We start from the raw sequence: 72,089 nt of genomic DNA on the forward strand, positions 1-72,089 counted from the left end.
CCCATTCATAGCTTTTGATGTGTAAATGCGAATATCAAAGACCGGGGAAATTGCCTTTGCAGTGTGTTAACCAGTTAATATCTTTATTCAAGCCCAAGTTGATAGTATCAAACTTGTAAATTAATTTGCAATGATAATAGGATGATAATTTAGAGGCAAAAGCCGCTGCATTCTGTGTCTTCCATTTCCCCACCACCTAAGTTTCTTCACCTCCCTGAAATGAAGGGCCTGGTGAAAAGTGAAACAGTGCTCTTCAGAAATGAACAGTTATTTGTTTCTCTTTTTAAAAAAAAAAAGAGAGAAAAAAAAAGCCCACCAAATTTTATTCTGTGTAAACTGGAAAGAAAGTGCTATATCTAAGCCCTTCTAAAGGAACAGAATTTTGCCATTTAAGGGCATTCGTTACTGGAGAACACCCAAGATGTATTGCACACTTTCTCAACATCCTATATGATCATCTTATGATCACCTGGGCTGACTGCCATTTGCTCTGTCATGCTAAATTTAAATCAAAATCTCTTTAGGCTAAGGACTCTGCCTTTGCTTGTTTCTGTGAGGTGCCGAGCACATTAAGGGTATGTCTAAACTACATGCCTCCGTCGATAGAGGCATGTAGATTTGTGTATTCGAAAAAGGGAAATGAAGCCGCAATTAAAATAATCGCGGCATCATTTAAATTTACATGGCTGCCGCGCTGAGCCGACAAACAGCTGATCAGCTGTTTGTCGGCTCCGGGCGCTAGTCTGGACGCTCCCCTGTCGAAATGAAAGCCTTTTATCGACATTCCCTGTAAACCTCAACCTACGAGACATAAGGGGGATGTCGATAAAAGGCTTTCAGGTCGGCACGGCATGTCCAGACTAGCGCGCAGAGCCATGTAAATTTAAATTAAGCCGCGATTATTTAAATCGCGGCTTCATTTCCCTTTGCCTATCTGTCTAATCTACATGCCTCCATCGACGGAGGCATGTAGTCTAGACACATCCTAACAGTTGTAAGAGTTTTCTGAAAAAGTCCCAGTGGTCTGATTCCCCTCTACCTCCACAACCGCCTTCGTGCCCTTCCCCACATTAGAGTGGGTGGGGAATGCTTTAGTTTTAGTCATCCAAACTGCCTGCCCCTTCATTCAAATTCCTCCTAAAAAATAAGGGCTATAGCCTTAGCTGGTATAAACCAGTGTAGCGTCATTAAAGTCAATTTTTATTATTAAACAAACAAGCAAAACAAACAACATGGCCTTCCCCTATTAAATTTAGCTCAAAGTGGATGTGTAAAATTTAAAAAATAAAATGCGACAATCAGTGTAAATGTCTCTTTATATGAGCGGATTATAGAAATACATATTCATCATTTCCTTCTCTTTCAAGTTTCTTCACATCCCTTTTTCTTATCCCCATGAGACAGGCTTTTATATCAGATATACTTTCCACTCCCACTTCACATTGCAAACACAAAATTAGGAACGTGCAGTTCACGTTATTTTTACTTATCTAATATTTCCAGTTCTGTTCTGTAGTGTGACGGTAGAAGCAGAAAGTGTATGTGATGCCAGTTGGCCACACACTGTAACTGACAGGGCAACTGGGCTGAAGGAGAAACCAAAGATGGGAGAACAGATTCCATGGGTCCAGGAAATTTAAAATAGAACACAGAGAAGTTTTCCATATTGCTGCCTGTGTTGCAACTGTCCTTTGGAGAAAGATTCTTTTGAAAGCCTTTTAAAAATAACTAGATGCCTCAGATTTAGGGAGCCCAATATGAGATGCTTTAGAGTAGCCTGCTTTTTCAGAAATTAGGCACTTTGAAAACTGGCATCCAAAAATCTAGTCCTCTTCCTCCCCACCCCCCACCTCACCCTGGCGCCCTCACTCCTCACACACATCATTTGTCGTTTTGGAATCTTTAGGCTGGGCCTTCAGACTCTAGGGAACTCAGTCCAGTGCTTGTGGAAAATATTAAATTCTCTCATTTCTAAAAGAGCTGGCTTTGAAGAGATGGTAATAGCAGGTCAGGATTAACAGCGCTTGGAAGAGTTGGATGTGGGAATGTTGTAAACCAGCTCAACTGCTTTCCTCCTCAACGAGCCCCAAACGGCAGAGTTTCCTCCATTTTGTAAGTCCTACACCCAGTACAGATATGGTAGGGCGGAGCTAATAAAACATGTCTGGCCAATCCCAGGCCTCCATGGTTCTTACCAGAGAAGGCCACCTTTTTTACAGCAACCTTGCCCGGCACCTTCTCTCACTATGCCCACTTGAGCAAACATTACCATTCACCAGGGCAATAAGTGCTGGCTTATAATTATACCCCTTTATTTTAGCCCATCCAGTACATCTCCCCATTCCCAAAGTGGCCTCTTAACCTCTCATGAAATATTTCAAGGGCATCTTGCTGGAAGATGTCTCGCTCTTTGCAATGATTTGTACGGCAATGGCTGCATTTTCAAGATGGATTATAAAAAGTCCATGGGTTGCAATACAATGAACGCATGCCATAGAACAGCGCAGTGAAAAAAGATCTTTAAAATTACCGTGCTGGTGCCAAAGGTGTCCAATCACCTTCCACCTGCGGATTAGTCGGTTGCTATAGAAACACACCATAGCTTTTCAGCGTTGTGCTACTGGAGTGCCCAGATTACTGCCTCTGACAAACACAATAGGGGAGAGGAATCATGGGTTATTAGTGCTGCTGCTGACATGATGTTATAAACCGGGGATTGCGTAAAGCATAGTGGTGGTGTATGTGGAGGCGGGGGAGTGGATGAATAGAACAGCCTTGAAACATGGAGGATGGGAGGAAGAAAGGGAGCAGAGAGAACTGGGGCTACAGCCATCATCACTAAATAGTTTCCTTTGCTCTTATTTTCAGCTTTGACTGGTTGTTTGTATAATGTAATGCAAATCCAAACAACGTGGTAGCTGATGGCAGAATCAATGCTCATGTCTCTGTGTTGGTAGAGGACTGCCACTCCCTTTTCTTTTCTTTCTGGGAGTCCTCTTTCTGGGATGTGAATCTCTATCCCTCCAGGAAAACTGAAGTCAGAGAAATCCCTCATATCTTGCAAGGTGAAAATGGTGCCTTTTGCTTCTGGTCAGTAACACTATTAGAGTGAAATCTGGTCTCCAGAAATACCCTCACAGCGCACAGCAGTAGATGATTTGCATTGCCAAAAATACCTATATGTTGGATAGCCTAGACCAATGTTTTTGCCCACCTTGTTGATCATAAAAGAGGCTGGAACTGGGGCGGAAAAGTGGTTTCCATCATGTCAGTGGATCACAGTTTGGTTCAATGGCTCTCAAACCCCCCTCCCCACTATACAAATTGTTCTTGCACCCCTACATGTCATGCTCAACACAGGAGTTTGTCCTTCTTGTGCTGCACAAGTTTCTGTATTTTCTGACTTGCAGAAAGTTCTGCCCACATGTTGCTGGGAAAGCAATACCAACCCGCAGCTCTGGCAGGCAAACAGAAGGGAGCACACGGAGGATCCCAGACATATTTTTGAAATAGATTCTGCATTTATGCAGGAGAGGGAATAAATACACCCCACACTCATGAACACAGAGCAAAACAGGCTACCTTTAGTCACAAGTTCACCAGATGCTACTCTAGGGGCTATTGCTGCTATATTACATTACTGCAATATGTCAGACAAGACACCATGATTCGTTTTCTCTCCATGCTGCTTTTAGGAGGCTTCTTTTCTTGCTTGCTGGCAGCACAGCTGACCCTGCTGATCATGACCCCCAAGACGAAAGCAGATTCCAGCTGGTGCATGAGAGCTCTCTCTCTTTCTCTGCCTCAAGTACCATGAGAGATGCCAATCAAATAACAAGGATAAGCCTTACCAAAAAAAAGAATCAGGTTGCATTTTTCTCCTCGGTGGCGGGGGGGCAAATGGTTAAGTATCATAATATAATTTCACTTAAGTTCACCATTGATCACCTCTTTCTCTGCCTTTCCTCAGTGATTTCATCCCCACACTGGGACTTCCTAAGCATCCCGACTGCCATGGCAATTAGATGTCCTCTGACTCCCCTTTGCCCACACCAAGGAAGTGACATTCCTTAAGCTCTTGCTAGCAAGGATGAAACACCAAACAGGATTTTGCAGTGTGTCTACACTGCATGTCTGTTCTTGCATAAGTACATTTACAGTACAGTGTTGGAAAACAGGGCTTCTTCTGGAAGAGTTATTCTTCTCCCCACGAGAATATGCCCTTTTGTGCAAGAGCTCTTCCATAAGAAGGCAGTGTAGACAGGCAACATGAATTTCTTGTGCAAGAAACCCCTATTGATAAAATGGCCATCAGAGCTTTCTTGCTCAAGAGAGTGTCCACACTGCCATGGATGCTCTTGCGCAGAAACACATCACTTGCGCAAAAGCACATGGCAGTGTGGATGCACTCTTGTGGAAGACTTTTTGCACAAGAACTCTCGTGCAAAACAGTTCTTGTGCAAGAAGCCTGCAGTGTAGACGTAGCCACTGAGTGGGGTGAATTATAGCCTGGCCTGCTTTAAACAATTCCTATTGATTCTTATCAGTGCTTTTATGAGCAAGGTACAGAAAGAAAGGGTATTATTTTGGCCATTGGCAACTTCACTATTGGCCACTGGAACCACCTGATCACTTTCCTCATGCACCATAAGCTCCGTTAATGAGCTGCTTTTGCCCAACATCACTGGCACAGCCTACAGTCCTCAGGTCTCTAGTTGCACTTAGAGGAGACAGGATGACCAGTTTGACATGTCGTATGCCTTCAGCTGGCCTTGAGCTTGTTCCCTCTGGGCCCCAAATCTGCCTCAGTTTCAAGTTGCTTGCCAGTCTTCAGTACCCCTCTCCTGTTCGTTAGCCCGTTCAGCTTAGTGCATCCTGTCGTTGTCCTTAGTATCTCCAGAGCCTTCCGTCTTTCCTAGCCCCAAGCCCACCATCAGCCCTTCAACAGTGCTCACTCTGCTCATTTGTTTCTGCTAATGAATCCATAAGCAATGAAAACACCTGACAACATGTTATTAGCTTTTCCTTAAGCATTTAAGGGGGACCTCAAGGGTTGGAAATTCCACCTCACGAGTCAGGTGTTTCAGAACCTGTTTGAATCGAAACCCAGGAGGTTCTTGCATTCTAATGAAGATTCTAAAGCAACTGCAACCTGGATCCCGTTTCTCCTAGATTGATTTTCTTTTATCGGTGATCATTTGTAGGGAAATGAATTGCTCCTGAGATGATCTCTTATCTGCCAACTTTCAGAGCTAGGCCCAACATTTTGCCTATCCTGTTCTAAATGCCTTGGAAACAGGGACTGCTATCAGAAATGGTGACAGCCTGGACCGGAGTGGCCTGAATACATGTCTCTCATAAAGTAGTGGAAATTCTTCCATTACTGCTGTTGTATGTGCGCTTGACCTTAGCAATGCCCAGGAGTGCCCTGGGAGCACTCAAACAAAACTTTCCTTTTTCTTTTTTTTTATCCACAATGTCCTCCTTCACTTTGACGTCAGCTTTGAGATTGCTTGCTGTGATGCGCTGCACCTTTCCTATTTTCTTTCTAGTCATAATATTGCTTCAGCCATAACCTCGGCACTTTGAGGAATAATTGTCCCTGACAAGAGGGTGAATCGCTAGCAGAGAGTTGATAAGCATTACATACAGATGACAGAAGTCAGGACATATCGGATTACCACTGTGAATATAATAAAAGAGAGTCTAAACACTTTGGCAGCTCAAAGACAAGCCATTTCATAACTCTCTAGTGGGGCTATTATCTTCCATTTACTGCCACTGATAACCAGGTTGCAACTGTCTCCCGAGGATCTAGTTACAATTCACTTAACACTTTGCTTACCAGTCACATTGGAGTAGGCACAGATTATGATACATTTTTACAATATTTATTTTAAGGTTTTTATCTTCCATGCCCCCCTTCCCCATTTTTAGTGCGATAAGAACCTAAATATAGAAGCTTTGAACTTTCTTTGGGAATGAAGAGTCAATGGCTACCTTGCCTTTAATCTATCACTCCTAGGTTTCCTTTTGAAGACAATCATGTATATCCAGTTCAAGAAGACAAACTCTAGTAATATAGCTAGGCCTAAAAGCTTTGGTACAGTATCGGCTCAGCCTGTTTTACATTTTGATGCTATGTGAAGATATAATTTTATTTCTGTAGCTGGAAACAGGCACCTGAGTGCACAGACCAAGGGTTCTGGTGTCCATCAGTAGCAGATAATTTACAGCAATGGCAATTACCGTACATGCTGACGTAATTTGGATGCAGATGGTATTTATATGTACTGTACAAGATATTGTTTCGTAAATTTAGTGTCTAAGATGAATTTAACACATCAGTCTGTTAGATATCAAAGTTCTCTCTTTTGTAGGCTTACAAAAAAAAAACCCAACACTGAATTATTTTGCTCTGGTAGAAAGTTGGCCTCTGACCAGAGAGTAGCCCTGTTCTCTAGCACACCATTGAGAAATATCTAGATCATTTTAGGGACAAAGCGTCCTCTGCATTAAATGAAACTCTATAGTCTGCAGAAATTTTCTCCTTAAGCAATGCCGTCAGCAGCAAAAGGCAGCACCACGCAGTTTACAATAGACGAGGTGTTTTTAGATCCAAGACAAAAGCTGTTTCAATCTTTCTCAGGTTGGGATATATACACATATATCGACAGATGGGGCCTTAATCTGGAACCATTTGGTCACATAAACATGTGCCTGAATTCTAGCCCTTCCCCACAGAAGATTCTTTCTCAGAGTAGGACTTTATAGAGGCCTTGAAGCTTTGAGAATAAGTGTGATTGGCAAATCAGAGACAGCATAAGCTCCAGTGTACTACAGAATACCACCCTTGGAAAATCTGCTTATGTTCCTGTTGTGGGAAACCTTCAAAGAAACTTCACCATAGGTTTTGACTGAGCCAGAATCAGAGAACTGTGGATAAATATAAGTATTTCACATACAAGTTTAATATCATGAGCTTTGTACGCCAAGCAGCCAAAACTAGACCCATGCTGGTGTATGTAAGCTAGTGCAAACGAAGTGAAACTGAATGAGGTTCTCCCAAACTGCAAATATTGGCATTTAAAATTCCATTTTCACTAGTATTTGTGCCAGCACTTGATTATTCATTGAAAGTAAACATGTAAGAGTTGTGAACACAGCAGAATTGAAATTGATTTTCCTGTATTAGCCAAGCCGCTGCCTCAAGGTCTGTTGGTCGCTGGGATTCTGCATTCAGTTTCTGAGCCGATGAGAAGTCCATATTTGATTCCTGCACACCCCCAGGACTCCATGCAGTGCAAAGTATTACGTGAGCCAGGCCTTTGTGTGACTTCCTAAATGCACAGGAGACATGAGGAGAAAGGTATTCTCCTTTTGGAGGCTACTTGGGATGAGAAGGGCCTTTCTGCAGCATCTGCCTCTCCATGTCCTCCTGAGACAGCTGCAGGTAGGACCCAAGCCTGTGGGTGACCGCACCTGCAATTCTTTTGCCATCATCCTCTCTGCTTCTTTGGGACTGAATACTGGTCCTAGACCTGCAGAAATTTTGTGTGTTACTCAAGCGTGGCGAGTAGCAAATGTAGTTGAAATTCAGACGCTCATTTGAGAAAACATCATGAGAAAACATCACAGCTTTATTAGAAGACACAGAGCTGTCAGCTATAATAGGTGGCTACATATTTATGTACATATATGTCTGAGTATATATCTTCTATACATTCGGTATACAGCTTTCTCTTATAACTTAAAGCAAGGTAAGGGCTTGGTTGTACCAGGACAATGGGATGGGATTGCTTCTCAGAAAGCCATACAGAAAAGAGACAGAATCACCAGGCAGGTAAAAGGGGCTGGCTAGGTGCACACACCTACCCCCATCTGGGACTGCCCAAGCCCCATACCTCCCGTTCCCCAGGTGCCCTTGTGGGAGGTCAGGGGCTGAAGTCCTGTCCCCCAGATTCATACAGGGACATTGCTGGCTATTTGTCAGGGAGTGAGGTGAAAGTGCACAGTTTTCTGGATTCCTCACTCTGGCTGAGGAGTGTAGGGGCAGATGAGCTGTGCACTTTGCTCTCGCTCCCTGTTTTTGAAAAATACAATCATTTAAATAAAGCATGTCCATTTTGCTTTTATTGTCCAAAAAAACCCCTTCATTAAGTTAAGGATCTGAGCAATACTGGGTAAATATTCTAGTACAGTAAAACATGTGTTTTCCGGCATGCTCGGGGATTAGGGCATTCCGGTTATCTAAAAATTCCAGTTAACTGAGGGTCCCATAAACCTCAGAAAAACCAATGGACAATAATAGTAAAACTCAAGTTTTTAATATTGGTAGTTTTGTAGTCTGAGGCAGTTGGTCTCACATTTCTATTTTGTGTTAAAGATGATTAGTACTACTTAAATGAAAAATTGTTACACCAATCATGGCAACCCAAGCGAGGCCTGTGTGCCTCAAGGTGTGACAGTATTGTGGCTGGGGGCAATGCTGGTTAACAAAGTTTTCTGGTTAACATAGTGCCAGATAAAGGTTTCACTGTATATGTACATATGTGAATGCATGCACCAACAGCTACTTGCCACAGATTGAAATTGCCCACCAATTGCCCAATTTGCATGGCACATGCCCTCTTATGGTACAGGAACTTAGAAAGGACAATGGCAAGTAAGAAAATAACAATTTAGCCATTGCTGAAGCATGGGTTCTTAGTAGTTCCACATCAAGTCTCCTGGGTTCTACCACTAACTATCTGACAGTGGGTAAGTCACTGTTCCATCTTCATACATTGTTTTTATCTGTAAAATTGGGATAGTGTCGGTAATTGCCCTCTACGCACGGCTGTTCCATTATGGAACCATATAAAATTTGTCAAGTGCTTTCAGGTATTCAGATCAAAGGAGTTATGGATTGTGGTGTTATAGCAACAAGCTTATGAGTTTTCTTAGTGCCAATAGGAGCCCGGCTGGAATTGGTGAGGAAATCTAACAATTCCAGCAAAGGAACTAAAATAAAGTGTTATACTTAATGAGGGCCTGTGTTTAATCGGCAGCCTTCATAATGAGGTCCCGGAAGATTAGGGACGTAATACTTTCCTATAATATGTGCTTTTCAAAGGGATGCTTAGGTGTAATGTGCCTATTTCAAGATGATGTGTTCCTTTTTTCTACAAGTCCCATAATTTTCCAGGACTCTCTTGAGGGTGTGGTGGAGAGAATTTTGTTAATGGCACAATTACAGTTTTATATCATTTATACTTGGAGACATTTTGTAATAATCCTTTGGTTAGGCAAGAGACCCAAAAGAGCAGGAGGAACAGGATGTATGCCACATTTGTGTCTTCCTCATCAATGCCAGAAACTGAAATAGTTCAATTTAATTGGTCTAATTTGCAACTGTCTTCAATAGTCCCTGTCCCCGCACCCGGATACACCTCAGCATGTCCTATATCCCAGAGGTTGCGAGGATCAAGGAAGGAGGAGGAGGGGAAGAGACCGTTTTAGTTTATCTCTATCTTTAGTTTTGTCAGAGGAATTGTTTGGCCAATAAAAGCAGATTTCAGAAAGTTTATATAGGTTTGTGTTTAATATATTGGTGCATATATACCTAATTGAGGAGATTTTCAAACATACCTAAGAGATTTAAGAACACAGCCCTCTTTGCCTTGAGTTCCTACATCTGTTAGGAGACTTTCAAAATCTTCCTCTTTGACTATGTAAATATACTTATAGTTATATGAGGGAAATAGGGGGCACAGAATAGATGTATATTCATCATACTGTATATTTTGATTGAGAGCCTCATTTTTAATATGATCTATGTACTCATATATATAATTTTCAGTAGTATTAAATATGAAAATAGTTTTGCACCTCTATTAAGAAAATATTTGTCCCATTCCAGGCTAGCTACAAACCATACAGGAATCTGCTGGACATGAAAGAGTTAATGAAATGATCATCAGGTCAGCAACTTTCAAAGGCTCTGGCACTCTGAAAACCATTTTCTTAATTATTTTAGGTTAACACGTAAATCCATAGAAAAATCATGTGTAATCTGAAACTCCAGACGTGGGGACAGGACTAGACTGAGATAGCATTAAAGATTTTATTGCTGTTACATTATAAATTATTTCTATTATGATGGCCCTATGGGTATTATATTCTGCAGTTCACTTTCACTATTACATCACTTAATGTTATTAACACACTTTAGGGTATAAAATTACAGTTTTATCGTGGAAACCTTAAACATGTACATCCCAAGTACAGAATCAAGTTATTATCTGAGCTGACCAGATCTGGTCTATTATTATTTTATTGCTCATAAAAAGCGATGATTCGATTTGATTTAACACTTGAGGAAAAATCACGGCTTATAGATGTTTAAACTGGTTGCAATATTAATACAAAGCAACACATGGATGACTTCATTTTATTAAAGCAGAGGTAGCCTCGGGAACCTGCTTTTATGATCTTTATGCTGCTTGATAAAAAAATTTGATCTGACCTGGTGCTATTTGTGAGTCACTAATGTGCTGATAAGGTTTTGTTATCAGTATGTTGGAGAATTGCAACATAGTAACCTTCTTACTCCATTCAATATATACTCTGAATACATACATTGATCACAGGCAGTTGTTCAAGAAAAAAAAACGGTATCGGACTCAGTTTTGCAAGGTTATCCTGCCGATAAAAAAGCTGCCATACTTTGAAATTAAATGTGATGCGTATGTGGATCAAATTAATTCCTGGTATAGCTTCATTGACCTTAACAGTTAACAACGGGGGAAAAATTGTCCAGAAATGCATATGTGAGTATGTGGGAGTACGGATAGGTATTTATACAACAGAGGTGGGCAAACACCAGCCAGCCGTATTTACCTATGGCTCTGCAAGTACAGGAAATCACCTCTCTCATTGGTCGCAGATTTCTATTTCCAGCCAATAGGAGCTGCGATCACCTGTACTAGCAGAGATACAGGTAAATATAGTGGCAGCAGCCCACCAGGGGCTAATCCTGGTGAACCGCCGCCATTTTAGAGCTCATTCCTATTATATAGTCTACCTTCATTGGTAACTGCAGAAAGCAACAGTCATTAAGTCACTGTGGCCACTGCCCAACGAAGCTTTGAAGCACACGCTTAAAGACAGAAGTAATCCTTTTAACTTCACTGACACCCGCAAGAAGTTCTAATCGTGCTATCCTAACTCCAGTGAGAACATGGATTGCAAGGGCTGCCGACAGGGCTGGTCTTACCATGAAGTGAACTGAGGTGGCCACCTCAGGCGCCAGACTGTGGGGGGGGGGGGGACACCACTAGGACCCAGAGTGTAGAAAATTGTGTCTGCTGCTGGTGCATATGTATTCTCTCTGCTCTAGGGCTGTGTCTACACTACATGCCTCTGTCGGCAGAGGCATGTAGATTAGGGTTGTAGGCAAAGGTAAATGAAGCCTCGATTTAAATGATCGCGGCTTCATTTACATTTACATGGCTGCCGCGCTGAGCCGACAAACAGCTGATCAGCTGTTTGTCGGCTCGCCGCTAGTCTGGACGTTCCCCCTGTCGACATCAAAGCCCTTTGTCGGCAGCCCTGTTATTCCTCGTGGAATGAGGTTTACCGGGGCTGCCGACAAAGGGCTTTGATGTCGACAGGGGGAACGTCCAGACTAGCGGCAAGCCGACAAACAGCTGATTAGCTGTTTGTCGCCTCAGCGCGGCAGCCATGTAAATGTAAATGAAGCCGCGATCATTTAAATCCCGGCTTCATTTACCTTTGCTGAATAAACAAATCTACATGCCTCTGCCGACAGAGGCATGTAGTGTAGACGTACCCTAGATGCGCAGAGATGGTGGAGTGCTGTGCTGGAGGAAAGAGGGCCCAAAGTTTTGGCCCAAGCGAGGGGAAATGGGGGCATCATTTGAACTCCCCACCTCAGGTGCCGAAATGTTGTGGGCCAGCTCTGGCTGCCAATGTGGATCCCATGTTGAGGGATTCTTTAGTCCAATGGCATTACAGGAACCAGACCCACTGAGGGTGGAAACAAGGGGTAACTGCCCAGGCACCCAGTGGTTCTAAAGAGCCCAGGGCTCCTGGTTGTTGCTACTGCAGAACAGTAGTGGCTGGAGCCCTGGGCCCTTTAAATCACCACCAGACCCCGGGCAAGGACTCATGGGGGGATGTGGCACAACCCAGGCAGTGCTTAGGGCTAGCTGCCCCCAGTCCTACTCCTTCCACCCGAGGCCCTGCCCCTTCCGGGAGCACAGAGCTGGGCCCCTCTCCACTTTTCCCAGGGACCAGGCAATTCTGTCAGCTCCCCTCCCTCCCCACTCCCCCGGGCAGGAACTCATGCAATCACCTCTGCAACAGGGGTTGTTATCCCAACCAATTGCCGTCTGCAATACATACAAAATTTCCCTAGCAACGAAGATGACAGTTCGGTAATAGCAGCTGCTGCTTAATGGAAACATTTGAAAATTATTCCATTCTAGCTCCATGTTTCCTATTTGTATTCTTATTTCCAGCACAAGTTAGAAGAAATATCTTAGAAAATGTACAAGAGACACTTTAAAACACATTTCAGACATAGGGTCAATATGACATTCAGAGAACACCTGGAGAAAAATTAGGATGTGAAATCTCAGACAGATTTTCATTTTTTATAACTTGTCATTTCATTTGGGAGAAAATAGCAATTTTTGAATAAAATGTGGGAAAACCCACATTTTCAATGTCAAATTCTAAGGCAGCACTTTTGGACTTGCAGCAAACCCTTTTTTTCCTCAGAAATAGATTAGCTGGAAAAATTACCCATTTGGAACAAAAGAAAATTCCAAAGTCTGATCAATTTTAAGGCAAAACTAATCCATTTGGAAGTTTAAAAGAACTTAGAAAACCAGAAACAAACCCCGGTATTTTTCGCTTACATTGTGAACATTTTGCAAAACTCTAGTGAGGCCATAACACAAGGGCCAGACCAACCATAAGTCATCATGTGAAATATACAAATTGGCTAGAAAAAGGTTCGTCAGTGATATTAGTTGGGCTGAAGTAATTCACTTTATTAAATGATAGTAATGAAGTAATGGCCATAGCTGTGTAAGTAATAAAGGTGAATTAGATGGTGGCTTGCATTAACACTAGGACACTATGTCCTGATTAATGTACAATTAACTTGTCATACAGTATGGTATGTGTGCGTGTAGGTGGATAGCTGGGTTATACTCCATCTCATACTCACATATGTCCCATTTATCATTTTCTGTTCATCTAAAGGGATGCCAAATATGTCTTCATACACACACACACACACACACACACACACACACACACACACACACAGATGATATATATATATACAGTGAGCCCTCGCTACTTCGCGGTTCGACCATCGCGGATTCACGACTTCGCGGACTTTTTCCGACCAGTAGCATCTTCTCGCGGCCACTTTGTTTGCCGCTCTCTCGCCGGGTAGATGCTGCTACGTTACTGTGTAACTTTAACCTGTGCTGTGCGTGACTGTTTGAAGTTGAACTTTTTGTTGAACTTTCTGTTTAACCCCTGCAATGGCTCCCAAGCGTTCTGCTTCTGCTAAGGCTGGTAGTGAGCCTAAACGCCACCGAAAAATGATGACGATTGCTGAGAAGGTGACACTTGTCGATATGCCTGTTTTAGTTTAGGGTACTGTAGTACATGCATTAAGTGTTCTGTACATTAAAGGGTGGTTTGTTAACAGTACTACGTAAAGGGAGGGTTTTAAAAGTCTGAATATACATGTTAAATAAATACGTAAATATGGTGTCCCTACTTCGCGGATTTTCAGCTATCGCGGTCGGGTTTGGAACCTATCTACCGCGATAAACGAGGGTTCACTGTATAATCATATGGTTAGTGTGTTAGTTAGTTAACCATAACCATAGTTATGGTTAGTGCCAGGGAGAGAGAGTTTGGGACTCTTGTGTTCTAACCCCTGTCTTGCCATTAACTCAATATGTTCTTGAAGCTCTCATTTTTATTTCTCTCTTACTGGGTTTCTCAATCTAAAATGAGTAAATAACAACACTTTACTTCCTTGCTTACCTTACATAGAGGTATGAGGTGTCATTAGTTGTTGTTTGAAGATGTAAATCACTATATAAATACTGCATGCCTGTACATTCTCAATTATAACCCAGGGCTAAATGGCACGGGACCATTTTTGACTACTTTTAATATCAAAGTGTATTGAAAAGCTTCAGCCAAGTTCGTCCTGGCTGTTCTCCATTTTCATATACCATGCTTCTTCCTGCTCCTAGCACAAAGTGATCACAGAAGAGGTTCTTTTCCAGCTCGGATGGAAGCAGAAAGTTTGAAAATACTTTCTAGAAAAGTCTGTTAACTCGAGATTTTGTTTCCATTTTGGTAGGATCGAGAAGCCTGGAAAGCTTGAATAACCAGGCAGACTTAGGGTTTTTTGGCTCCATTATCTTTAATCCTTTGTGCTTTCGGGGTGCAAGGAACAATATCATGCTTCATTCCTAGTGTCTGAGTACAGGCAGTCCCCGAGTTACGTGGATCCGACTTATGTTGGATCCCTACATACGAACGGGGCTTTTCTCGCCCCGGAGGACGCAGGTGGCGGAACCGCCCAGACGTGCCGCGGTCCCGCCGCCCGCGTCCTCCGCAGTGAGAAAAGCTGCTCCGCGTCTCCCTGGTCTGCTGGGGGAGGCCCCCCAGCAGACCAGAGAGCCGCGGAGCAAAGCCGCGGAGGACGCAGGCAGCGGGACCGCAGCGCATCTTGGTGGTCCCGCCGCCCGCGTCCTCCACGGCTTTGCTCCGCATCTCCCTGGTCTGCTGGGGGACCGCCCGCGTCCTCCGCAGTGAGAAAATCCTGGTCTGCTGGGGGGGGCGCACTAGATGCGCCCCCCCAGCAGACTAGGGAGACGCTGGCGGTGGGACTGCCGAGTGTGCACTAGTGCCCCCCCCCCCCAGCAGACCAGGCTTTTCTTGCCGACGCCTGGGGTAGAGCAGCTGGGGCGCTGCCAGGTTGGTCCCGCAGCACCGCTCCTCGGCGCTACTGGACCAACCCGGCAGCACCCCAGCTGCTCTGCCCCAGGCGTCCCCAAGTCAGCTGCTGCTGAAACTGACCAGCAGCTGACTACAGGAAGCCTGAGGCAGAGCAGGAGTCCCAGGAGTCCAGACTTAGCCGCTGTTGAAACTGATCAGCGGCTGATTCCAGGAAGCCCGGGGCAGAGCAGCTCTGCCTCGGGCTTCCTGTAGTCAGCCGCTGGTCAGTTTCAACAGCGGCTGAATCTGGACGTCAGTTCCGACTTACATACAAATTCATCTTAAGAACAAACCTACAGTCCCTATCTTGTACGTAACCCGGGGACTGCCTGTATTCTCAAAGCTCTTTCAGTTCAGTATATCTCAAGAGATTCTGATATGATGTAAAATATCACTTAAAATCTACATAACAAGACTATCTGAGAAGCATTCATAAATATTCTGTAGGGACCAGTCCTGGGAATGAAGAATCAAAAAGTTCTTTTGTATCTTCTACTTCTACAATACTATGATGGCGAGCTAAGCACAGAAGGTATTTTTCCACTCAGGCTGTGTCCAGACTCCATGCCTCCGTCGACGGAGGCATGTAGATTAGCCAGATCGGAAGAGGGAAATGAAGCCGCGATTAAAATAATCGCGGCTTCATTTAAATTTAAATGGCTGCCCCGATCTGCCGATCAGCTGTTTGTCGGCAGATCGGGGGAGTCTGGACGCAATACCCCGACAAAGAAGCCTTTCTTCATCGACACAGGTAAGCCTCGTGAAACCAGGTTTACCTGTGTCGATGAAGAAAGGCTTCTTTGTCGGGGCATCGCGTCCAGACTCTCCCGATCTGCCGACAAACAGCTGATCGGCAGATCGGGGCAGCCATTTAAATTTAAATGAAGCCGCGATTATTTTAATCGCGGCTTCATTTCCCTCTTCCGAGCTGGCTAATCTACATGCCTCCGTCGACGGAGGCATGGAGTCTGGACACAGCCTCAGAGAGTAACCAATTCAGTCTTCCCAGTATAGGACAGGGATTCTATTTTTCAACAGGAATTCATTGTATTATTATGTCTTGGGTTCCATTTTCAGTACTAGCTGAGAGATGGAATTGGCAGATGATGCTAGGGAAATTTAGCCAAGTGCATAACAACACAAGGCTAAAATCGGCATGCATTTGCACCAGGAGGAATGTTTGAAATGATATAAGTAGTTATTCCTGATTTAGGCCTCAGTCCAACTTGTATAATTAGTTAGTGGTTACATTAATACTGAACATGTGGCTTTGTCAGACCAATGTAACTGAGGCCAGATCTACACTAGATCCAGCAGCTCAGTTTAAGGTACATAACTCCAGCTACATAGAATAAGTAGCTGGAGTTGGCTTACCTTAAGTTGAGCTTGGCAGCATCCCCTCAGTGGGAGGCCAACAAGAGCAAACGCTCTCATCGGATTCCCTTACTCTTCACAAAAGCAGGCATGTGGGACGCTGGTGGGGGTGTCCTCTGAGTATGATTTAGTAAGTCTTAACTAGACTCGCTAAACAGAACTCCAGAGGATTGGCAGCAATCAGCAGTAGTGATCCTCCATTTAGGGTAGACGAGGCCTGACTAGAATCTGGTGTGTGATTCTTCAGGTGAAACCTAAAAGTTTAGGTGCCTTTAAAATGAAATTTGTTCCTGGAAATGAAGGCTTCTGGACACATTTTGTAAGCACAGGCGTGTGTCATTCCAGAGTCCTTGGACAATTACTTTTCCCCATCCTTTCATGGTTGTGCAGTCTGTTGTATAGTTCACCCTATAAGCCTGCACCCATAAAGTGGTTGCATCTCTGGTTTGGGTTCAATGATCTCTGCAGATACAAAAGTCGCATCTTGATCCTACAAACTCTGCTGCATAGATCACTGATTGGGCTACACCAGCAGGCCAGTCTCCACAGATACACAGGACCACAGTGTCTCCTGCGGTAAGGCCCAATTCCTGAGATTAATCAAACGCAGAATACCAAAGTACTCTGTGTACCAAAGTACACCCATCCCCAAGGGTTTCCATGTGTCCACCTACTAAATATATGATAGCTGAGCTATTTCAGAGTGACAAAGTGACTGTGTAGCTTAAGTGCTGTCCTTACTAGGGATGAACTTAAGAATGAATATGTCATGGAATTTTAGATTGCCTGGAAGTCCTCAGTCTGAGGAATAGCCATGTTAACTTTAAAAACGAGTAGTCCTATTTCACCTTACAGCCTAACAAATATATATAATTTTTTCTGCCAGACAACAGAATGACATCATTGTATAATTGGTGTAGACTTCCCCACCCCCCCAGCCCATGTTTAGCTCCAGACAGGATGCCTCACTAGCCACTCCAGGCAGCTCCTCAGGCCCTTACGTCATTCCCGCATAGGGAGGGAGGCGCCTCTTAGGGTACTACCAGCTCCTGCCCCACCCCCGACTGCTTTCCGTGCTGAACATCCCCCTCACTTACCACCCTGCCAAAACCCTGCACCCCCAACACCTTCACTCACTGCCCTGTGGAGACCCTGCACTCCCAGCCCCCAACACACCCCTCTGCTGAGACCCTGCATCCCCAGGTCCCTCCCTTTCCCCCTCCACCCAGACAGCACACCCCCAGACCACTCACTCATATCGTCCCGGCCGAGACCCTGCACTCTCAGCCCCCTAACACAACCTCTCCACTAAAACCCTGTACCCTCAGCCCCCTCACTCAACTCTTCCACCAAGACCCCAAACTCCCAACCTGCTCCTGCCCCGTCTCCCTTGGCCAGACACCCTGCCTCCAGCCCACTACTTCTCCCTGGCCAGACACCTACTCACTGAGGGTATGTCTACACTACCCCGCTAGTTCGAACTAGCGGGGTAATGTATGCATACCAAACGTGCAAATGAAGCCCGGGAAATTCAAATCCCGGGGTTCATTTGCATGTTCGGTATGCATACATTACCCTGCTAGTTCGAACTAGCGGGGTAGTGTAGACATACCCTGAGAGAGTGGGAGGTTGGCGAGCCTAGCTCTCATGCTCTCTGGCCGCAAAAGCTTGTGTGGGCAAAACCCTCTTCTTCAGATGAGCTGGAGTGGAGGAATAAAAGGGAGACCCTCAGAATACAGATCAGAAAATGAAGTGGGGGGGAGTAATACCTGTCAATTGTAGTACTGGTGCTGATGAGGCTAACTGAGTGGGCTGGAAGTGTCCCATACTTGGCTTTTTATGTCAATGGGGTGTTGAATGTAAGGAAAGTTGGTTTTATAATAGTCCATCCAGTTCATGTCTTTGCTCAAGCCCAGGGAAACTGTCATATTTGCATATGATGATCAATTCCGCCCTGTCTCTCTGTAGTTGGCTTGTGAAATTCCTTTGTAGAAAAATGGTTGCTTTAAAATCCATGATTGAGTGTCCATGCAGGTCAAAATGTTCCCCTACAGCTTCCCATTTCGAATATCTGACTTGTGTCCATTAATCCTTTGTTGTAGAGACTGTCCATTCTCATGCAAGAATTGGTAGTTTCCCCACTGTGGCTCCCCTAGGGCCAAGCTAATCATTGTCTAATAAGATCACTAAGCATGGGAGGTATAGCCCCTATGTAAGAATCAAGTAATATGTCAACCGCAAGGGTCCAGTTTACCTATGTGACTCATTTCCTAGTAAATACATTATGGGAGGGATTTGTAAAGGCATGTAGTGCTGTTGGGTGCCCCCCTCCTTTCGAATGGGTAAGACTCCTTTGCACATTTGAAAACTGCCCCCTGAATTACTGATTCAAGGGATGTGGCATCTAGGACCAGGACAGCTTGGTCAGGAAACTACTAGCTTCAATTGGGTCTGAACTAGTTTTTCAGAGGGGAAAGAATGGCGAGGGGGAGCTGAGAACTCTGGCTTGTATCTTTCAACTCCAAGAGCCCTTCTTCAATATTCAGCTTTTGGTGCTGAGAGGAAAATGCAAAAGACTGTCCCTCTCCCATCTTCCCCCCCCACCCCCACATCAGTTCCCAGCCCAGCCTGTAATTTGGCACGATGAATGAAGTGTTTTCGGAGTGTCATCACTTATGCCTCTGGCAGATTTGCTTCCTCAGTCTGCCTTTCGCCTTTTGGACCTGTCACTCAGCCCTTTGGCAGAGCGGGAAGGGAGGAGGAAATCATCTCTTTGCTAATCACCTATCACAAGCAATGAAATTCTGTAGGCTCAGTGCCAGCTAGGTACATTTCAAAGGGAAATGGGGGGGGAAGCAAAGTGTCACTCAAGGCAGATATTTATGAAAGATGACAGTTTGCAAATATCTCAATCTTGGACAAGGCTGCTCCAGTGACACAGAGGAGTGTTGCAAAATTGGAAGAGTCAGCAGCCAACATTTATTTCATCAGGACCTGTCCAATCTTCAGTGATCGCTTGACAGTCTGGGGATTGCTGGCACAAGCAGGCCCCTTTCTATTGGTTGCTTTCATTTAGTTTGCATGGATCAGTCTAAAGAGTTGTAATAAATATGTAAAGAAGGATAAAAGGAACAGTTTTGCAAAGCTGCGTCCTTGGCGGAAGAACTAGTAGAAAGCTGTGATACCCTTTTTAGCTATGCCAAATAGGACGGCTAGTAATTACATTTCTATTGATTGTTCCTGTGTGGGAACAATGAGCTATAGACTTTCTCGCACTCGTGGGAGACACCCCTCAACTTTGAAACTCTCACCATTAATACCAACAGATAGTGTGGGAGTGTGTGTGACTTTGTTTTTCTTCCCCTTCCCCCCCTCCCCCCCAACCATTGATATAATTCTCAGGAGAAAGCAGCAAAGGGGAAATAATATGTCATGTTTGCTATCGCTTCGTCAGGACTACCGCTCAAAAATATGCCTCAAAAATAGATTCCCACTGCCAACATATGTTGGAATAAATCAAACACAAATACATTTTCCCCCTTGCCTTTCTTTTCTATGCATATTCTGGAGAGCAAGTATTTGGGGGAAAGTGAGGGATTCCTGGGAGAAAGTGAATTTTGTACATACCTGTCTGAATATCACACAGAAAACCTGATGCTCACAGTGCCATTCTGGAACAGAGACTATAACATTTACTTGTTTCCCTTTCTTCTGTCACCAGTGTTCCATTCCCTTTCTCTCTTTCATATTTATGCCCCCTCACACACACACACCGTTTTCCCCCCTCTGATGAGCATTAGCAGAATTCTGGGACCTTGTCGATTTGCTTCCAATAGAAGAGAAATCAGCAACCCAGAGTTTGGACAGATTCCAGGTGTATCTTACTTTATTTTCATATAGTCACCAGCCAAGAAACACAGGTCATCACAGACAGGTAGACAGCAAGGGAGAAGGAGGAATGATTATTAGGGCCTGGGAAATGGGACCAACTGAGGGTACGTCTAGACTACAGGGTTTTGTCGACAGAAGTTTTGTCAACAGATACTGTCGACAAAGCTTCTGTCGATAAAGAGCGTCTAGACTACATTCAGTTCTGTCAACAAAGCAAGCTGCTTTGTTGTCAAAACCCTGTAGTCTAGACACAACCCTACATGCAATAACACCTTCTGTCGACAGAACTCTGTCGACAGAAGGCATTATGCCTCGTAAAATGAGGTTTACCGGCATCGACAAAACTGCTGAGTTCTGTCGACATTATGTCGACAGAACTCAGCGGTAGTGTAGACACAGGTATAGTTTTGTCGACAAAAGTCCACTTTTGTCGACAAAACTCTGTAGTCTAGACACACCCTGAGAGAGAGAGAGAGAGAGGGCCAGAAGAGATGAGAGTAGAGGAAATTCACTATAGAGCAAATTTGTGTGCTAGGAAATAAGATCTGACCTAGCTGGTGGGGAAGAGAGATGTCCACAAGAGAATCGCCCTGCTCAAATGTAGCACTTTCTATGAAAACTTGTGAGAATATCTGCCAAAGGGAAAAATATATTACTGCTCCAAAGTAGCAGTTCCATGAGACTTCTTGTTTAAGCTTCAGAATTGTAAATAAGTACTTTTCCTCCTTAGTATTACTAGGTATAGCAGTACAAACTACTCCCTGATTCTTTAAGATTTCTGGATGACGTTTTTGAAAAGTTGAATTTCTGAGCTCAGCACGTATGTAACTATGTCTTAACTATTCCTGGTTTGTTTCAGTTTTTTTGTTTTGTTTTGTTTTGAAACCCATTCCTGGCATGTGCTAACTGAATGGACAGCAAAACAAAACAACAACAACAAAAAGCAGGCTCCTTCAATAACAATGGCCTCATACATTGAATTCCTATCTGCAGTGGATTGAGCTAACACAGCAGCAGCTGAAGTTTTAAAAATGGTGCTTTTGAAAGGCCTAAACAAATGCAATTATGGATAGCAACAGAGAAAAATGAAACTAGTTGGCACGACAACTGGAATTTCTAGGTGAAGCCTTTTTTATTATTGCTGTAATTATCAATGAATTGTAGATAATACGATTATTCTAACTACCTCAGTGCGAGCTATTTTTATTGTCATATGTAAAGTCTAAATGATTTAGAGACTTACTATGGTAGAATGTTTCTTCTCGTTTGATGCACTAAGGATTCTCTGTGTGTGAGTGAGAGGGAGAGTCACTCACAGAAAAGTATAATGCACATGGAGGTGGAATATGTTAGTAGAGTGCAAAACTGCTCTTCTGTTTTAGGATTTTAGCAATTCTATTGAAATGGATAATGAATTCAATTAAAGGCCTTGTTCTTCCTTCCCTTATGCCCTGCATATCTCAGAGTCTTGCATAATTTAAACAAAAATGTGAAATAATACAGCTCCCTTGTTTCAGTTATGCCAGTGTTTTCTCTCCAAGATGATGGAAACCATCTCGAGATGCATGCTGACCACAAAGGGTAAGGGTGTTGTGTGTCTGATTACCAAAAGAGAGCTTCTTCCTTGGCATTCAATCTGGTGACTATGGCTGGTATATTACACACATTAAATAACTGTGAGCATTGAGTATATGAGCGATATACTAGCAGAGAGAGATCAACAGATCTGAATGGTTTTGGACACTCTCACGTTTAAATGCTTGAGGACAAAATTTTCAAACCTAAACATAATCCCAATACAGTCTCCCAAATTCGTCTTGAAGCACCTAAACCTACACATCCTGATTTTCATAGCTCCTAAAATTCACAGCTCCCAATAAGTTCAGTGAGATTTGTGGGTGCATAACGCCTCTGAAATTGGTGCAACTTGAGAACCTGACTATAAAGATAATAGTCAACTTAACCAGTAGGATGGATTCTTTGTTCACTACTTTTTGTCCCTTTTAAAATGCCAGTCTATGCAGGACAAGCATGGAGAATCCACCTCTGCAACAGTGTTCTCCTCTACCTTTTCTACTGGCAGCCCACCTACATGGAACAAAGTGGCCATAAGTGGGTGATTAAGCAACCAAAAGATTTTTTTTTTTACCAGAGTACAAATTCCTTTGCCAAAAATATTGCTGTTTGGTGTAAATAATTCCACCCCTGTCTCACTGCCCCACTGATTTATCTAAGTCTAAAACGGAGAAGTGTTACAGCCTAATCACTGCATTCCCTATAATTACAAAGGACAGGAAATCATTCAAAAGAAATTGAAGGAATGTTAAATACTAGGAGGGCTGCAGCCTCTGCTCACTTGCTTGCCAACCCCAGTCTCTGTCCGCTTTCATGGCTAGAGAGCCTGATGATGTCATTCTATCACGCAACAGGAAAGACTTTTTTAGAAAGAGAGAGAGAGACCATTAAAGATCTAACCCATGGTTTCCAGCTTGATAGTCTGATGATTGAGGACCAGTACTGTAATCGGGATTCAGTTGGTCCTTACTTTGAAAAAAAAATCCATTGATTTCAGCCGGATTATAGGGCTCCAGGAATATGTTTTCTTCTGTAAAACTCACCAAGGAGATTTTAAAGACTTGATTTTGAAAGGACAGAATCCCATGACTGCCTACAAAAGTGCACATCCCCGAGGACAGTTCTTAAGAAGTATTCATCTTCTCTGAGGTACCTCTCATTAGGGTTCCAAATGAATTTGTTGAGGCTAAAACCACATGACCACATCATATTTCAAATCTACTCTTCTGTTTCACTCAGACCACAAATATTGCATCTTGCGTCTGTGCCTCTTGTTTCTGTTCCTTTCCATAGCATGCTTAAAACTGCTCCACAGCATATGAGAACAGATTTATAGAAAACTTGTGTGCGTGTGTGTGTGTGTGCGTGCGTGCGCGCGCATGTGTCTATCTGCCTGTCTCAGAGCCTACACACAGGTCCTCAGATGGGGCGATGCATAGGGGATGGGCCCGGCTATCTAAAAGGACTCAAGGTTCCCAGCTCTCAGCCATAGGCCCTTTAAATAGCTGCCAGAGACCCTGGCTGTACATGCTCTGCAGCTCCAGCAGTGCTCAAGGGCTACCTGGGGCAGCTTGCCTTCAGCTCCGCCTGCTGCCTGAGGCCACGCCCCTTCTGGGAGGCCTGGAGCCAACTTCTCTCAGGGCCCAGCAAACTTTCTCATCAGCCCTGCCTACATGTCTCTGTATCACATTCACAAGCCCTTGGCCCTTTGAAATTCCGCCTATTTGCAGAAAATAAAAGTCCATTTTCTGGAGGAACTCAGAGTTATTCACCCTACAGGCCAAGAAATCCCATACAGTTCAGGAGGAATATTGTCTTGTTCTGTGAATATCACTTTTCCTATTGTAAATTCCTCAGAGTTTTTATTGTAGAATTAATAGTAAATCATTCTTCAGTGTGCTATGCTGGGGCCCTCTAATGTCACAGATTTTTCCTGTATTGAATAAATAGTGTTGTAGGTTGATATGTTTAAGGCAAATGAGATGCTTAAGGCTAGCCAAAAAGCCAGTTAACAAGATCCATTTTCTTCTATTGACTTCTACTCATGTATTAATGAATTTCAAAAAATCTCTTTTCCTATGTGTATCAGATTATGTATGCCTATGTCATTCCTAACAAGCATGCAAATATTTGTTCCATTTGTGTTTGTATTATGTGTCACTGAAGCTAAATCTTTCAAAAGGGATAAATACCATATCCATTAAGCCACTTAAGAGGAGAGGTTTTGCAAAAATGTGCCATGGCTAACATCCATATTTAGGGAATTGTGTGGCATCAAATCCAGCATTTGAGGAAGAGAACAGTGGATTTCTCCTCAGACAAACAGAGCAAGACACACATTCAGAAAGTTTCCCTGAGTAAACAGGCACTGTATTGAATAGTAGTTGGAGAGAGTAAGAGTGAGAATATACAATACATAGTGGAGACCATATGGAGAAAGTATAGGGAAGGAATTTGACACTGTTACCCTGGTCTTCAAAACAGACATTAACTGGTTAATGCACTACAAAGCCAATTTCCCCAGTTTCTCCTGCCTTTAATATTCATATTTTCACAGCAAAAGCTTTGAATGGTACACATCCAGCCCACTTAATTAGCTTCATTAACACAGATCCTACAATTGACAGGTAAATTCTTTTTTGTTGTTTTATATATCTTGGATTCTGTTATTTCCACTCAAAACTCATCTGATGAAGTGGGTTTTACCCACAAAAGCTCATGATTATATATGGTGCCATAGGACTGCTCGTTGTCTTTGTAGGAAGGTAGCAAGAGATTAACAAATATAAGATTCAGGAGTGCTCTTCAAATGTGTATCAAGCTGTCCTGCAAAAGGGGAGAAAATGGATTTCTGCCTTCTCCCCCTATTTTATGATGAATAACAAAGTCCTGAAAGGTTGAGTTTTCTTGTTCCTATTCCCAACCCTCTTTCCCTGCCACCACAATTTCAATTTGTCTTTTCAGAATATCTTTATTTTTTCCAGAACTCTATAAATCAGTGTTTCTTAAACTTTTTAAGACTGAGGAACACCAAACAATATTTATTTTTTCTGAGGAATGCCAAGGATTTTTTGCTGAGCAAAAAAAAGAGGTCGGTGGAAAGTTATTGAGCAGAGCCAAAAAAAAAAGTTGCTTGCCCCTTTAAAGCTATTGTTTTCCGTGACACACCTCCAACCGCCTCGTGGCACACCAGTGTACCACAGAACACAGTTTAAGAAACACTGCTATAAATGTTTAGAGAATGGGTAGGACCAAGGCTTCAACAAGAAACCTTGAAGTTAAACCCTAATTAATTGAGGGGAAGTGATTTTTATTCCACCTCCTTAAAATCCTTTCAACTACATCTGTGAGAATGCCAATGAACCTTCTAGCAAAACAAGACCAAATTTTACTATTCTCTTTGGTACTATCTGGGTTCTTATACTTCACTCATCACCATAGCATCTGAGTGCCTTCCAGTAATGTATGATGCAACATAACACATCTGTCACATGAAATGTATCATCTTGTCAGGTGCAGTATGTACAGTAGCATGTCTTGTTTAGGTAGGAAGGGGGTTTGTCAGTTTGTTGTGTTTGGGATTTTATAAGTAAAATATACCCTTTGCCATGCATTTGTGGTAGAGCAGCAAGCTCTTGCAGTTGGAGCAGAAGGCGCTGAGGTTTGTGATCGTCCTCGGTCCTGAAGGAATTCACTCCAGTCTCAGATTGGGCTTCCTGCACCAGTCTTTACCCTTATTGTAAAGGTTCCCTTATGCTGGAGAAGAGTATCCAGCAACCGGTCTTCATCTGGAGCATTAGGGTGTTTTAGAGTTTGCAGGCCCAGATAAGCACCAAGACCTTGAAGACGATTAGGAATTTTGTGCGAAGGCAGCGGAGGGAGTAGCAGAGCAGTCTGGTGTGCTTGTACGATCCTGTGGTCCTGAGGAGACACTGCAGCATTCTGTCCAGCAATTGATCTTGACGTTTCTAAGTAAAACAAAACCTGAATGACAGCTTAAAAACAAATTACTCTGTTTCTTTATTGAATACCAAGAAACATCAGCAAAAGGGCACAAGTTTTCTTCCTTTGCTGATCATCACTGAATAAAAAATAATCATTTAAATGTTACGAGTTGCTTGTTGCAATCAAAATGCAAAAGGCAGAAGATGGACAAATTACATGTTATAGAAATTGAGATATGTATATTTCTGTGGGATCTTGGAAATACGGTGGCAGTTTTACTGGGGTCCTTAAGGAAAACATTGTGGCATGACTGCTGGTTTATATCTTTGTTTCAATGTGTTATATAAGGTTTCTGCACAGTTACGTGAATTTAATTAAAGAAACCAATAAACATACATTAAAAAAATAAGAAGTACCATGGAAAAGCAACTAAATTTGAGCTAGATTGATAAAGGTATTTAGGTCAGCATTGAGCAACCTAGGCCAGTGAGCGGGCTGGATGAGTGGCCCTCCTCCATCTCAGTGGGCTGCACGATTGTTGGAATCCAGACAGTCTCCAAGGACAAGGTAGTTTTTACTAAATGCACTTGCGTACCTGGAATTTGAGGTGTGTGCCAATTCAACTGTAGTAGCACCGTGACTGAATGCAGAGGGAGTGCACAGCTTTTAAAGTCAATGTTGTGAGCAATCAGCAGGCACCTCACTTCATGTGCCTCTGCTTATGTGCATGACATTTTAGTAATACCAGTATGGAAAAAAATGACATGGATGGAAACCAGTGGAATCTGGCAACCCTATGCATGGGCAATGGCAAATAAAAAATTTTGTGCAGGCTGCCGCTAAATCCCTGATGGGCTGCAAGTGGCCTTCAGACCGGGGGATGCTCACCACTGATTTAGGTGCTTAGAAAATCATTTCAATTCAGAAAGCCTGAGTTAGGCACTTTGGCTCCCTACAGAAGGCACCCAAGAATGGGATACACAAAAGCAACCTAGGGTAGCGAGTGGGCCGCATGAGTGGACCTCCTTCATCTCAGTGGGCCGCAAGATTGTAGTAACCAAGATGGTCTCCTGGGATAGGGTAGATTGGCTAACTGTATTTCCATACCTAAAATTTGCCGGAGGTGTAGATTGAACTGTAGCAGCACTTTGAATGGATGCAGAAGGGAGCGCACGGTTCTCACAGTCAGTGTTGTGTGCAATCAGCACACACCTCACTTTGTGCCCTTGCTTTACGTGCATGTCACTTTAGTAATACCAGTGGGGTGGGAGGGGAAATGATGCCGATAGAAACCAGCAGAATTTGGCAACCCAGTGTATGGGCAACGGTAAACAAAATGTCATGCAGGCCACACATAGAACCCTGATGGGCCACTTGTGGCCTTCGGGTCACGTGTGGCCTTCAGGCCACAGATTGCCCACCACTGTGCTAAGGGCTCCTTGCCTAAACAAGCCAAACTGAGGGATGGGCAGTGCTAAGCCCTGCCCTCTATGAGAGATAGGCGGTTAAGTCTGGGCTGTGGAGAAGCACCTCCCTCTGCTTGGGATTCCTGGCTGAAAACCCTCTCTTGGTGTCATGATGTGCCTACACCATTTTAGCAAGGAGCTTGGGGTGGGTGGCTCCCCTTACAGCTTTTAGTCCCGTGAGGAGGGTCCTTATCTGGGAGCTGGGATATCCTTTGTCCAGCTGCAGCTGATGGGAGAAAGGGTTTGAACTGGACTCTGCTACCTCTCCCTCCCCTTGACACTGTTCCACTGTGGAACAATAATGAAAGACTCCTTTGCCAGAGGGAGTGAGCATGCCAGAGCCAGCAAGCATGAGAGAGGTTTGGTAGTCTGGAGATTGCACTCGAGAGAGGTGCAGGACCCAGGCTCCTGTCCAGTTACTTTTTCATTGTCTCTGGTGGGACAGCAGCAACAGAATGGACTGAGGGAGCCCTTTGGCTACCTGTTCCCCCTAGTAAAAAATATCTCACAGCCCACTGGCTGGCGCACTCATCTGAGAGGTGGCAGAACCTAGTTCAAATCCTTTCCCGCCCTCCCTCTGCTTCCTCCAATGTAGGCAGTGGTAGTGATTTGAACCAGGAGTTTCCTGCAGTCCAGCTGAGTACCCTAACTGCTGAACTAAAAGCTATAAGGAAGGTAGACCTTTTTTTTCCCCACCCAATGCTATATAAGCTTGCCCATAGGCAGGAGCGGCCCAAGGCCGGCTGTGGCAGCTGGTGTCCCAGGCGGAACACGTGATCGGAGCCCCCGCCTGCACGGCCGTCAATGGAGTGACATCGTCATCGGGTGCCCGGGAGCCCCGTTGAAGGCGGCATCCTAGGCGATGGCCAAGTCGGCCTATAGTCATGGGCCGCCCCTGTCCATAGGGGACTGATCTGATCTGAGATTAACAGGTCAAGTGAATCTTTGTAAGGCCTGATTTGGAGTTTTAGGCATCTGAAGTGGAGTCATTTTGTGCATCTATTCTTTTGTACCCATTTTGGAATGTGGGCACCCAGTGACTGAGTGGAGAATGAATTGCACGTGGATGTTAGGACAGGGAAAGATACATTAATATATAGAAAAGCCAAGGAGTTTACTCCTTTTTCTCCACCTGCCCAGAGTACATTTTTGGAAATATCTGTAAGTGCTTTATAGCTGCAAATCTGATTAGGTGTGTGCCCAGTACAGAAAGTCCCTACCTTTGTCCGCAACACTGGATACAATACAATGGCAGCAGAATTTAGGGCACCTTTGTGGAGAAATCCAGATTTGTATCCTTTTGGGGCTGGTCAGGAAGAAGGGTGAAAGGCACCTAGGAACCATATGGAATTTAACATGGTTTTTTTAATATAAATTGTGCAATTCAGTTCTAAACATGGCAATAACTTAATTCAGTGTAAAACTTTAGGGGATTCATCACAGTATCATGTTCTCAAGAGAACTGCCCAACGTGGCACGCTATTTACTCCTACAAATGGTAAACACCTTGCTAAAGCAAAAAGAATTTCTGAGGTTTTGATCCAAAACTCAGTGGGATTAGGTTGTACAAGCCTAATAACTTTCTTGAATGTCTTGAAACTCAGGGTACGCCTACACTGCAACACTATTCCAAAATAACACAGCAGGTGTGCGTCTACACAGCAGGCAGTTATTCCAAAATAGTGTCAAAATACTGACAAGTTGAAGGACTTCTTACTCTGACTCCTGAAACCCTCATTGTACGAGGAATAAGGGAAGTTGGAGGAAGAGTGCTCTGTTTCAAAATAAGTGCTGTGCAGACGCTCCCTATTTCAAAATAAAATATTTCGAAATAAGATACGCAATTGACGTTGCTCAATTTCCATAGGTTATTTTGAGTTAAGCCCTGCATTGTAGACACACCCTTAGAGATGGAACACAGCTAGAACTTTGTCCAATCTTTTGGATTTCAAGCAATGGAGGATTTTAATTCCCCCAGATAAGATTTTTTTCTTTGCAGGTAAGATCCAAAATTAGGTGGAGCCTGTTTTCGGTTCTGATCTGAATGCAGCCATTTTTTGATGAGAACAACTCATCTGAGAAATTTTTAATTGTATGAAAATATAATGAGGTATGAGGATCTCACTAGGTTTCTTCCCCCTCGTAAGAAGATTTCAGTGCACATGAATTGGCTCTCAGACCTAACTTCTGATTTAGTTCTGTCCAGAACCCGCAATTCTAGATTAAATTTAATGTACTTCAACTCATTGCTATTCAAAATTAAGTCTGTGATATGATTTGGTCTAGCGGTTCTTTAGCAATTTTATTTCTACAGATTATTTCTCTAAAATCATTGTTTGATGTCCCCCAACACCCTTGTCAGCAACATTTCTCCCCTTGGTTCCTGATATGGTTTTTTTGCAGATCACAAGAAAGGGCATTTTTCACTATATTCACCAAAACTTGGGCGCCACAAAAATTTAGTCTCAGAAAATTTCCGGAGAGACCCACCTGGACAGTGATTACCGTAAAACTGGAGCAGGGTTGTTTGGGTATGATAAGAATCAACCCAAACTTTTGTCTGATTTTCAAATTCAGCCTTTTTGTGGTTTAAAAAGATTAATTATTATGATTATTATTGTATTATATTATTTTATTTTTTATTTTTTATTTTATTATTTCATCTTTATTGCTGCCTCTGGGCTTCCTACTTCGGCGTGAAAACAGAAATTCCCAATACCCCAAGAAGAGTTTTTCTTATGTTATTTCTGGCCTGGTGAATAATGGAAAGTACACAATATTCTGTGCAGAGTTTATTTTATTCGATTTTTCAGCCCATTTTGTTCCCACCCAGTGCTAAAGAGAACCCAGAACATAAACCAAATTTGGATCTTGTTTTTTGTTTGTTGGGTCTGATTATGACACGAGAGTTCTAGCCCGGGTTTTCCTAAGCCAGGGGCTTTTCAGAGTTGAGACATGGAAACATAGCCTATTGCATAGTGGGTGGGTGGATTGTTTGGTTTGGTTTTGATTTCAGACTCATGTCTATTAAAGGATTTCATACGAGGCTACCAAGTACCAGTTTATTTGTATCCTCAGGATTTGAAATCAAGTCTTTGAAAGGCCCGATGTAGGAACCCTCTGGTCCATTTACCCTGCTTCTTCCATAGTCTGAATTTTAAAAAAAATCAAAACCTGTAACAGTTAGAAGTGGGCCAAAATTCAATCCCTGAATCCAATCCTCTAAACGTAGTTGTGGCTCTACGTTCTTTAGATAGCCTCTCTTACCTTTATAATTGTATGAATTAAAAATCCAGATATGAGCCCTCCACATCTTTGGGGTGTTTGAAATGTGGATCCAAAGTGTGTGACGTAAGCCCATCTCCCATCACAATGCATTTGCTTGGGCCACAAGTACACAGTAATATGATAATGTACATTTCAATTGCATAGTGTATTTTCTTAGAGAACTAGGAGTCTTTGGGGTACCCGCGAGTAATTAGCAGCTAATGAAAGCCAGGAATACAGTACTCCATTTCTAATGGTTGTAAGCATTTATCCCACCCTGGAGGGCATTCACTTCATATAGGTATAAAAGGATAATTACAGAAGAAGAAAATAGATATTGTATTATTTATTCAAGGAAAAAGAGGCTGTTAGATCTTTGATTCTGCAAACAGGATCACCTGCATGCAGCTACTTCAGTCTACTTCAAAGAGGCACAGAGTATGAAGAGCTGGTTTGCAGATACTTAGAAATTCTGTGATGCAGGTGGGCAAATCAATAGGCAGATATATACAGGCAGAGATGAAGAAGCCACAGACAATTTTTAGTTCACATCTCATGTGTACCTAAAGCAGTAAGACAAAGGAACGTTACACCCCTGATTTGATTAATCATAAGCATATGGAATATATTCAATCAAAGGACAGGTTAAGAAAAGAAACAAATAAAAACAAAACAAGAAGCTCTGCCACCGCTCAGTCTGAATCATGTACTTGCAGAGGTCATGTCGGTGAGCAGTCTGCTCCCTGGTAGTCCACTTGAATCAAATGTAACTGCACAGATGCGTGGCAGAGGGGAGGGCAAGGCTGGCTAATTGAAAACTGGGAATACTTTGCAAACACCATTACATGAAATGTGAGACATGTAACGTGGAGGAAACAAGGCAACACCTGGTGTAAGCAGTTAATTGTGTTGTACTGTGGCATGTTAGACCAGCCCACTTTGTTAGAACCTGATCCACCACCTCACCATTCTCTGTGTGACTTGGGTTACAGAGATGCCCAGCTGGGGGTAGGGAGGGTGGCCATGGGGGCAGGGGACTCAGCTTGCAGCAGCCCGTACATTTCCTTCACTTTATCACACTCCTAGTGGCTCCAGTTATGTTTTACTAATGCAGGGCAGTGATTTGTTAAAAGAGAATATATTTAATTCTAGATGTACGTAGGCTTTTAACATAAAAGCCCAGCTAGTCTTTACGTAAAAAGGTGAGATTTGTCTTCTCATGGCAACGTCAGCTTGGGGCTGATTTCCATGAACAGCTTGCAGAGTCATTATATTATTTTGGGAGTGATGGGGGATGGGGGCAGGAAGGTATCTAACCTTGGAAAGGGGGGATCCTTCTTTGTAGATTTAATAAAATCATCGGGTAATGATTTTCCCTTCCATCCTTTTGAAGACTCGCTGTACAGGTGACCCCTGACTTACAACCACCCAACTTATGACCCCCCCCCCCACATTTACAACCATTTTTTTCATGCGAGATAGCTCCTAAAAAACCCAATTTACATCCGCAGCTCACATTTATGACGGTGTACGACGCAGACTCCACGCATCATCCCAAAACAGGAAACATATAAAGTCAGTCAGACTCGCCAGTCCGCAGCTGCTGCTTGAACTGCACAGATCTCCACCACATCGGTCTTCACTTTTTAGTTATTTTTGTGCATTATTTGAACTATTTAGTTTAGTTTTCCTCCATTTCCATAGTCAATTTTAGTATTTTTAGGGTATGAAATGGATTTCCAAGAATGGAACCACCATCTATAATGTTGTGCCTATGGGAAATAAGGGTTCGACTTACGACAGCTCAACTTACGATGGTTCTCCAGGAACCTATTAGGTCGCAAGTGAGGAGGTCGCCTGTAATTGTTTGCTGCAGGATGGGACTGTAGACTAGCAGTAATCACATGCAGAGAAATACATTGAAAGGTGACTGTAATGGGGGAGGTGGCACTCACCTCTTGCGAGTGTCTTCCTCTGGCCAAGTGTGCATGCCTTCACTCTCTTCTTTGCCAGCCAAAAGCCTTTTCAGTAACACAGCCCTTTGGACGAGTCACACCCTGTGTGCATCACAAACCTCTTTCAAGGTACATGTATGACGGGACCATCATGGTGCCCTCTGCTAATGTTCCTCAGTCTGTTTCCTCACTCTGAAGAGAGGGTGCACCTAGGGCTTCCCTTCCTAGAGGCAACCTCTTTGCCCTTGCCTCAGGGCTTTACACATCAGGGCCCATTATTATAGTCCATCCTCTGTAGCTCCCCACATGGAGATACCCATATTGCTGCCACTCTTTCCTAGGGTTGCCAGATACCTTCACAAAAAATCCTGAACAGGCAGGGAAAAATTGGTTGAGCCAAAAAAAAAAAGACCAAACTTGTTAAGCAAAAAAAAAAAAGAGGTTGCTGTGCCTTAAATTACTGTGCTCTTCGCTACCCCCCACCCCCCGCCCTTACAGATGACGTCAGCCATTTGTCCAAGGAAAACATTTTACATGTCCGATATTATCTGGTTTTTTTTAAACGGACGGAAGGCGAAAATACCGAACTGTCCCAGTGAAAACTGGACACCTGGTAACCGTACTTTTTCCACCAGCCTGCCTCATAGCCCCCCCCCCCTCCTCCCCGCGCACCTCGAACCCTTCAGAGACACTAAATAGCTCTGGTCCCGCAGTTCTTCTTACAGGCCTTCCTGGTCCCTGATTGGCTGCTTCTCCTTCATCCATTCTAGCCTGCTTGGAAGCCTTCTCTACACTCACTCTAGGGCAAGGTGCAGGGACCTTCTGGGTCTGGTCCACCCCATCACAGTGACACTATCCCTCCTCCACTAGTGTCCCTCAGTCTGTTCCCTCACTCTGAAGAGAGGGTGCCCCCAGGGCTTCTCTTCCTGGAGGCAGTGTCGTGGCCCTTGCCTCAGGGCTTTACAGATCTCGCAGGGCCCATCATCATAGTACCTCTTCAGTAGCTCTCCCACTGTTTCTAAACACAGCAGTGTCATCAGAGGTTAAGGTAAGACCAATCTTGTAATCTATAGTAGTCCTAAAATGCCCATTTGATTCATGTCTTTCAATGTTTCTGGTTTCCAAATAGCTGGCAAAGTTAGGGGTGGAAGATTTTTTTTTCCTTTGAGGTTCTTGTATTGAAAAACCTCCAGCTCTAAAGATTGGTTTCAAAACTTACAGGGCGCAGTTTGTAAAAGTTACAAAGAAATGCTTTCCCCTTTTCATTGCCAAATCTAGATGTGTTATACCAGGAGTCAGTGTCTCTTTACAATATACATGCTGAATCTGATTCAAAAAATCATTAATAAAGGTGTGCATAGCTCACTTCTTCAGATGGCTGGTCATCTGAAGAAGTGTGCCCACGAAAGCTCATGATACTATCTACTTTGTTAGTCTTTAAAGAGCTACCAGACTATTTGTTGATTTTAAGTTTATCCTGTACAGACTAACTCGGCTACCCCTCTGAAGATCTTAGTTATATAAATGCAAACACTGATCATAGAATCATAGGACTGGAAGGGACCTCAAGAGGTCATTGAGTCCAGCCCCCCGCCCTCAAGGCAGGACCAAGCTCCATCTACACCATCCCTGACAGATGTCTATCTAACCTGTTCTTAAATATCTCCAGAGAGGGAGATTCCACCACCTCCCTTGGCAATTTATTCCAATATTTGACCACCCTGACAGTTAGGAATTTTTTCCTAATGTCCAATCTAAACCTCCCCTGCTGCACTTTAAGCCCATTACTCCTTGTCCTGTCCTCAGAAACCAAGAGGAACAAATTTTCTCCTTCCTCCTTGTGACACCCTTTTAAATATTTGAAAACCGCTATCATGTCCCCCCTTAATCTTCTTTTTTCCAAACTAAACAAGCCCAATTCATGAAGCCTGGCTTCATAGGTCATGTTCTCTAGACCTTTAATCATTCTTGTCGCTCTTCTCTGTACCCTTTCCAATTTCTCCACATCTTTCTTGAAATGTGGCGCCCAGAACTGGACACAGTACTCCAGCTGAGGCCTAACTAGTGCAGAGTAGAGCGGCAGAATGACTTCACGAGTTTTGCTTACAACACACCTGTTGATACAACCTAGAATCATATTTGCTTTTTTTGCAACAGCATCACACTGTTGACTCATATTCAACTTGTGGTCCACTATGACCCCTAGATCCCTTTCTGCCATGCTCCTTCCTAGACAGTCGCTTCCCATCTTGTATGTATGGAACTGATTGTTCCTTCCTAAGTGGAGCACTTTGCATTTCTCTTTATTAAACCTCATCCTGTTTACCTCTGACCATTTCTCTAACTTGCTAAGGTCATTTTGAATTATGTCCCTATCCTCCAAAGAAGTCGCAACCCCACCCAGTTTGGTATCATCTGCAAACTTAATAAGCGTACTCTCTATCCCAATATCTAAGTCATTGATGAAGATATTGAACAGTACGGGTCCCAAAACAGACCCTTGAGGGACTCCACTTGTTATCCCTTTCCAGCAGGATTTAGAGCTGATATCAAGTTCTACCTGCATTTAGGAGCCAGTAGACGTTTACTTGAAATGTATTTTGGGTCGTTAGGGATGGATACGAATGTCTTTCTCTGTAGGCATTTTGAAGCTGCATTTGAGTATTGTCTTTCAAATAAAACCATGTTTTCTGGGACAGGTCATGTGGTAGTTTCCAAAGTGAGTGTTAATCCCACCTCGCTTCCTGTGGACCCCTAGGTAGGAACTCACATGAATGTGCCCCAACTCCTACAGCGCAGTGATTGCCAGTAAGTTTACCCACATTCACTGGAACCTGACATTTTTCAAACATTTCTTTTGGGCAGAATTCTTGAAACATTTTTCTAAGTGGATTTGTATTCACCCATACAAAGATAGTAATCAGGAACCAGCTAAGTGGCTTGCCCTTGAACACAGTGGACCCATCTTAAGTGAGTATACTTCCTAAGCCCATCTACCATGAGTAGATAACTGAGTAGTGGTACACAGAGAGCCTAGATTGTGACATTGCAACTGTAATCCAGGAGAAACATAGTAAATCTTTTACAATCAAGTCTTGGTCAGGTCATTGTTCTCCTTTAACATGCCTAATTTTTCTGCATTGTCACTGAGGCAATTCAGAGCAGGCCTAATAGAAGAGGTGTGCTCTAGTAAGTACAGGATTGGTAGCCATGAGCTTGTGAGTTCTACTGTGACCTCTGAAATTATGGGTATGTCTAAACAGCATTCTATTTTTGAAAGAGGATATGCAAATTTCGAAAGCAGTCTGGACATGTTTTTTTGAGGGGGAAAAACCCTTTATCAAAAAAAACCTGCATCAACCTCATTTTTTAAGGAAGCATGTTTTTTTCAAAAAAGGTTTTTTTTTTCCCCCAAAAAAACGCGTCCAGACTACTTTCACTTTTGAAAGCTCCGCTTTTGAAAGTGAGATCGGAAGAAGATACGCAAATTCCTGCAGAATTTGCATATCCTCTTTCGAAAATAGAGCATAGTCTAAACATAGCCTATGACTTTCTCTGGGTAACTATGGGAAAGTCACAGGCTTAATGTAGTCCCCAGGGTTGCAGGTACTGTAGTCCCTAGGGTTGCAGGTCTGTAGGCTTTAGAGCTTGACATTTTGTCTATCTACTTGTTTCTTCATGTGGTATATAATGTAGTATACATTCAAATATGGAAGCAAAGAGCAGGTGCCTATCAGAGCCTAACAAGAAACAGAAATAAAATGTGTTTAAATATTTGGGTCAAAATTCAAATGAAAAAAAAATCAGTGAATAACCACCGGGTTCTTCCTCTAACTTCTCACACATGGAACAAATTTATATGTGGGAACAAACTATGGGACACTCCATGCCATGTGGAAGGCTTGACTGGTCATGACTGTAAATTATCCGTGATGCAACCATAAGCACTAAAACTTGCCACTGTAAGGCTGCTGACAAAGAATAAAGTATATGCTCTCCCCATGTGGTTTTTCAAAAATGAATTATGCCATTAAGTGCCAAGAAGAAAATTAGCTATGAGCTTTTAAATTTAAAATGATCCCCTTTTTAATTGTAAAACAGTGGCACTTAACTGCTATTGATCCAACAGAGACACATTTGGGAACAGGGTCACCATAACTGTTAATATTCACTGCTTAGTGAAAGAGCATCAAAGGACATTTTAATGTCACAGACTTTCTCAGGGAGTTTTTAAAGAAAGCTTAAATCGGCCAGCCTATGAATGAAAAGGACATGAGGCAGACAAATGTAGAAACAAATGTGATAACAATTTTCTGCTAATCAAATCGTAACTCGGGATTGATTTTTAGACAAAAGTTTATGTCATATAGATTTCCAAGCCCTGCCGACATTTAAAAATCAGAGTATGTATTTCCTAGAGACTGGGACTTTAAAAATATAGTCATCAGAGAGGGAATATTTATTTACTTCTGAAGACATAAGCGACAGCAAGTTCTCATCTCTGATTTTGTTTGGACTGCTCTGACACTATAGGACTAGAAACGGGCCTTGAAGTTGAACTAGCTTAGGGTATGTTTTTCTGAGGGTTCAGAAGACTTTTAATCTATACTTCAGTACAACAAAAAAATAAATGAAAGCAGATGACAAGACACAGAGAGATATCATGGTAGCAATACTGCATTGAACATGCTATAAGGGGGAAGATGCAAGCAAAGGTTGAGATTTTCAAAACTGAATAATTACTTTGAGGTCTAACTTGAGAAACCTTAAAAGGGCCTGATCTTTAGAAAATGTTCAACACCAGTTCTGAGAATCAAAATGTCATGTTGGGCACCTAAACAAGTCTCCCAAACTCATTAAATCACCTTTTTAAATGCCCACCCTCACAAAGTGCAACCACCCATGTATTGCCTGTCTTCTGTGGCTAGCATATTCCCCTATTCATTTGTCCTACCACACACTGTTAACGGTAACTGAAATAGTCAACAAAATCCATCTCCAGCTGGCTCAACTGAGTCATCATTGTTCAAGTACAAAGATTCCTCTAGAAACTTGTAACATTTTTCAGTATTTTCCCAGAGGGGGTTGTGCTTGGGAATTGCTGTTTTGCTCAGAACTGAACTGACACTAGGCAATCCTGGCCTTGTAGGTCATTAGCTAGCCATCAAATGACATGCTAACCAGAGTTAAACCAATATTCCAGAGGTAGGAGTTTTTGCAGCCTTTTTCCTAAGCTATCGGATCAACACTCAGGAGTTTCCTATAAATCCAGCTGTTTGCATTAGCGCCTTCATTTTCATATTTTCCTGCTAAGTAATTGAGGGTTTTTTTTTCCTGTTTTCATAAATGGAATGGTAAAGCTTAATGGATATGGAATAACTGGGTGTTTGTAGACAAATAGTATTGATTTTATTCTGCCAAGAGTTCACACTCTGAAAAAGGTATCAGCTCTGAATGGGAAAGGTGATGGCTCTGTGATGCATTTCTGATATAATTATGATCCATAGCCAAAAAAAAAAAGAGCCCTGTATTCCATTAATTGAACGAGCAACTCTGTTTACTTATGTATTGGTTTAGTTAGTTTGCCTTCTATTAAAATCCCGCAGGTGCTACATAGAATAATTTCAAAGATTTCCTTTTTCGAGAATGCTACTTGGTTTCTATAGGATGTATTGCATTGGCCAAAATTTTCAAATGTGACCAGTAATTCTGGGTGCTTACCTTGAGGAGCCTTGAAAGGATCTAACATTCAGAGGGTTAGCACTCAGCACTGTCAGATCCATCTAAGGTGAGTCAAGTTTGGGCAATCAAAAATGTAGGCTCTGAAGCATCTTTAAGGAGCTAGACCTATCTCTCAAGAATGTCTAAATACTTTGAGGAGCTGGGCCTTCAATTCACTAGTCATTTTAAAATCTTATCAGTTGTTTCTCTTCCGTTTTTTTTAATACTAAGTATAGCATAATCTTTGTTAATTCATTTACTCCTGCTGTTTTCTTCCCTTGTAACTCTTTGCCTATGACATCACAGCTGGTTGCTATGGAAATGGAAGAAGAATTCAGGTAGAATCTTCCTAAATGACTAAGTGAATTAGAAGTAGAAGTCCCATCGACAATGCTGTAGGCATTGTCCTCCAAAGTTCCTTCTGCACTGTTTGAAAAGTGCATGTTACGCTCCAGTGTGATGGTCCCTTTGTGTCATGCCACTAAGGAGCTTTCCAAACTTGGTTCCCTCGTGGGTAACCATATGGCCCACAAGCCTGGAGACTTCTTGAGTGTTGGGAAATTCCAGCTGGAGTTGAGTATGCTTAGCACCTCTCACGACATACTCAGCATCTTGGATATGGACATATCCTTGTAAAAATGAAAAAATCCGTGGCTTTATACACTGAGCAGAGGCAGGTGGTAACCGGGCTATTCCTCTGAAATGAATGATTTCTATAATAAATTGCAAGGTAGTCAAATGAGTAAATAGATTATAAATTCGTGATTTGGCAGTTTTAATTGTAAGTAATGAAAAGATAAATATTATTTAATTGGGGAATGTTTCCAGCATTTGGGCCAGCCCTGTTTGTAATGCAGGCTGTATTTCATTGCTGATTTGCCTTCCATTCTCATCTGTTTACTTTTTGGTCACTTGTCCATAGAGGAATTATCCAGAGGTTCCAGTCTGGCAAGACACTGAGAGTGTGTCTCTACTGCACCATAACTTGAAATAAGATGCACAATTTGAGCTATGCAAATTGCATATCTTATTTTGATGCTATTTTGAAATAGCGTATTTCACCATTTGGCACTCTCTACACAGCGCAAAATTTCAAAATAAAACGCTATTTCAACACGTCCTTTACTCCTCATAGAATGAGGTTTACAAGGACGTTGGAATAGTAAGCCCGAAATAATGGGCTTGCTGTTAAGATATGGGATAGCTAATCTGGAATAATCTGGTATCCCGAAATAGTGTTGCAGTGTAGACATACCCTGAGTGACCCTCAGTTCAGAGGGACTGGATGATATCTGGTTAAAGGACAGGACTTGGGACTAAAACAATCCATGTGTCATTCTTGTAACTGCTACGCACTTCTTTGGTGACTTTGTCCAAGTCACCTACACCCAAAATTATAAATAGCTCAGCACCCAAAATGTTGAACATTTCCAAAATCTGGTTTCTTATTCTGCACCCAAGTAGGAGCTCTGATCTTTTGCAAATCTGCTTCTTAATCTTGCTGACCTCAATTCAACAGTCCACTTGCATTCATGTACTGAATATTAAGCATGAACAAAAATCCCACTGACTTCAATGGGCCTTAAAGTTAAGCAAGTGCTTACATTCATTCATTGCTTCATGATAGGGTTGCCAGGTGTCCAGAATTAAACTGGACAGTCTAGTATTTTCACCTCCTGTCCAGTAAAAAAATTCAGAAAATACCAGACACCTAAAATGTCTGGTATTTTCTGATTTTTTTCCTGTCGAGGAGATGAAAATTTCAGGTGCTTACCGGGTTCCGCAGGGGAGATGTCTGGCCCAGCACAGGGAGGCAAGATGGCGAGTGGCTGCCAGCAGCCTGTGAGAGCCAAAAAGCCTCCAAAGCATTTCTTAAAGGGGCCACGCTTTTTTTAAAATCATTTTTGCTTAACAACTTTCAGGGTTCTTTTTTTTCTCAACAACTTTGGTCTTCCCCCCTTTTTTTTCTCAACAGAATTTTTTCCCCGGTGTTTTTTTTTGGGGGGGGAGGGGTATTTTTGGTTAAACCATCGGGCAACCCTACTTCACGAGGCAGTACCATTGGCTGAAGGAGACACTATGAACTGTGTTATGTATAAAGTCAAACCGGCCTTAAAAATTTATGAATTTATGCTTAAATGTTTTGCTGCATTGGTCTTTAGTTTTCCATTTGTAAAATAGTATCTGACAAACATAGTAATTTCCTGTACTATGCTTGAAAATGCTTATTGAATTAAGTTTAAGTATCGAGTCCGTTTTATTAAATGCAAAGGTTATTTATCATTGTGAGCCGTGGGGAAGTGTTATGAACTTCAAAAGGCTATACTGAACAATGGGCCCACAAGAATGGACTTTTGGAGAAATCATGTCAAGAGGTTTGAATAGGGACTCTCTAGGGGGAAGTGAATGCAAATTCCCACCTCTGGTTATATAAAAGCCCAGCTCTTTGAAGCTACACCTTGAAGAAGGAACCATTGTCTACCTTTTCCTAGAATCTGAAATCAAAGACCCAACCTGTATAAAGGAAAAACTCACCAATGTGTGTGGGGGTTCCAGCTCTGAGTTACAGTAGGAACACGGGGGTGGGGAGGGAAGCCTAGGTGAAGTTAGAAGGCCTGACTCCTACCAGAGCCCCTTCCAGAGGTGGGGGGAGGGTTGATCTCTGGTAAGCTTAATAACATGTGGATAGGTTCTTTTATTTTAATATTTTCCCTGTAATACTTTCACCTTCAGAATAAACATGCTTGCTTAGAAAGATCTATGTGGATACTCCCAACTGCTGACAATCATGCTGTTCATAGCCTTTAAAGAGTCAGCAAAATGCAGATGTTGGCTTGTTTAGGCAGTCTGGCTTACTAAAAATGACACAGGGTAAGGTAGGGAAACGCATAACCTGGAGAAACCTTGGTCAAGAGGGAGTGGTGTGCACGTCTCTGCTTGAGACAGATGACAACTAGGAGCCAGACGTGGGTGCCTTTCTAGGAGCAGCTATCATGAACGGTGATTCAGGGGTCCACTTCTTCCTTCACCCCTTATGTACATAGGTAGTAACTTCTTTTGGGCAGAGACCATCTTTTTCACCTCACACAACAGGGACTTGATCTGAAGAGGCCCTCAGCAATACACTAAAGCCATATTAATAATAAAGGGACATTCAGACCTAGCCAGATCAGGCCCTGATGTTGCAATCATTTCAGCAAGCCAAACAATTTTTGTTTACATCACCCATAACGGAGAAGAAGGGATGCAAATAATGGCACTGTGTTGGGGGTTTGTGTGTTTGTATCATGATTTGATTCTCTACTTCAAGTAGGCAACAGATGTTCTAGGTTCTACACACACACACTGCCACAGTTACTTAGTGTCGTTGGGCAAGTCACTTAGGGTATGTCTACACTACAGGGCTAATTCGAACTAACTTAGAACTAAGCTAATTCGAACTAACGCATCTAGAACTAAAAACTAGTTTGAATTAGCGTTTTCCTAATTTGAACTAGCATGTCCACATTAAGTGGACCCTGAACCGGGGTTAAGGATGGCCGGAAGCAGTGCCGGCAGGGCATCAGATGAGGACTTAGAGCGTGGAGCTGCTGTCTCAGGCTAGCCGAGGGCTGTGCTTAAAGGGACCCGACCCCCACCCTGGACAGACAGTTCTCAGGGGTGCCCCGCTTGCAAAGCAGTCCTTGCTTGGAGTGCCCTGAGTGCCCACACTGGGCACATCACATCACTCGGCGATCAGCCCGGCTGCACTTGCCGCAGGCTGCCATCTGGGGAGAGGGAGCAATTGGGGGGCTGCAGGAGAGCTTTCAGCCCCAGAAGCCTGCAGAGCCAGCCCAGTCCTCCCCATCGGGGGCTTGTACCCCATTCCTCCCTCACCTCCTTCCACTTACCCTTCCCTAGCCCCCCTTCCTGATGTACAAAATAAAGAAAATGTGTGGTCAAAAATAGAATCTCTCTTTATTGAACAAAACTCGGGGAGACTGGGAAAAGGAGGTGGGAGAGGGGAAGAGAGAGGGTGGGAGAGAGGAGGGCAACTAACATGATCAGAGGTTTGGAACAGGTCCCATATGAAGAGAGGCTAAAGAGACTGGGACTTTTCAGTTTAGAAAAGAGGAGACTGAGGGGGCATAGGATAGAGGTCTATAAAAGCATGAGTGGGGTGGAGAGGGTGCCTCAAGAAAAGTTCTTCATTAGTTCCCATAATAGAAGGACTAGAGGACACCAAAGGAAAGGAATGGGTAGCAGGCTTCAAACTAGTAACAAAGTTGTTCTTCACAAAGCAAAGAGTCAACCTGTGGAACTCCTTGCTGCAGGAGGCTGTGAAGGCTAGAACTGGAACAGAGTTTAAAGAGAAGTGAGATAAAGTGATAGAGGTTGGGTCCATGGAGTGGTATTAACCACGGGGTAGGAGTGGTGTCCCTGCCCAAAGTTTGTGGAAGGCTGGAGAGGGATGGCACGAGACAAATGGCTTCGTCACTGTCTTCGGTCCATCCCCTCCAGGGTCCCTAGGGTTGGACGCTGTCGGCAGACAGGCTACTGGGCTAGATGGACCTTTGGTCTGACCCAGTACGGCCATTGTAAGCTCAGGGCTCAGGGTCGGGGGTCTCAGTGGACCACCTTGATTTTCATGCACACCTGTTCCTGGGTGGCCAGGCTGGCAGCTCTCCTGCCCTAGACGGCCACTTTCCTGTGCCTAGTGCGGAGATCGTGAACGAGGTCCACGATGTCCGCACTAGACCAGGCAGGTGCCCGCCTCTTGCGGTCCCGGGCAAGCTCCCGGGAGCCGCCAGCCTGGTCCCGGGAAGAGGGGGAGGGTTGGGGGGCATCGGGTGGCTGGCTCGAGCTGTGCCAGGTGCAGGGTCTGCTAGCTGCGTGCTGGCAGGCTTGCACCTGGCACGGGCACCGTAGCCAGCCCGTGCCCCTTTAAGGATTCCGGGGCCAGGAGGGGGGCAATAGAGTTTCCCTGGTGTTGGCCAGAGTGGCCACCAGGGAAAGCTGGGGAGGGCTAGCCTCCCACTAGTTCGAATTAAGGGGCTACACACCCCTTAATTCGAACTAGTAAGTTCGAACTAGGCTTAGTCCTCATAGAATGAGGTTTACCTAGTTCGAACTAAGCCCTCCGCTAGTTCGAATTAAGTTCGAACTAGCGGAGCACTAGTGTAGCGCCTATCAAAGTTCATTCGAACTAACATCCGTTAGTTCGAATTAACTTTGTAGTGTAGACATACCCTTAGTCTCTAGTTAGATTTTTCTGTCTTACCAGGAAAGAATGACAGAAGGTATGAGAAGAACCAGAAGCACAGAGATTATCACCTATTATATGTCTATGCAGCACCTAGCACAATAGCCCTGTCACAATACAAAAAAAGCAAAGAATAATGTACTTATTATGAATTGCCACATATATTGGGGAGAAGCAAAACAAATCATAAAAAGACTACATCTGCCCTTTTTAAACAATTACTTCTTCAAATATTACATTGAAATGATCAGAAATCAGTTTCCTAAAAGCAGCAAAAACAACAACAAACCCCTGGCTGAAAATAATTCAGTATGATTAGGGAGTTTCCTTTAGTTAAAAAAAAAATAAAACAAGGCTAATTGCCATGCAAGACAAATGGCTTCCTGCCACTCCAGGGCAGCTGGGAGAAATCTTTTATCCACAAAGACTTTAAATGAGAACTTTGAAGGGGGGATGCTTTTATCCTACAGGATGGAATTTGATAACTAGGCTCTGTACCTCTTTCACTTGGGGGTTATTAGGCATTTCTCACTCTGGGGATCAGCGCAGCGTATGGTGTGTGTGTTGGAACAGATAGTTCCTGTCTCTGTTGTGAAGACAGTGTGGTTGTAGGAGCCCTCTTGGGACTCTTATAATGATCAGTACAGAAAACTCAAGTCTATCCTGGAGCGGGAAAGTGCATCGTTTAATGAAAACGTTGTCCGTTATTAATAGAGTGATGGTAGAACTAAGGAAGAAGCAGGCCTGGGGGGCGTTTGGGTCTTCAGCTAAGTGTTTCTACTCTGTCTCTCTGTCCTTTTTTTTTTTTCTCTCTCTCTCTATCCCTGGAAAAGAGCAGTTACAGTAACCTGAAGGAAGAGATACAATCAAGAGATAGCCTGGAGCAAGAAAAGGTCTCTGTTGTTTTTCAACGAGGTCATTTGTAGTTCACAAAGCAAGGTCAGACAGATGAGACTGCTCTAGGCTCTACATGCAGTCACTATCACTAAAAGTTAAAATTCCCCATTTTTATATGTCTCCGTGTATTTCATTGAGGGATGAAAGGGTCTGTTATTAGAGAGCATCATATCAGCTATATTGTCTATAATAAGCAAATATGTTTCTCTGACTTCCAGAGATTTGTTTTCTTAATCATGCGCTGTGAAATCAAACAGTAATCAAACAGGAAAGGGATTGCATGGAATATTAACCTATAAACTAAGAAAAAGATAGGATGAGATGGTGCAGCTTCCTTCAACTCACTCTATGATCATTGGTATTAGCATCAAATAATTTCATTTTTTGTTGACGTAGAACAGGGAGGCCAGGAGGTTTCCGCAAATCCAGAGGCTGGAGAGCAGCTATTTATAGAGCTATGTGAATAATAAGAAGGGTTTAAATTATTCAATAGCCGTATCTGTCTTTACATACGGTACGGGCGCAGGATAGTGTATCCATTTATCTGTAGTCAACAAAAGTGTGTGCATGAAATAACCAAATTTTTGACATTCATTTGCTTGAGGGAAAGGAAAGGGGATCATTTTATGGCAGACATCATGCTGTATATCAGGGAGGGGAACTTTTTTGGGTCGGGGGGGCTGCTGACCCACAGAAAACTCAGTCGGAGGCCGCACACAAATGCGAAGCAGAGAAAACCGCTCACTGACGTGGCCTCCAACTGAGGAGAAAGACACTTCCCACATTCTCCTGGCCCACCTGAGCCTAGAGGGACCCAGCCTAGTATGTTTTTGTGTGCTCCCAGTGGGGCAGCAGGGAGGCGGGAATACTAGGGAAGGCTCCCCAATCCTGGGGTGGGGCTCTGAGCTCAGGGGCTGGATCCTAGCAAGCCAAAGTCTAGATCCAGCCCCAGGCCTGAGGTTCCCCACTCCTCCTGCATATAAATACCCTTTTTTCGGACATTGTTAAATGCAGTTCGCAATCTGAGTGCCCCTGATCTCATGCCTCTGTGTGAGAGTGATAAAAAACACAGTGAATTGCTGGTGGCTAAACTTGTGGACAATGGATGTGTTTGAAATAGTTTGTTTCCTCTTTAAAAGCTGTAAAGGTGTGGAACACTGTAGCCTGATCTGGTAAAGCAAATACGTAACCAGAAAACTTTCACAGATCAGCCCTTGCAGAAGTGAATGCTCGAAGAAAATTGGGTGAGGGGGGTTTGTTGCAGTTGTTCTAATTTAAAAAAAAAAAAAAAAAAAAAAAAGCTTTGCTGAACAGGATTTATGCACATACTCAGGACTTGACAAACGGCGGTGAAAGCCACACGTCAGCCCCGCACTGCGCATGCGCAAGAGCCGCATTGCGCATGCACGCGCTGCCGGTAAACAGTTTGTTGAGCCCTGCACATACTCATATGCGTCAAGTTAAGTATGTGCTTAAATTCTTTGATGAATTGAGCCAGGAATTTCATCACTCTGTATGGTTCAGGCCAAAATACTTAAGGCAAGATTCTTAAACCCTTAGGCTACGTCTAGTTTTTCCGTTAAAAGCATTTGCAGAAAAGAGTGTCTAGATTTGCACGGACGCTTTTCCGCAAAAGCACTTTTTGTGGAAAAGCGTCCATGCCAATCTAGATGCGGTTTTGTGCAAGAAATCCCTGATCGCCATTTTCGCCATTGGGGCTTTTTTGCGCAAAACAATACCACGTTGTCTGCACTGGTGCTCTTGCGCAAAAGCATTTGTGCAAGAGGGCTTTTGCCCGAACAGGAGGAGCATAGTATTTCCGCAAGAACACTGACAATCTTACATGAGATCGTCAGTGCTTTTGCGGAAATTCAAGCGGCCAGTGTAGACAGCTGGCAAGTTTTTCTGCAAAAGCAGATGCTTTTGCGGAAAAACTTGCCAGTCTAGATGCAGCCTTACTCTTCAATTTCAAAGAGATTCCTTAGAGAGTATGGTACCACTCATTGTCATTAATGGTATGTCTATACTGTGGCACTATTTCAGGATACCAGAAATATACCGAAATAGCTATTCCACGTCTATTGAAGCAGCCCATTATTTCAAAATAGATTTTGAAATAACGAGCGGCTTATTCCGACGTCCTGGTAACCCTTTTTCCATGAGGGTTAAGGGGCATTTTGGAATAGCGAGTTATTTCGAAATTTGGCGCTGTTTAGACAACACCAAATTACTAAATAAGCTATTTTGAAATACACTCAAAATAAGCTACACAATTTGCGTAAAGCAAATTCCATAGCTTATTTTGAGCTAAGGGTGTTGTGTAAATGCACCCTAAGAGCTTCTGTGGAAGGTTTTCTGGGAGAGATGTTTATTATTAAACAACTGTCTGCCACAATTCAAATCCTGTAAATGTACTGGACAACAAAGTCTTGAGAGTGATATCCATGCAGTGCCAGACTGTGTCACCCTTTCTGATGTCAGTAGTAAGTATTTAAGTATTTCCTTTGAACTTACTCACATGAGTAAGTGTTCACAAGCCAGACTAAGCAGTGCACAATTAAATCGACACTAATTTTATTTATATTAATCCTCCACAGGAGTGCTCCACAGTGGGCGTCCACCAATCCACTAAACATATTCTCAAAATGTAATTTCAAACTCTCTTAAAATGCCAATAAAAACAACAAATAGAAGAGTCCAATGTAGAATGTGGGGGAGTATAATGTGGAGGGGGGGGAAAGCTTCATGGGAAAAATTAGTGAAGTGTCATTTGTAGCCTCTTTAGCCTCTCCTTATGGGATAAAGCTTGTGACTGAATTAAATATTATTTGAACTTCATAGAGGATTTTGCATTCTGGAGAGAGTTATATTTTTCCCCTTGACTGAGAGGGTGCAAAATCATGTATGATTGGTTTGATAGAGATTGAACATGCAGATTTAGAAGGGAGGGTGCTATACTTTGGCACGGCAGGAGTCTTTCTTATCAGGATAACAGATGGAGAAAGAGTAGGGAAAATGCAAAATGATACAGGCTAGTTGGAGGACTCCTGATTCCTGTCTTTAACTAAACTGTATAAGATTATAGAATCTTTGGGTCAGCAACCACCTTTTTGTTCTGGATTTGTATAGTGCTTAGCATAATATGGGCCTATAGTGGGGCTTGCTAGGTGCAACCACTGTACAAAGAAATTATAGTGATAGTAATTAATATTATTCATAATTAATATAGTCCAGAATTATTAACTTAGCCAGGCAGGAAATTCAAGGCACATGTAGAAGCTAGCAAAAAAATGATCAGTCAGTGACTATTCTATACTGTATAGGAGGCCTCCGGGTAAACGGGCAGGTTGCATGAACAGTTGCTGATCATTTAAAGGGAGTAAATTTGTTTACCATAAACTCCTGAAAAGCAGACCTGCGTGAAAACAAGAGAACTCTATCCCTTGCATATTACCAATAACATTGAAAGCCTTAGATTTGCATAAGGCCCAGCTTTATACATAAAAGTAAAACGTGAGATCTTCAGAATCTGTTATCTATTTACGTGCGTGGATGAAAGAATAAATGGGTTGCTGGATTCGATTTAGAATCATGTAATTGCAGGAAAGGAGATTTAGATTGGATTAGGAAAAACTTTCTATCCAGTGGTTAAACACTGGAATAAATCGCATAGGGAGGTTGTGGAATCTCCAACACTGGAGATATTTAAGAGCAGGTTAGATAAACATCTATCAGTGATGATCTAGTTGGTGCTTGGTCTTGCTGTGAGGGCAGGGGACTGGACTCAATGACCTCCCGAGGTCTGTTCCAGTTCTAGTATTCTATTATTCTATTGACACATGGCCTCCACTTGACTGCAAACATTTAATGCAGGTGTTTGCTAAATGCTTTAAGTGTGCAGCTTGGTACATATGACCAGGGTTCAATTTAAAGAGGAAGGGGAAGGGAAAGCACAGATTGTCTTGTTGAAAAAATGTAATGAGTTTCATAAATATTGGTAGTAGACAAAAAGGGAAACAGTTCCTTGTTACATGTTTACCACTGGAGCCTTGGAGGTGTTCATGTCTGTAGAATATTTAATGTGGCTGCTAAAAGGGAACCATTTCAATTTATAAGGTCCGAAATTCCATCCTTTAACAAAAGGATTTCATATCTCAAATTTTTGTCTGGAAAAAGGGGCTTGTTCTACAGCTTGCTGAGGCAATGCACAGATAAACATGGTGTGGACTGATGCAGTCTGGTGTCTTGCTCCCATGGAAAAGCAAAAGTCATTCCTTTCTCTGAACCAACCCCAAATCTTTACACAGGCAGAAAAATTCTTACCTGTTATACTGTCTAGGCCAGCGGTTCCCAACCTTTTCCAGATGGGGACCCATCTTGACAATTCAAGAAGATTTGGTGATCCAAGGCAATTCAAAAATGGGGGGGAAGCGAGGGGGCAGAGCCACCTGAGGAGACACTTGGCGACCCTTTTGAAATGTAATGGCGACCCATATTTGGGTCCCGACCCATAGGTTGGGAAACCCTGGTCTAGGCTATTCACCTGCCATTGCAGGATTATGCCCTACACAACACTTTTGCTAGTACTCTCTAAAGCCTAATTGTCAATGTCCCTAGAACAGGGGTTCCCAACCTTTTTCAGTCCCCATATTCCCTTAGCTTTTAGTAAACCTTCCCGTACCCTCTATTCAATATGAAAGGAAATAAACTCTAGATTCTAGAATCCACAACTTTTTTCACTAACACTACTACTTTTGGAATATTTCAATTAGGATAATCTAGTTATTTACCAAATATTCCCGTACCCCCTTGACAAGTTTCTCATACCCCCTGGGGGTACGCGTACCCCAGGTTGGGAACCCCTGTCCTAGAAAATGGACTTCCACTGCTTCCAGGACATTGTTTTACAAACTAGTAGATATCATGGTCAGGAGGCTTTTGCTGATGTTCAGCTAACCTATTCCTGCTTTAGTTTCATCCTGTTTCTATGAGATTTACTCTGTTGCATTTTTCTAATTACTGTGTCCCTCGTTACTTGTTCCTTAGCCAAACCACACACAGACTGTCCTCCTCCTCATCTCCTGGGACTCTGACCACCTGCCTCCCAATTTACATTGCTTCACTTGCTTGCACTTGTCTTCCACGAGCTTGTGATCCTGCTCGGCTGACAGACTCATAGACTTAAAGGCCAAAGGAGTCCTCTTGATCATACAGCCTGACCTCCCACACGTTGCAGGCACCAGACCTCACCCACCCACTCTTGTAGTAGGTCCATAACCTCTGGTTGGGTTATTGATGTGAAGACTTCACATTACAGAGACTTCACCATTTACTCTGGTCCAAATCAGCAAGTGACCCCATGCCCACGCGATGCTGCAAAGGAAGGCAAAAAAGCCCCCTGGGTCTCGCTTTGATTGTTTCTCGTGCACACATCTTTATGCTTTCTCCCATGCGGCTCCTTGTGTTTGAGGAACTAATTTGCTTCCTGTGTGCTCCTCCCCCGACAATCCCACTTTCAAGCACACTTTTCCCATGAATCGCCATCTCGCTATACTGCACTGGCTTCCGTGGTCCAGAAATGGAAGCACAAGAAAAATGTGAGAGTAAGGATGTTCTTGCAAGTAAAGCAGAGACCTGGGCTAAGGAGATCAAGGTTCTGTTCCCAGTTCTGCCACTGATACCCTGGGAAACCATGGCCCTGGTACATCAAAGCACTTACATTTCATTCACCTCAGATGCCTGACAACTCAATTCTGCAAGGCGCTTAAGCACATGCCTAATTTTAAGGCCTTCTCATGAAGGGTGGGGTGCTCCCTCAAACAGTTTGAGCTTTAGCTACTGGAAACGTTAATGGCCAGTACCAGGGCACTCACTGCACGGGAGACCAGAAGTGACCAGAGCATCAAGTAATATGCATCTGGATCAGTCATTGCGCAACAGTGCGAATTGCTCATAGCATGACGTACCTAAAAGGAAATTTGTACTTAAAAATATGCACGATCTGTTCTGAATCCCCCACTCCACCAAACAATCCCAAATACAATATTACCATTGCCTTCCAGTCATAGCGCTCTCATTCTCACTGGGCGGTGGGTGAAGGCCCAGCTGGGGAAGGAGGTAAAAGCCCCGCCCCTTCTGCTCAATGCCACACCCCTTCTGCTCAAAGCCACACCCCTTCCCCAAGACCATGCCCCTTCAAAGTCTTCCGACCCCCCCACCTCCACCAAGCCTCGCCCAAACCCAGTTCAGGGCTGCCGCATGGCACAACCACAGCCTTCTCCAGCCACCAGGGAACTGGGCTGCCACACAGCATGGCCTAGTCCCTCCCCAGTGGCTGGGCAAGGTGGGCAGTTTTGCCTATATTATCTGCCACCCGTGTGTGTGTGTATACACACACACAAATATATCCGTATTCTGCACATAATACAATTACAGAATATTTATAATGAACACAAATGAACTTCATACACTGATAAAATAAATAGCCAACAGCATTTGAATAAAAACCAGCAATCAGTAACTCCCTCCCTCCGTAGCCTTTAGGACAGGGGTAGGGAACCTAAGGTCCAAGGGCCTGTATGCAGCCCCAGGCTTGCCTGGATCCGGCCCCTAGACTCAGGACTACCCCCTAGCATTAGGGAGCCCATGCCAGTGCTCCAGCACCCCCATCCACTACTCCAGATGGGGAAACTGAGGCCACACAGTGAGTCAGTGGCCCAATCCTGAGTAGAATCCACTGCTGACTCTATTCATTAACAAGGTCTATAAGTAATACACAGGTTACAACCTAGCCTCCATTCAAACTCCTTAAATAGTGTATAAAGCTGAAAATGACATGGATTTGCCGTGTACAGGATGTAAGTTATGACACTGTCGAGGCATGTGCAGAACATAATGCATACTTGGAAGACGAAAGACCATGAAAGTGAGTGAGTCGGTCTACAATACAGTTAAAGAAGTTTCTTGAATCTCAGTTCTGCTCACCAGGTTCTGCTTTGCCAAAGTCCTCCGCCCTATACCATTGATTTAGAAAACTGAAAAGAAAATAAGATAGTCGATCTAATAGGAAACAATCTTTTCAATTCCAGGAGCAAAGAGTCACTTGGTTCATGAAAAGAAATCTGATTATATTTTTTTATACCTTTTAGGATCAGCTACTGTAATATTTCCTGTTAATTTACACCTGGAGCAATAAAAGGAGAATGGTCAAATGCAGGGTATACAAGAGTTACAATTACAAGACCTTGTTTACAGGGTATTATTTTTCTATTGTATAAACACCACAACTTCCTTTGGCTAGCTCACTAAAAACATCCAATAGCACAGTGACATCTAGAAGAGATTCTGAGAGTGATCATTTAACTTTACTAGCTATTTTAAGCCGCTGACCCTGTCATCAAATGGCTTTTTTCTATATTTCAGTCTGTATTTCTGCAGTGAACCCAAGTCATGAGTGTAAGAGTGAGTTCTCCCTAACCTACTGATCTTTGCAATGCCGAAGAGGGATGCAGTCTTCTGAACAACTTTGGATTACATAGGGTTAATCCCAAAACACAGTATCCCATTGCACATAGACATTTGCACCTGCACTAGGCTTGAGAAAAATCATGAAGGAAACCTTGATTATATAGATGAGGTGCAGCTTTTATTCACAGATAAGGGCATTGTACAATCCGAGTGTTCCTTGGCTCTGTAGCCGAACTAAAATGAAAAAACACTCCAGCTTCTTAGCTTACATGCAGCTATTTATACTCGGTGTGTGATGCCAGACATACATACACCAGTGTGACACTTTCAGACAGTGATGCTGCTATTTTAGCAACCCTCTTATGAACAGCATGGGCAAGGCCACCTTGACAAGCCAATTGAGGTGTGTGTTGGGGGGAGAGAACGGTGGTGTTTTAACTTCACTGCCATGTGGAATAGTTTTAAAGAGCCCCTTTCCTCACCCCCCTCTCTCCCCACACGCATGCATTCTCCCTCCCCTCTTCTCTTCTCAATGTCTTGATTAACAGCTCTGAGTATGCTGGTCAGATTCTGGGATTAATGATGGCTAATTTGCCTGAGGTTGGTGCAGCCTAGGCAGCAGGCACTCCACCACCAGCTTTTGCTGCCATATGGGCAGAAGCAGCTGTTTCAATTACTTTCTGTGCCCAGATGTGTCAGTCGAGACACCAGTGCTCTGCAGGGTACGTTCAGTCGCTCAGTAGCTAATTACTTCAATCGCGTGTCGAAGCATGGTGCTGTATACTGTAAAAGGGTTTTTTGAAAACAGCCAAATGCCAGCTGTCATGCCTCAAACTGATGCGAGCCCGATAGGCTGTGACTAGATTTTAACTTGAACTTTCTGGGTATCCTGGTGCATACAGTGTGTATTTCTAAGGCCATGGCCCTATATTTATGTGTGTGTGTATATGTTCCTGTCACAGAGAAATATACACTGTATTTGTGTGTGTCTGTATATGCATGCATGCATACATAAATGCACACGGACACACGCACACACAAATATCCTTAGTTGGTGTAAATCAGCATAACTCCATTAATTTCAGTGGTTGATTTTTACAAGCTGTCAGAACAGTCTATACAGGACCTAATTCTCTTCTCATTTACACCAGTAAAAATTCCTCCTGAGTCAATAGTATAAAGCAAGTGTGACAATAGAACCAAGCACATTGTCTGTATGTTTCAAATCAATGAGACGGTCTGAGTCTTGATCTTAATTGCCATGTTCATTTTTTTTGCTATGATTACATGTTTTTATATTCATGAACAATCATTTCCATTTAAATTCCATGTCCGATCCTGCTTCTGTTACAGTCTATGCCAGAGCCATGGCTAACTTCACAATGAGGAAGGCTGGGTTCTGAACTCCATGAGAAGTTTAGGTGGGACTTGATTATCATTTACAGTTATACCAATATAACTAAAGCAATATCGTTAAACTGATATAACTCCCCATGTGAGCACTTTTATTCCCGCATAAGAGTGATTTTTTTTACTGCTTAAAGTCCTTCCCAAAGTGACATAATCTAAAAAAAAAAAAACAAGAAACAACAACAAAACAACCCATTCATGCCAAAATAAGAACATCTATGTGTCATCTTAGCTTATACCAGTATTACTTTCCCAGGTAGACAAAGCATTAGTAGAAATGAGACTCAGACCAGGAGTCATTGTCTGGAGAGAGATTTATCTCCCCCTCACCTCCCAAAAAAAGTTAATAGTGCAATGAGTATGGCATCAGAAAAGAACTGTTGTCAGCTGCAAAGTGATCAGTGAATCTAACTAATGTTCAGATTAGTGGGGCTGGCGGACAGACGGAGGAAGAGAAAGAGCAGAAAAGCTCTGTTATAAATACACTTCTTACACAATTTAGAAAAAGCAAGTCTGAAAACAAGTGCAGAGCAAAGCATTTAATGCAATGCCATTGGCATTTTGGGCGACTACTCTGTAATTTGGGGTAGTTACTAACATTATCATCATCATCATCATACACATATTTAGGAAAAATAAACATTTGTTTTGTGCTAATTCTATGGTAATCAGGGTGATTGTACTGTACTTAGCTACTGTTTGTTACCATGGTTATTTCTAGTGGTTCTTGGTTATTAATGTCCTGGAAGACTCAACAGTCTTCAGCATGCTTTCAGCTCTCCCTACTCCAGTAATCACAAGTAATCGATTTTTATTTTAATGAACTATCTGTGATTTTATCATCAAAAATAGATGTGCTTTATATCAGCTGAACATAAGGCTGCTCTCTATCAATCTGGTGGTGTAAAGAGCCCTAAAATGGACATAATTTATATTCATTTTAAACCCCTTCATATAATCAGAGTGGTATAAAGCAGCCTTAATGGAACTGAGAATCGGGCCTCCCGGTTTTTTGTTTTTTGCTTTTTTGTTTTATAATCCAATAAGGATAAATTGTATTGCAATAATTAATATGAAACAAACTTCTGTATGAAATAGAGGGCAACCTGGAAGAGATTTTTAATACATTCCAAAAGCTATTCTTAACCTTTGAAGGAAAAAAAATATAGAAATGTAGTGGCTCATGTCCATTTTGTACATAGCATTACAACATGGAAAGAAGCACAGCTGCTCATGAGTTTGAAGACTCTGAGTTCTAATCCTATCTTGCCATTTACTCACCATGTGAGTGTCTACTCTCTGCCTTAGTTTCCCTTTCTGTAAAATAGGGATAATAACGCTTAACCACCACCTCAAGGAATTGGGGGAATTTGCTAGTTAATGTTTATAAAGTGTATTGACCATATAAAGTGTTCCATGCAGCTCAACACACTAAGGCTGTGTCTAGACTGGCAAGTTTTTCCGCAAAATCAGAAAACTTGCCAGCTGTCTACACTGGCTGTTTGAATTTCCGCAAGAACACTGACAATCTCATGTAAGATCTTCAGTGTTCTTGCGGAAATACTGTGCTGCTCCCGTTCGGGCAAAAGCCCTCTTGCGCAAATCATTTGTGCAAGAGGGCCAGTGTAAACAGCACAGTAATGTTTTCCGCAAAAAGGTCCTGATCGCGAAAATGGCGATCGGGGCTTTTTTGCGGAAAAGCGCATCTAGATTGGCCACGGATGCTTTTCCGCAAAAAGTGCTTTTGCGGAAAAGCATCCTGCCAATCTAGACGCGCTTTTCCGAAAATGCTTTTAACAGAAAACTTTTCCTTTAAAAGCATTTTCAGAAAATCATGCCAGTGTAGACGTAGCCTCTGATCCATGCGGTAAGTGTTGTTTCTATTTAAGTCTCATTTCAATAGGAACTGTGCATCTAAACTCTCTAGGCAACTTTGAAAATATCAGCTTTAGGCCCCAAATCTGTAAAGTTTAGTGCAAGCTGGAGTTTGGGGCCATTATACCCTCAGTGGGATTCTGCCTAATTATAAGGACGTACAGTGGCAGATCCCTTTGCAGGCTCAGAGTCTGAAGGCAAATGCCAGTAAAACAAGATTCACTGGAAGAGCCAGAGCAAGGTGCTAACTTTGATTTTTTTTTCCTCTTTCCTTCCCTCTCATTCCTTTTATATCATGTTGGAGTGGAGATGGCATTTGATTAAGCTGAGTTTATTTTCTGAACTTCATGGAAGAAATATGCTAGGCCAGGAAAGTATAATGAGAGCCATCAGAGTAAGGAGCAGTGATTATATTAAGATATCAATCCAAAATATTTTCATTTCCAAATAAACCCAATAGTAGAATAAAGTTTATAGGTAAGACTCTTTCAGGACTATTTATACAGTGTGGAATGCCAAAGTATACTATGGAGTGGCATTCCATCAGAAGGACCGATAGAACCTCAGATCGTTTCTAGCAGGGATGGATTTTTTTTTTTTATAGTAAGATTACTACAGACCAATTCAACCCTGAAATAACTCTGATGAAGTCTCCTAAACCAGTGGAATTACTCCAGAGATGAATATATTCTTTCATGTCTAATTTCCATAAATCAGATATTGTGATGAACCATTTCAGTAGGTTTACTCTGTATTAACTACATCTGTCAACAAGGCAAATAGAATTGGATTTGTGCTGATTCAGATCTAATCCCAAAATTGGGTATATTCTGATCCAGAGTGTTGGTTCATCTTATAGATAAAAGGGCAGCTACAGCAATGAGACCATTGCACATTGGGAATAAATTTGCCCAATGTTTTCCATTTAATCATAGGGGTTTGGAACTGACGTGTATGTTTAGCCCAATCTCTAAATATTAAACATTGGCCTAGGCTGTGAATTTTGCCTCTGGATTCAGACTTTCCCAAAAGAGGGGGATTGTCCATATTAGGATAGTTTCATAAATGTATGTACAAAATTTAGGAAAAGTTCCTAATCCTCATTAGTGAATATTTGAAGCAGCAAGAGGTCTAAGGTCTGATTTTTCCAAAGGGGAATGGCCACCGTATTAGTTCTAGATCTTAAAAAAAATAATATATACAGCCATGATCAATTGTATCATACAGGAGGCTAATTTATAGAAACATAGGTCCTGATTCTCCACTCACACCTGTGTAAATCCGGAGTAAATCTGCTGAAGCCAGTGGATTTACAACAGCGTAGGTCAGAAGAAAAGCAAACCCCTTCTCTTTAAGGTAAGGTCTTCAGACATGAAAAGACCTCAAAACAGCTTTCAAACTGTACTCAAACAGGGAGCTTTAGGTCTGTCTTGCAACAAAACTTCATAACCCCATGGACATTGTCTTAACCAAATATCTTAACTACAAATGAATTGCACATATGTGACAACCTTGAAGCCTAACAGAGTGACAGAAGAATAGAAAGCTTCCCAGAAATCTCCTTGAGGGAAAAGCCAAGAATTATCTAATGTGGATAAATAGGTTAAAAGGATATCCACATCTTGGATTTTGATAAATTTAGGATTGACAGGTTGAACGAGAAAGAGGTAGCCCTAAGCAGAAGCTTATATTTAGGGCGAGATGTCAACTGAGCTAAAAACAGGCTCAAAGCTGAGGCATATGATTTAATCAAGGCATCTGACAGACTCAATGGAAACTTCTTTGAGAAGAAGCTAAGAATAAAAGTGACAATGTCAATAAATGGAGTTGGTTTCTTTGCTTGGTCCAAGAAATCAAGTTTTTGACTAAATGATGAAGTCAGAGTATTTTCAGAAACACTTTCTCTATCCAAGAAAAGACCAATATTTGCAGGCCTGGCCTTTGGGCAAGGTGAGCGAAGCAGTTGCCTTGGGCCTCGTGCATTCAGGGCCCCGCCACTCCGCGCGTTCAGGGCCCCGTGCTGCCCAGCTCCTGGCTCCACCCACCCAGCCAGGAGCCATGCAGCTCAGTGTGCTGCCTTGGGCCCCGCACACTCTTTGGCTGGGCCTGAATATTTGGACATAAGATTCAAAGATGCTTGTAATTCAAATTGAGGAAAAGTTGATATCAATCAGAAGCTGGATGACTTAACTGAAGAACCTAAGAAAGGAGATAGGTCTTCTCCCTCTGGAGCTTGTAGCCTACCGTCATGCCCAGTTTCTCCTGTGGAGAATACTTGGTTCTGGGTATGGATTGTTGGTGTGGGTTAAACCATAACTTAAAACAGGTGATATCAAACCATGATGAAAACCAGATATGCTAAGCTAAGCTCAGAAGTTGAATCTGGGTGTAATTTGTTATGTGTTCATTGAAGTCCTACAGGTAGATTGATGGTCCACAAGAAAGATATATGTTATGCTGTAGTTCACACAGTGCCTCAGTAGGTAATTCAGAATTAAAGTATTCCACGGCTCTATTCTCATGCTCTTGCGGTATATGACATTATTTCCTTACACTGCATTGAAATGACTGTCTTATGACATAACAGTTTTTATGATACCTAAGCGTGCATTATAAGCAGAACTTATGGAGTTAATTAAAGGCTTCCCTTTTACGTGCAGCTGGGCACAAAATACTGGGAGGTAAATTTATCATATGATTTTTCATTTACTCGTATGTAGGCCTGGCAGAATTAAATTTGTATTTTTTTGTAATTTTGAGAAATAATATCAGTGTTCACTTCTAAGCATTTTTTCCCCATTTTTATCAATTTAAATGTTCAGAGTTGAGCAAAATTTTGGATTGTAAGTATTTTTAGGTACAGAAATTCTCACAATTGCAGGAAATTATAGAAAGTCCGATAATGGGTGTCTAGACAATAATTATTTAATGACAATAGATGTTAAGAGTTAAAAGTTAAAGCTTTCTACTGCTAAAACACAAATTAACAACATCACATGTCAAAATGTACAATGTACAGATCCTTAAATCAAATACTAGTAAGTTCTCAAACAAGATTTTTCTCGCTTTGCCTATCTGTAGATAATAATTATCTGTGACAGAAATATCATTCATTGGTTGTATGTATGGTGGAATCAACATTTACCAATAAAAAAACTAACCCTTCTTAGCCTACTCATGTGTGAACAGTACTCATAGTACATTTGGAAAACTCATAAAGATTGAAGACTGAAAAGATTATAGTTGGTCTTTCTATGTTTACTATGAGTTGTCTATTCCAGGCCAAAGTGGTTAGTTGCTTTGTCTAGAGCCCACTCTTCCTTCAAAAATTGACTAGCCCACGAGTCTTGGGGGAAAGCACATAAAAGAACCAAGACCATAGAGCTGTCACAAAGAACTCAAAGAACCAGATATATTGATGGTTTACTGCAGCCTTTCTGAAAAGAATGAAAAAAGGATGCTACCATTCTACGTTAACACAAAAAAAAAAAACATTAGTCTTTCTTTTACATGTTTTACGATTGAGGAGAGAGGTTCATTCATATCTAAAAACTTCCAGAGCTGACAGATAACTTACAAAGCTCTATGAATACACTGCTACTCCATGAGCAAGACAGAAACCATGAGGATAATTGTCAGATACAAGTCCTTTGTTAGAGTAATAGATTTTGGACTGTCATGATTCCTGAATTATAGCCATATGTACTGGTGAATGCTGAAACATGTAAATGGTAATTCATCATTAACTATGTATAAGAAACTAAATTATTCTTTTCAATACTGTACTCATATCTAAGACATGAAACATTACATTATTTTGTAATTTACACATGCACCGTGAATCAGTACAAAAGTTGTATTTTCTTACAACACATGCAGCTTAATGTCTTGCTTTAGCTTCCCTTGTTCATTTTACTTTCCTTTAATTATAGTTTACTTCCACAGGAAGAATTATTCACTGCAATGTCTGACGTACAGCATCTGTTTTCCAAAATTGGGGGTATAGTTTAAAATAGCAATTTTTTACTAGCTTATAGGTCAGTAATATTCCTGATGCTAACCTCCTACATAATCTTGAGGAAATCACCTACCATCTCTGTGCCTCTATTTATCATTTTGTAAAACAAGGGGGCAGGAGAAATTATGGGCATTTGACTTTACTTTTTACTTTTTCTTCCCTTTTGGGTCAAAGTTTGAAATTTTTACTGAAAGTTGCATCAATATTTCTCACTGAAAATGTTAGCTCCATGGAGTTAAATCATTTGTACATACAGTTGTTACCATTTATTTTGGCCACTTGTGCTCCTGTTAAGTATGTATTAAGAAGAAAATTATTGGTCATAGAAAGTTGCTATTTAATTAGTAAAGAAAAGGCTAGAATTCTGTATACCAGAATAGAAGGAAAAGATCTACAAAAAAGTCTACAAGAAAATGAAAGGTGGCTACAAATACAATTTTGTTATTCAGCTATTGTTACTGACATTATAAGCATTACCATGTATTGCACAAGCTCTAATATACAGCCTGGTGGTCAAATAGATAGCTAGATCAACTGTTTATTTCAATCAAAGTAATAGGAGCAGACTTAATTAAAATCAGACGGACTCTGTATTGCAATATAAAGGCAGAGGGAGAAACAGGATAAGCATTTGTGTTCAGGAAACAAACCTTCTTAATTGATTTTCCTGGAAAAAGCTTCTAGTCTCAGAAAAGTTTTCCCCAGCTTGATGTCCATTTCCAATGGCTTTGTCTCTTGCTACATCTGTAAGACATAGAAATTCTGTATTGTTTTATCTCCCAGGGAGGATAGGCTTTCTCCTTGATGTAACCATACCTCTAAATTACTCCAGAGTTCAGATTCCTGGAGGTGTAGTGGATAGATGGCAATCTGGGTTGCAATTTACGATAAACCATTTTCTGATACCACTTCTGTGATGTAACATTGAAAGTATGTTGCAGAATACGCTGCTCTGTAGTAATGTGGTGAGAGAGAGTTATATTGTCTTGGCAAACTCTTCCTTATCTGTCGTACAATATGTGCTGTTGTGATTTTTTTCTGACGCTGCCACAGAAATGTTGAAAGTCATACAATTAATTTGTGTTCCTATGCTATGTTTTCTGGTCTGTCGTTTGGAACTGGCACTTCTTGTTAAAGTGCAAAATTGTAGTGTTTGCATGTAAAACGTTTTATTAAATGTGTGACTAGGTGCATTAACTTTTCACCGCTCGAGATCTGGGTTCAAATCCTGAGCATAGATTATGTGTGAAAATGAGCAGAGATGGCTGAGGAATGGTTATATCAAAAGTGGTTTTGTTTTGTAAGAAAAATAGGTTCTCGTGGGGGAAAATATCTTAATATTTTTGGTATTTTAGTTTAAAAAATCAAGAATGATTTTTTAAAATTTTTGGCTTATATGTAAGAACATAATAATGGCAACGCTGAGTCAGACAATAGTACATCGAGATCAGTATCTGTCTTCTGACATTGCCAGTTGTTTCAAAGGGAATGAACAGAATGAAATCATTAAGTGCTCCATCCCCTATTGTCCAGTTCCAGCATATCTGTCTCTGAGGCTTTTGGACACCCAGAGCATAATGTTACATTCCCTACCATTTTTGCTAATAGTCACTGATTGACCTTATCCTCCATGAATTTATTTAATTCTGTTTTGAACCCCATTATCGTTTTGGCCTTTCCAACATCTCTGGCAATGAGTTCCACAGGTTTTGTGAAGAAAAACTTCATTGTGTTTGTTTTAACCCCACTGCCTATTAATTGATTTGGGTGACCCCCAGATATCGTGTTATGTGAAGGGGTAGATAACACTTCACTTCTCCATTCAAATCACCATTCATGACTTTTTAGATCTCTGTCATATCCCCACTTAGTTGTCTCTTTACCAAACTAAATATTTCATATTTTTTTAATCTCTCCTCATATAGAAGCGGTTCCATACTCCTAATCCTTTATGATGTCCCTCTCTATCTTTTCCATTTCCAATATATATATATATTTGCAATGAAGTGACTAGACATGCATGAATATTCAAAGTGTGGAAGTACCATGGATTCATATAGGGACATTATATTTTCTATCTCATTAACTATCACTTTCCTAACGGTTGCTAACATTGTTAGCTTTTTTGACTGCTGCTGCACATTGCGTAGATTTTTTTTCAGGGAACTATCGATAGTGATTACAAGATCTTTTTCTTTAATGGTAAAAGCTAATTTAGATCCCATAATTATGCATATATAGTAGGGATTATGTTTTTCAAGGTGCATTTTTTACATTTATCAACACTGAATTTTATCTGCCATTTTGTTGTTTTGTCACACAATTTTGTGAGATTCTTTTGTAACTATTCACAGTCAGGTTTGGACTCAGTTATTGTGAGTAATTTTGAATTGTTTGCAAACTTTGCCACCTAATTGTATACCTCTTCTTCCATATAATTTATGAACATGTTGAATAGCACCGCTCCCCACATAAATCCCTGTTTATCTCTCTCCATTCTGAAAACTATTTATTCCTATCCTTTGTTACCTGTCTTTCTAACTGGTTACTGATATACGAGAGGACCTTCTCTCTTATCTCACGACTACCTACTTTGCTTAGGAGTCTTTGGCGAGGGACCTTGTCACAGCCTTTCTGAAAATCCAAGAACACTATATCATTGGATGTTTGTTGATCCCTCTAAGAATTCTAACAGATTGGTGGGGGATGATTTCCCTTTATATAAGCCATGTTAACTCTTTCCCAACAAATCATGCTCATGTGTTTTATAATTCTGTTCTTTACTAAAGTTTCAACCAATTTACCTGGTACTGAAGTGAGGCTTAATCCTGTAATTGCCAGGATTGCCTCTGGAGCCTTTTTGAAAAATTGATGTCACATTAGTTATCTTCCAGCCATCTGGTACAGAAGCTGATATAAGAGATAGGTTAGTAGTTCTGTAGTTTTGTGTCTGAGAACTCTTGGGTTCCTTCTGACCTGGTGATTTATTACTGTTTCATTTATCCATTTGTTTGTATTTTCTTCCTTATCAATAAATTGAGTGCATCGCATCATTTTGCTTGGAAACAAAGCTTGCAGAAGGGTTTTGTTTTCCTTTGTAAGTACATAATTCTGATTAGAATAACAATGCTTTAGCATTCAGGAAGGCTGCTCCTATGGCTGATATAGAAATTTAGGTTGTGCTCTCTGCCAAAACAGACTTCCTGTGTGAGCCTGAGTAAATCAGTTATGGCACAACTACACAGCAAATAGCAAAAACCAAACTCCGTGGCAGTGAGTCTCAGAGCCCAGATCAACTGACAAAGGCTCACAGCGTTCACTCTACAGGGTTAAACGTAGCAGTGTAGATATCCTTCCTTCTTGCCCAGAAAGGTAAACTGTGGCAGAGAAATTAAGAGACTAACAGCACGTCTTCACTCGCCATACTGGAGATCAATGTTCTGGCGTTTGATTTAGCAAGACTAGTATAGACCTGTAAATTGAACTCTGAGGGCAGCTCCAGCCAGCACCTGTACTCAGCACAGTCACAAACACGCCTGTGTGCCTCCCACTGTGGGGATGAAGCTCGGCTTAAGGTAAGCCAAATCCAGCTACATATTCTATGTACCTTAAGTTGTGTACAGTACCTTAAACCAAGCTTCCAGGCCTAGTGTACACCTGGTCTAATACGAAATCACATAGGGAGACATTATTAAGACCAGGATTTATCATACAAGAGATGCTGGATTCCAATCCTATCCTATACACATCGAAAGCAGACCCTTGCCAGGGACAACATGTCTTTTTAAAAATGCACTTTGAGCTTAGTGTTTTAATTTGAATATTTAAAACATCTATAATATAAAGAGGCCTTTGTTTTCAACCATTCTCAGCCAAAGTGAAAAGATTTCTTTCTAGCATAATGGAAGTCCCACAAGCAACTTTAAAATATACATCCTTTTCAACCTCTCGACAGGCTACAGTTGAGGTACGTTGACTGGGAAGGAGGAGGGATGACTACTTTGAGAGACATATTACATATTAGCATATGCCTAATGCATCATGTCTCTGTTCATTATTGGTAACCTTAATGCAAATGAAGTTCCGTGCTTTTAAACAATCAAAGGTTAAAGACGACAGATATTCATATAGTCTCATATTATGTAAATTGAAGTACATCTGAGATAACTTAGCTCATGAAGTTGGAATTCCAGTAAATGAGTTCCCTCTTCAAATGTTAAATATTTATGTCCTTATTTTCTGTCTGTACCAATCTGCAGTTATGAACACATACTAACTCATGAATGATGGTGGCACGTACCATAATGTAAATAAGAGCTTGGAGTTAGTCTAGCAAGTCCTAACGGCAACAACAAAGGTTTCTCCCTTGAAATCATGTTGATTTTCATGGTGGCTCATTTTTTATGCCATAGTTTAAACCATTAGAGATTTTTTATATATATTTACCTCTAGACAGCACTAAGTGTGCAGAATCCAAATACAGAGCCAGATGATTACCTGGTATAAATTGACATAAATCCACAACAGAGCTAGAGTAATTTATATCAGCTAAGGATCTGACCCTAAATATTTGTTTTCATTTTTTCATTGAAAACCTTTTTGTGCTGTCACACGTGTCTTTCTGATCCTCCAAATTTTAATATTTTATGGCAACAGTGGTAGTTACTGACCTCTATAGTTAAAGTATATATTTTAGTTCCTTTTTCCAATAATTTGCACCACTTTCCAAAATACCATGCAGTGCTTGGTGTGTTGGGATGCCCAGAATTTTTTATAGACCTTTTTATGGTTCTTTAAATTGAAATAAATAAATAAATATGCATGTTTGCTCAGTGGGGCAGAGTTAAGGATATTCATGTATTAATTTTTGCATTTGTTGACTTTTGTATGCTAAATTGTTAAAACTGTAACATTCTTATAGTATTCTTTTAAAACAGAATTCTTATGTTGAAATTAGAAATGAAAAAAGGTAAGATACTAGGTGTTAAAACCTTCTTCTGAAATGCTCCATTTCAACCAGACCTCTATTTCTCCATGGCATGTTGCTTAGAAGAAGAGACTGCAGGTTTGAATTCATTATGATTTCTAAGCATCTAGAGAGAGAATATGAGTACCAAAGGACATGAATTATCCTAACAACAAGGAAACTATAATGGAAGCTTAGGCTGAAATCTTATACATATAATACTATGAAGAACCCTGAAATGTATTGTCATGTTATAAAGGCTTACCAAATAAGCAGGCCTGCGAATGGGGGAGACAAAGGTGCAATTTCCCTAGACCCTTTAAATGGCTGCCATGTGTCACAGCGCATTATAGGTGGTTGTGAGGGCTGGCGGGTGGGTGGCACGGTGTTGAGGGTTGGCTTCTCCAGCCCCACCCCTTCCATCCAAGGCTCCACCCCTTCTGAGAGTGCAGAGCTGCCCACCCCTACCTTGTCCAGCGGCCAGGCAGTTCTGTCGGGCCCACTGCCATTAAGCCATTAAACCAACATTCAGGACAGCAAAACATCTTGGGGCTATGTGTCATGAAGATATTTCTGTGATTTTATTTATCCCTTCTTCTAGGTGTTAGCTTGTGGAGACCTCACCTAGCAGTGTAAGCTGTAGGTCTGCTCAGTTGAGATTCTTGTCCAGTTTGTACAATAGAACCAAGTACTAATGTTCATTCTATTAAAACAGTGCAAATATGTGGAATATAAATGCAAAGGTCAACACAGGCTGTCCCCAAAACGAAACCAGCAGTTTTTCAAGCTCAGTGCTATTTTTTTTCAGGTTAATCTTACAGATTAGTTTTATTTCTATTTCCTTTCTCTGGAAACTATCTCATCCATGCTATGAGGTCTCCTCTCCACTCAGGGCTTCAAAAAGAAAAACATGGCAAGATTCTAAAAGCTTGGTGAGCTTGAGTGTTAAATCTGGGCTGTGTTACATCCCCTTCTCCCCCCCCCCCCCATCAATGTGACTAAATATGGTGTACTTCAATGCTGAATGCCACCCTTTTTCTGCAGGATAAGTCCTTTTCAAGTACTACGTGCCCCTTAGATACTCATTATCCAAGACGTAGGTGTGGGTTTTACCTAGACATGATCTTCAACCAAATCCTTATGTCCAGATGTCTCTGACTGTTGGGGAAACTTGGATCTGGAATAGAGCCTTAAGGCTCAGGCCCATCCTTAGGTTAGACCATGTAATCTTATTGCTACAGTCCCTACCTTCCTCTCCGATATCTATTTGGCCCTGTGCTCCTGACTGAACTGTCTCAAACCCGGGCCAGGTTTGGCCAACCAGCGATATTGTACTTATCAATCAGCTAAACCGAACACAAAAGACCAAGATTCTCCAGATGCTGTCATTGAGCATGCCAATGGCCTTTGCTTCAGCATACATGTTGTGTCAGAATCTCAGGAGAACACCTCTCATTACCACAATGGCTTTAATTTCTAGAGTAAAGAAAAGATGGGTAGATTTTTTTTAAACCAGGAAGCCACTTGGCCTGACCTTCTGAAGGTCTACAATTTCACCAAGTGATTCCTGAATTTTAGCTGCCCGAGAGCACGTTTTTTAGAAAGATGCCCAATCTTGATGTTTGTTGCACTGGACAAAATAATTCATTCATGTTTTGGAGGGAGGGAGCATCAGACTTTCAGATGGCATCGGGTGTACCCAGCAGATTTTCATCACGCTGGTGTACAGACAAACAGGAACCCCTCCTGACTTCACTGCACATATTTTTGTACTTTTGTCTTTCTGAGTCTGGAAATTATGGATGAATAACGATCTCCCAATTGCCCTTCACAATCATGCTATAGCCTGAGAAGTTAATAAGCCACCTCAGTAGCCTTCCCTCTCCCCACCCGCACTTCGCTGTACAGACATTTTTTGCCACATGGGTGAGCACAAAGAAATAATCAGATAGGAGATTTTTCTTCTAAATTAGGCCTCTTGTTTGTAAACTGAAAGAGTGCTAATGCAGTTCAAACTCAGCTGTGTACCACATACGCACACTCAGCCCAGGAGTATTATAAAGAGTGGGAGAATAGAAGGTTTTGTTCTATTCTTTGGTCTCTTTTTATATGAGAGGGCCATTCATTCAATCCCTATGCTTCTCTCTCGCTCGCTCACTCAGTCTGTTTCTCTCCATAATGCCAGCATTAGCTGCAAGCTGCTCGCTGTAAAAGTGCTTTGATGTTGACCCCTCACTGCCACTGACAGACCCTCATTGGTGGGTGAGGAGCAGAGCAATAAGGGCATGTGTGGGAGAGAAGAGGATGAAAGCCCGGACAGCTAGGAAGGGATAATGTGAACAGATTCCTGCCTGTTCACTTAAGTTTCTTTTTTTTTTTTTTTTTTAAAGCTGGGTCTTCTGATTACAGAGGTTACGAACCAGTAAAACTTCAGAAATGACCACTGAAAGCTTACCATACATGAAGAATCAGATAATTGTTCCAGCGCTAGCCTTGTAAAATTAAATCAAGCCACAGCGCAGGAAACACAGGGAAGCTGAAAACATTTTTTTTCCCCCAGGCCAGTGCATTGAAGCGAGGTTTTAAAATATGGAGAATCGGTGCCCTCATCGGCAAAATCACTTGGGGAATGTGGAGGAGGTGGGGTGGGAAATACCAGTTCATGTGGGTCCGGAGTATTGTTGTCTGGTGCCAGTGCTGCACCAGTGCACTAGAAGGGCAAAAGGGGGCTTTGAATACACACAGACACCATTCTTGTGTAGGACACAGACACACACTCTCTCTCTCACACACACACACACACACACACGCCATTCTTGTGTAGGACACAGGAGGGAAGCTACAGCTTGCACTCATTGAACACAAGGAGGAGCCGGCTTGCACAGTCAGCAGCGCCCCACCTCTCCAATGGGACACACTGGATGACTGAGCACATGGCCACCTACGTCCCTCCTAGCAACTGGCGGGTCATGTGGTGGCTTTTATAAAGCTATAGCCACTTGTACTGCTGAGCATGCCCCACCCAGAAGCCAGGGAAGTATTTTTCCTGCCTTTGTCCTATTGAGGCATGATGTCTTCAGCCACTTCACCTCTACACCCCCCGCTCCGGTGGCTCTGGCTGTCATAGTCCTCATTAAGCCCTCAGGCTTGACATGAAATGGATAGGAATTTCAAAGATTAAAGCTGATGATCTGCTATGAACTCCTGCCAGAGAACAGAAAGAAAGAGGAAAGTTCCCACAAGCCCGTGGGAGAAACATTGTGTTGGCTGAGCATTGGAGGAGGGGTTGGCCCCCAAACATAGGGAATTGTTGGTGGTTTCCACCAGTACTGCATTTTGCCTTGAACAGCAGAATTTTAAATATGTTTTATTTCTTTGGGACAGAAAGGCTTTTCCCTGTAGGCCATCAGTTCAAGTCTGCGCGAGGCAACTGGTGACTTGATTTGTTGCCAAGTTGTGGCTATTCAGTGGCCTGAGCAAAATGAATTAGGTTTTTTTGGCAAAAAGTGTCAGTACAGGTAAAAAAGCATCCATGTCACAAAATCACCACAAATGGCATTGAATAATAACCTCATCTCAGCTGCCCTCTCTGGCTACAGGGCAAGATTGATGCTTACTCTACCACATCTTGCATTGCATTTCATCTATTGAACAAAACAAAACAAAAAAGATTACAGCACAGGGCTCCTAATTAAGCAACTCTTCATCACCACTAATCCACTAAAAAAATCTTTCATAGACTATTAAAATACGCCTGTTGCTTATAAAATGGATGTAGCAGTTTAGCCCCTTACGGGGAAGTTCTGTAAAAGGTAATAAATGGTGATAACCTTCTATAGAATTTTTAAACCTACTTTTTTGAATTCTGTAGCAGGGAAATAATTATCTAGTCAACCCTGCAGTTGTTTGGGAGTCATTTATCCAGAATCCTAGTCATTGGATGCTAATTAAATGTTATAGAACTTTTCTTATAAAGGGTCTGGAATCACTTTTCCACGTTAAAATAGTTTTTAGAATGTGCAAATGTTAGAGCTAGTCAAAAATCTTCCACCTGAATTTCATTCAGTGGAAAATGTCTTTTAAACCTGAACAAAAATTAATGATAGTTTTGGCCACGTTTTTCTTTTTCTAGTGAAAGCTTTTTAAAACTTCATTTTGTTTCAGTAGGAAAAAAATGACTTTCTTTTATTTATTTTTTCTTTTCATAAGGGTGGGAGAAAAATAAGGTAAGAGAGAGGGTTTTCCCTACCATATCCCTGCACAAATGGGAAACAATTCTACAATTTTAGGGAGGAATTTTTTTTTCATGAAAAAATGAGATGTTTCACAGAAAAATTAGAACTAATGAAAACATTTAAATTTCTTGGGTTTTTTTATTTTTTTAAACCAGTTTGAGTAAACATATGAAAAAATCGGACCAGTCATTGTCTTTAAAGATTCTTCTTAACTACATAGGGAATCTGTTTTCTCAAGCCAATTTTATTTCCAGGCAGAAACTGGATAAGTTATACTGTTTCTAGCAGAATATCTTTCCCCCCCGTTCTTCTGCCAATGAAGAGTCTTCTCCTTTGATTGACATCAGCTTGTTTTTTATTAATATTTTCCCGATGTTATCTTTTTAAATCTCTCTGTGGCTCTGACTGGTCTCTGGTATGTTGCTAAGCAGCCTTAGAATTTGTTTCGTCCCCATTTGGTGTGAACTCCACTGAGAACAACATTGGCAGAGTCAGCAGAGTTCTTTCTGTGGTCACTGAGGGGAGCAGGTCTTCATGGGGAAGCAGCAGGAGCTCAGAGGCTACATTCCACAGCTGCGAAGAGGGGACATTTGAATCTGGATTAAGCTCCTTGACAGCTGAGTTGCAGGTGCCTGTATAGTGTCTGCACTATGAACCGGGCCGGGGATTGTAAAAAACGTTCCCTTCTCTCGTGTTTTCAATTAACCACACCTCAGGGGATCTGGATAGGCAGTTGGAGTCTCTATTCAAAAAGATTAAAAAAATATATTTGCCAGAGGTATGGCAGCTGTTTTGGTAGGTACTTTGTATTCCGTCTGTCTGTGGGCTCCTGGAATCCTTACTGTTCCCTGATGTGTCATTTCACTCCAGTGAAAATCACAAACGATAACTCAGGAGGCAGTAAAATTACAGGGGTCACAGAGTACCCCTGGTATGCTTGAAATCAGGTCAGTCACCTCACACAGCTGGCCCTCTTGTTGATAACTCTCTTTGTCCCTCTTCTCCTAGACACCTGTCACTCTACACCTCAACTATTAAACAAAACAATTTAAAAAAAAAGAGGCAAACTCTCCAAGAGCCGAAAGAAAAACGGCAGTTTCAACACACAGACTGAGCAGTACCATCAGAGCCGGAATAAATAATATCCCACGCACTTCTGCTAATTCTGGGCCTCATCCTGTCAGGTGGTTGGCACTACCTGAGAGCCCTGAGCTCCCACAGAAGCTGACTGAATGTTGTAGGGATTCAGCACCTTGAAGATGTGAGTTCACTTTGATCTAAGGTTCTGTTTTAAAAAGAAAAATCCACTGGTGAATACACTGTGGAATACCAGTTGCGTTTACCTAATCATAATGAACAGTGAGGCTTTTGCACTTCTGTAGTGCAAAAATCTCAAATAAAGGGTACAACCAACCTCCGTTATAATCACAGATCAGACAAAACACTGCAATATATCCACTTAATGGTGCAATCCTATTAGGAGAATACATGTAGCTTCACTGACTGTGTTTGGACATGAGTGCACAATGGCTGAGGGGAGGGGAGGTAAATGGAGTGATATGGAGTGTGTCCATTGGGGTGAATTCTAGGAAAGGAGTGACATCCAAGCGGAAGGCTTGGGGCATGTTCAGATTTGCTTTCCTTCCTCCACTGCCAATACATTAAGCCAGTGGTTCTAAAGTTTTTGTATTGGTGATCCTTTTTACCCTCCAAGTGTGAGTCCCTCTCACTTTATAAACTAATATTTTCCTATATTTAATGCTATTATAAATGCTGGAGATGAAGCTGGACTTAGGAGGGAGACTGGCCATTCACAACCCCCTACTTAATAATTTTGCAATCTGCTGAGGGGTCGTAAACCCTGGGTTTAAGCCTCCCATTTCCCACCCAAGAGGCTTCACCTTGTTCCCACTAAAGTCAGCGTGAGAACCACCAGCTAGAGTAGAGTAGAGCAAAAACACATCATCACACTTTAAGTTTTATATAGCATATGTGATTTGATCTCTCCAAGCCAAGCAAAATCTATAATAAGGGTGGTGTGTGTGTGTGTGTGTGTGTGTGTGTGTGTGTGTGTGTGTGTGTGTGTGTGTCTTATATGAACATTTTGGGGGGGGATAGTTGGGTCAATGAGTGGCTGTATATATAAATAGAAGTATGTATATTAAAGTGGCAAAGGTAAATGTTTCCTTGGTTTGATTATCACAGAGCATGAAAGTTGTGACACATTAAAATATGGGATCAGTACATAACACAACCTCTCCCCCACCTCCTCCCGCCATTGTGAACTCTACATGGTTCATGCATGATCACCATCCCTCCAGCTGCTGGTTCTTCCCAGTAGGAGATTTGTCATCATCTTCTCCATCAATGGCAATCTTTGCTTTCAGCGAGGCAAGGGTTACCAGGACTCAACAAGGGGGAAAGGGCTCTTTAGACCCAGCTTGGGGCAGGGGAATGGGAAAGCCACCAAAACCAGGAACTTTTGTTTTACTGTGAGCTCCATTCCTCCATTTCTTAGGTTGTTTTCTCCGGCTACGTAAGTGGGAGTCGAGTGCCTTCTCAAGAAGTCATTGGCTCCATAAAAGGGAATCACAAGAAAATGTTTAGCCGCTGCTTACACTGCAGAGTGGGAGTCACAACTAGTCCGGGGTTCAGCACATCCATGGAGTACTTACACTACCCACAAAGCAGGGAAGCAGCCATTTGCTCTGAGGCCTGGTAGGTGGTACTATTGTCCTTAGCTCATTAAGGGCAGGGGCTTTTTTTACTATGACTTTCAATCCTCTGGCTTTTGTCAGTTTGTGCCGAGAAATTAAACTTGTCTAGGTATTTAAGTATAATAAAGCTAAGAAAGATCAAACAAGATTGTCCTCATTGCTTTCTAACAAAATGCAATAGGTATCTTCAAAGGACCAATTTCAGGCTTTATTATCCCACTACAATGCACGCAAAAGGGAAGGGTCTTATGCCCAAACAGTAATACTGACAAGAAAGATGGATTTTTAAATTATCTACCTTTGCTTTGCAACATGAACGTTTCAGGGTAATTATCCTGAGATAATGCCTACAAATTGCTGCAGACTTTGGGTTTATAATTGCTTGTGTTCATTTAAAGTTCCCAGCAGACTAAACCAGGAAATTCACTGCCAGTCACAGTAAGGTGCATAGTATATGGTAAAGGAGTTTTTCTTAGAAGCCAGACATCCAAATCAGCTTTATTTAAGAACAATAATTTTAACTTGGGGTTTGTTTGGTTTTGTTGTGTTTCAACAGCAGGAGCTAGGGTGTGTTGATTCTACTGGACACCCAAGACAGACTCATGTAAACTGGGTAAAATGGAGTTCTACTGACTGAATTCATCATTGTTCACTAATAAGTATCTAGCAAAAATTCATGACCTCCCGCCCTCCACCCCCGACACACACACATTGTTTGTCTATGGGTTTACTGCCTTACCAAATTTACCCGTTATTTTATATAACTAAATAACGCTTTGTAACTGAATAGCATCAGTGCACAAGGTATTCAGTATAGGAAAATAAAAGGACCTATAGGTTAAAAAAGGCAGATTTTGTAGGGCCAGATTTATCATGTGCTTAATGTGCACAAGTGTCTCATATCAAGAGTAAAGATGAAAGTTGAAAGATCTTATTGCAAGTCTATGGAAAATAACCTTTCAAACCGCATAGGATGAAAGTCTTCAGCTCAAGTCCAACTGCCTCTCTATTGAGAATGAATAG

The 72,089-nt window shown here is 42.1% G+C and overlaps 1 long non-coding RNA gene across 1 annotated transcript; it reads right to left on the reverse strand.

Annotated features, from left to right (window-relative positions):
- Nucleotides 1-18,003: 18,003 nt before the first annotated feature.
- Nucleotides 18,004-60,181, reverse strand: LOC106732275 (uncharacterized). The gene is made up of 3 exons (XR_001368556.4): nt 59,965-60,181; nt 59,799-59,892; nt 18,004-25,853 (listed from the first exon to the last, which is right to left on the reverse strand). It is a non-coding gene; the product is annotated as an uncharacterized LOC106732275 (long non-coding RNA).
- Between the last annotated feature and the right edge of the window lie 11,908 nt (nt 60,182-72,089).

This window comes from Pelodiscus sinensis, chromosome 14, assembly GCF_052426305.1.
Source record: "Pelodiscus sinensis isolate ZL-2025 chromosome 14, ASM5242630v1, whole genome shotgun sequence".
Classification (NCBI taxonomy): Eukaryota; Metazoa; Chordata; order Testudines; family Trionychidae; genus Pelodiscus; species Pelodiscus sinensis.